The 72,089-nt window shown below is 36.4% G+C and overlaps 1 protein-coding gene and 1 pseudogene across 1 annotated transcript; one reads left to right on the top strand and one right to left on the bottom strand.

Annotated features, from left to right (window-relative positions):
- Nucleotides 1-17,364: 17,364 nt before the first annotated feature.
- Nucleotides 17,365-53,322, top strand: LOC138311623 (phosphatidylinositol-3,5-bisphosphate 3-phosphatase MTMR3-like). Its single transcript, XM_069252897.1, has 11 exons — nt 17,365-17,424; nt 34,298-34,590; nt 35,315-35,487; nt 35,656-35,758; nt 35,969-36,082; nt 36,538-36,725; nt 40,388-40,498; nt 47,368-47,479; nt 47,909-48,104; nt 49,278-49,463; nt 53,104-53,322. Exons 1-11 carry the CDS (start codon nt 17,410-17,412, stop codon nt 53,305-53,307), a joined length of 1,695 nt encoding a protein of 564 aa, XP_069108998.1. The 5' UTR covers nt 17,365-17,409; the 3' UTR covers nt 53,308-53,322.
- Nucleotides 53,323-71,470: 18,148 nt separating this feature from the next.
- Nucleotides 71,471-72,089, bottom strand: part of LOC138311622 (uncharacterized) — an 8,477-nt pseudogene continuing 7,858 nt past the window's right edge.

Genomic DNA, 72,089 nt, shown 5'->3' with positions numbered 1-72,089 from the left:
CGTTGCGTGTATGTTGTGCGAGGTGCGTGTTTTGGGAGACTGTGGTATATTCATGTTGTGTCTTCTTGTATAGTGGAACTGTTGCCCTTTTTATAGTGCTATATCACTGAAGCATTACGCCGAAGACACCAAGCAACACACCCCACCCGGTCACATTATACTGACAACGGGCGAACCAGTCGTCCCACTCCCTGTATGTTGAGTGCTCAGCAGGAGCAGACACTACTATGCAACTGTTTTTGCAACATTTGGTATTTTCCCACCTTAGTACATATATACATGTAGGCCTAAGGTGTGGTAACCATGTTATAAGTGTAAATTAAAATTGTCAAGAAATGGAATTGTAATGATCCAGCTTTACACAGATTACATTTTAAATACTAAAGTAAGTAACTCTCGGAATACCGGGGAATTGCTAGAGGAAGGATTAACACTATTCATGATTTGCAAGATGAGGTGGGGAGAGGGGGAGGGCACAAGCGTACGCATTTTTGTTATGATAAAGATTCCATTATAGATGTCTTGGTAGTTTTCTATAAAGTCAAGGCTGGCAACTCGGTCACGTAACCTACGGCACCCCAACGCCCAAACATCATTTTGTAACCATATGACCTTTCAAGCCCGTATGATAATGAGATTTTGGACCAGGATAGCTAGTAGTTTGGGAAATCGTCAGAATTTGATGATGTTTTCTCGGATTTCTCCAGTTGTATAAGTGTTGACAATGAATGGTACGTTAAATGAAAGATAAACATGTCCGAAATACGGTTGTATATAATTTGTAGCATGTTAGTTCGAACAAATGTGCTTTTTAATCGTCTAAGGTGAAGTGGGGTGACGTAGGACACGTGACCGAGTTGCCAACCCTATACTATATTATTACCAAGACACACTGTCAGATTATCTTTTTAGTCTCCAAATGCCCGTGGGTTCGGCAGGGAATACGATATGTTATCGACTGTATAATTAAATTTAATTTAATTGAAAAATTATGGACGTAAGCTGTCCTTGTCCATATCATAACACACATTATACCGAATGGTTAATTACATTTGAGGTCAAAAACTTAGTATCAGTAATTACTATAACTTGCAATCTAATTAGATTGTATAACTTGTTACTTATCTTTATTCACTGATTTATATCAAAACGTGGAATAAGCCGATACCGTTTGGTATCGGGCCAGGTCATTCTTGTTTAGGAATCTGGGGTCTCCCCTGGGAAAAAATATTACGATTTAGAATGGCTGAGATGAATTTTACGATGCATTTTAAGAATTTTGAGAGCGCCGAAGGCGCGAGATATTGCTATTTGGGGGGTTCGGGTTGTCTCCCATGTGGGGAAAAAATATGATTTAGAATGGCTGAGATGAGTTTTACCATGCATTTTGTTAACATACCGGCTTCACACCATCGGCACATTGTTGTGTAACTCAAAATAATAATGAATTCATTGTCTTGCTAAGACATATAAACAAGTAAATCTTTTAAGAGACATTTTTTGCAATAGTAGAATTCCTTGATGGACATTTTTAGTCTAGTTCGTGTGTATTGATTTTTTATTATTAAAGGCTTGAACATTACGTGCTTAAAGTGAGTAGTTCGTGCAAAGAAAACCAGTCCTAAAAGCGTTAATTAATACGACGGTCAAGTTCTGCTTAGTTTTCTCCAGTTCTGACCATTAAAGTAAAGACGAAGTTGGAAAAGCATTGAAAGCGAGGCTGCGTGGAAATGTAACCACGACATAGTGAGCCGGGAGGACGTTATGAGAATTTCATACTTTAAATTAATTTTTCTTCGTACGCAGACAGATTTTTTATGAACAATTTCAATCGGCGAAAATGGGATGGGGGGCAAAAAGCATGTTTGCCGCCTCCCCCCCCCCTCCCCCGTCCCGGGGAACGAGGGTCCACTTGACAACCGCCCCCCCCCCCCTATTAAGGGTTAAAGACCCTGTTTAAACTCGTGATCTTATGTCTGGCTATGTATTCACTTCTTAGGTAGATAAATAAATGTTTATTTCACACCTGTCATTTGCAATCTACAACATCAAATCAAAAAGGAAAACTCTGTGTGTATGCTTCTTGTAGTGAGTCCAGCCGAAGCACCATGTTTTCAATAATCATGTTTTAATAAATTGCCTAATATATATTTCAGCTAAAACAAGAGTATATAAATCATAGGACTGGTTTTAGCGGACTATTATTATGCATGCTATAACCTCGTATTAAACATATAGTAACTGGGTGACATGATTATGGTTGTAACAGAAACATGTACTGAAAACTATGTGACCGGCTAACCTGTGTATGTAGAATCTTGTTGCCTACAAAACACTTGAAGGTTACGGACTCTTCAGTAATAAACTACGGTTAGGCCATGATAAATACACAGGAAGGTGTTATCACTTTAGTCTATGTACGGTATGTTCAAGTGATGAACAAAATTATGTTAATCTTATTTATCGAAAAACTTATTAATGGATAAGATGCGCACAGGTGGCAGCAAGCGCAAGCGAAATGAAATTCTTCAACCAAGGTTTTTTTTTCATAGTGGGATTGCAAAATAATAGTGGCCTAATCAGAAAGCTAGATGTGGTATGAAAACTAAGAAAAAATTAATTAATTAAGCATTGATGTCACTATTTTAAATTTTATCGGGGTAGGAAAAAAAAGTTTGCAAACTGTGTGAATCTCCGCGTAGCGGAAGGCTAGGAATTACTAACAAAAGTTTTGCGAACAATTTTTTTTTTTTTTCATACCACACGATAAAATTAATAAATTAGTGACAGCAATTCTTCTAATCTAAATTTTTTATACGCTAGTTGATAAAATGGAAGTAGGTTTCGCGCCATTCTCTCGATTTTTTTTTTTCATAGTTGTTTGCAAAAAAATTATTGGCCAATCTCAGATAAGCTCCTGATTCTGGTATGAAAAATAAAAAAGATAAATTTAATTATACACACTATGAAAATAAAAAATCCAGAAGAATGGCGCGAAACCCATGGACGTGTTCTCGTGACGTCACAAAAAAAAAAAAATCCGAGAATGGCGCGAAATTTAGAGACATTGTCGTTGCGTATCTGTTTCGGATAAAAGAGGTCACCTTGAAAATCAACTATTTATGTTATCATTTATTACATAATTCTTCTTATCCTAATAGTAGTATATTATATTAATTATAAGTATTGATGTCATTCTTATTTAAAATTTTAATACGGGTTATGAAAAGAAAAATTGTTTTTTATGCAAACTTTTGTGAGAATCACGCCTACGCAAACATATTTTTTCCATAACCCCGATAATATTAAAAAAAAAATAATGACATCAAGGTTTAAATTACATATAATCCCTGTAACACGCGCATCATATAGACAGTGGCGTCGTAAACAGGAAATTAACTGAATACGGCAAATTAGCGTGCGAGGTTGGGGGTTTCAGGGTCCCTTGGAAAAATATTACGATTTAGAATGGCGGAGAATGAGTTTTTACGATGCATTTTGTTGCATTTGCGAGCACCGCAGGCGCGAGAATTTGGTGAAATGGGGTTCCGGGGGTCTCCCCGGAAAAAAATTACAATTTAGAATGGCTGAGATGAGTTTTACGATGTATTTTGATGAATTTGCGAGCACTGAAAAGGTGTGTGATTTTTGTTGTTTTGGGGGCTCCTCGGTTCTCCTTGGGTAATAAAAACTTTACGATTTAGAATGGGCTTAGATGAGTTTTTACGATGTATTTTGGTGAAATTTGCGAGCGCCTTCGCGAGATTTTGTTGTTTGGGGGCTCCGGGGGTTTCCACCGAGGAAAAAATATTAACGATTTGGAATGCCTGAGATGAGTTTTACAATGTATTTTGATGGTTTTAAAGCATTCTTAACACGGTAATTTTTTCGATTTAAAGTTTACCATGCATTTAGAAATGATAATTGGTGAGTGTCGTCCATACCATATGCAACCCAGCTCGATCTGAACATACCGGGTTCACAACCATACTGGCACATTATTGTGTAATTCAATATTAATGAATTGATTGTCTTGCTAAGACCATATAAACAAATTAATCTTTTTAAGAAACATTTTTGATGGACATTTTCAGTTTAGTTCGTGTTGTAACGATAATATAGAAACTACAATAATGGTTTCTCCCCATAATAGGACACTCCCTTGAAAATGGTACTTCCGGTTTATGATGTCCCATCAAGTTTTTGTGTATACCATGTGCTTGTTATGATGGAGAATGAATACAGTCAAGCTGATAAGTGTGTTGGGTTTATGTCGATCACAAACATCATAAATGACGCTACATGGTGTCAGAAGTGTGTGGTAAGACTGGGAGATTCAAACGAAGTGACGAAAGTCAAATAATGAACAACAAAGTGAAAACGGTAAAACCTAACTCAAGTGCAAACATCACCGTGTCCGTGAATAATGTCTACTGGTACTACAAACACAGCCTCTACTACAATTCCCATGACTTCCCAAGCCCAAATAAATGCCGTTCCCATTGTTGTACAAGCTCCTGCAAACCTTCCCGTTCCCACAGCGCTAGACTTACGAGGCAATTTATGTGCTAACTGGAAAAAAATTCCGTCGTATTTGGGGACAATTATGAGATCGTCGAGTGGCTTAAAACACAAAACTAAATGAACTGAGAAAATGCTACTCTGCTAACTTGTATAGGGCCAGATGCATTACAAATATACGATGGGCTCACGTTTGACAACAATGACGACAAAACAGATGTAGACAAAGTGTTGGACAAATTCGAAAAAGTTCTGTATTGGAACAGACTAATGAGACTTTCATGAACGTTACCTCTTTAATAACAGGAGTCAGGAACCAAGGAGAAACAATAGATGCGTGTATGTCGCAGCATTAAGGTCCCTTGCAAAGACATGTAACTATGGTGCATTAGAGGAAAGTCTTATCAGAGATCGGATCGTTATGGGGGGGTTCGGGAAAATGCTACAAGAAAAAAACTCTTGCAGGATCAGTCACTGACATTGCATAGGTGGTATATGACATTTGCCGTTCATTTGAAAAATCAGTTCAACACATGAAAGACATTACAAATGAAGAGGTTAAGGTATGCGGAAAGAAAGCATACTGATAACGCTCAACCACACAGGACCGTCCGCAAACAAGTAGTGGAAAGAGAAATTCGCAAAAACAAATAGTGAATTGTGGCAATTGTGGATACAATCATGTAAACGAGCGCGAACGGTGCCTGGCATGGCAGAAAAACGTGTGCGATCTGCGGAATTGCTGAATCATTTTGCAAAGAACATGTAGGTCAAGACTCGTCAAGGGTCAAGGTCAAGGTCAAAGACAAAATCAAGGAAATGGACGTCCCTGGTCGGAGATTAAAACCAAAGGTATATTTACGTGGAGGCTACAAAACGATAGAGTTCAGATGATGACTTTTGTTTCACAATCGAATCGAAAGGAGGTAAACACTATAAAACATGAGGAAAGATACCGACCAAGCTATATAACCATAATTGAAACAAAGGGCATTTTAATTGAATGTCAAATCGACAGCGGATCAAGCGTGAACGCGTTGCCCAAATCTATCTATATGGAAGTCTTTGAGGATCCTCAGTTGGAACACTTAGTAGAGACAGATGTAACGCTTGTCATGTTCAATAACTCTGAAATGTCTCCGGTCGGGGGCCCGACGAGTTCAAATCATCAACCCAAAAAATGGGAGACGGTATTCGGTCGAGTTTGTAATTGTAGATGGAAAAGTGAAGCCAATTTTAGGTTCCCGCGTTATACAAGCAATGGACTTAATAACAGTGAATAACACACAAAACCTATACTCGAGGGCTGAGGTTCCAAAGGAGGAAGTTCTACAACTTAAGTCATCCACTCACTTGCGATCGTCTCCACATCAAATGCTTCATTGCCAGTGGATAATGAATCACAAGTCACAAGTCAGTTACCATTGACAACGGATTCATCGACTGAAAATGTGTCAAAAGTGAAAGCTGACAGGACAATTTTCGAAGGACTCGGAAAGTTTGAGAGGAAAACTGCCTTCTTGGAAGTAAGATCCTCATGTTACACAACCGTTCCGAAAATATACCTAAGTGCGCCGGCGCCTCCTGTGGCGATAAAGGATGATTTTCGAACTGAACTCAATAGGCTGACCAAATATTGGTGTGATTTGCACCCTGTAAACACTCCAACAGATCTGGATCTCACATCAATCGTAGTCGTGAAAAAGCCGAACGGAAAGTTGAGACTTTGTATTGACCCCAAAACACATTAAACACATCTGGCACTTCTTAAAAGGAATCATTATGCCTATGCCAACCATAGAAGACAAACCTTCCCGAATTGAACAAAGCACGCATATTCTCGGTAGTTGATGCACAAAGGACGGGTTTTTGGCATGTTGAGTTTAGACGAAGAGAGCAGTAATTTGACGACATTTGGAACCCCACTTGGGGCCCGGTATCGATGGCTCAGAATGCCTTTTTGGCATCTCACCTTCCCACAGAGGAGAATTTCAGCGGAGATTGGACGAGGCACTTGAAGGATTAGAAGGAGTTAAGGCGAAAACACGATGACATTGTTGTGTTCGGATGTGGTGCTGACACAGATGAAGAAGCAAAGCATGATCACGATCGAAAACTTCAGGCTTTATTTGACAAGATGTCGTGATTGAGAACATAAAAATCAACAGAGACAAATGTTAAAGTTGCGCCTAAGCACTGTGACGTATTTGGGACATGTGATTTCGGCGAAAGGTCTGGAAATGGATCCGGCTAAAGTGAAAGTCATCACCGAAATGCCCGTTCCGAAAGACAAAAGCTGGAGTACAACGCTTGTTAGGCATGATAAAACTTTGTGCATAAAAGTTTGTGCACCGCGATTGTCAGAGATGACCACTCCGTTACGTGACCTTTTGAAAAAGGATTCAGAATTTTATGTGGGACGCAACTGTTCAAGGCAAGGCCTTTTGATGAAATCAAGAAAGCACTGTCTGAGATGCGCCGGTATTGAAATTTTTCTCGACCCGCATCAAAACAAACGGTACTGCAATGTGATGCTTCAGAAAAATGGTACTAGGGGCATGTCTCTTCAGGAAGGACACCCTGTGGGGTACGCGTCGCGAGCGCTCACGGCAACAGAATGTAAACTATGCCCAGATTGAGAAAGAGCTTCTGGCGGTGGTTTTTGGAATGACAAATATTTGAACAATACACGTAATGGAACACATGTTGTTGTCGAGTCAGACCACAAGCCATTAGAGATTATTGACAAGGAAAAATCCTGTTTAGTGCTCCTAAACGCTTACAACGTTATGTTGCTAAATCTTCCAGCGTTCTTGACTACACAATCGTCTACAAGAAGGGCACGGAAATGGTGTACATGGCGGATACGTTAAGCAGGGCAATTTTTGTCAAGTACTGATGAAGAGACACGTGTTGCGTGTTGCCTTTACTGAATTTGTAACACGTAAACAACTGTGAAACATCTGCCAGTGTCGTCTGAAACGCTTCATAAGCTACAACAGGCCACTGAAAGTGACGCAAGTCTTATAGAATTAATGCGAGTTGTTCAACGTGGGTGGCCAGAGAGCAAAGAAACAACCCTCTCTCAAGAAGGTCCAGAAGTACTTCCCTTTTCGAGAAGAGTTGACTGTCCACAACGGATTGTTATTCAAGAACGACCGTGTAGTAGTGCCAATTTCCGAACGCCGTAACATGATGGAAAGAGCACATTCAAGCCATATCGGTCTCCAGGGATGTTTACGAAGAGCAAGGGAGTCTATATATTGGCCGAATCTGAATCGTGAATACTTTGAAGAGTTTATTCGGGCATGTGACACGTGCAATGCGCATATTCGCAGGAGAATAGCAGAGAACCTCTGATATCGCATGAGACACCAAGTAGACCCATGGGAAAAAGTCGGCGTTGGACCTGTTCTACTTGGATGGGGCAAGACTACCTTCTAACCGTTGATTATTATTCAGATTTTTTTGAAGTCGACCGTCTCCATGACAAGAAAGGCACTGAGGTAATCAGAAAGTTGAAAATGAAAGCTCATTTTTTCGCGCTATGGTCTACAGTGTGTCGTTATGGGTCGGATAATGGGCCACCTTTCAACGGGAAAACAATTTTCTGACTTTGCAAAGGCCTATGAGTTCCAACATGTCACTAGCTCGCCAAGATACCCGCAATCTAATGGGAAAGTGGAAAACGCTATCAAAACCGCCAAAACGTATTCTTGAAAAGTCAAGAAGGACAAGACAGATCCCTACTTGGCCATGTTGGATTGGAGGAACACACCAGGGGAATCATTGTCAAGTCGTCCCCTGTCCCAACGGCTATATGGAAGACGCACTCCGTACGCTGTTACCGCTAACAACAAAGTGTTGGAGCCTAATGTGGTTCCAAACTCACAAAACTCGAAAGGAAATTGAGCGAAGGAAAGACAAAACAACAACAATATTATGATAAGGTACCAAGGCAATTGGCTGAACTACATGCCTGCAGTGAGACAGTCAGAATTAAACCAACTGAGTTCGGAAAGGAATGGACAAAAGCAAGCGTGCAAGATAAGGTGAACATTAGATCATACACAGTCAAAACAGAGGACGGGTCAGTATATCGTAGAAATCGGCATCATCTCAAGAAGACCCCAGAGGTCTTCACTGAGGATGACAATCAACCCATTTTGGAATCGGAGGTGTCTGAACCAAGCGATGACGAACGTCAATGAAGGAGACGTAGAAGGAGGCCGCCACAAAGGACGCATGAACAGACAGTCGTAGGAGGTTCCACTGAGGAGATCGACTCGAGAAGTACATCGACCAAGTTACTTGAAGGACTTTGTGTGGTCTCGTGAAACGTGCAAAAAAATATAAAACGTTGCCACTATCCTTGAATAATATGTTTACTTTATGCGCAAGTGATAAACAGTTCAGTAACTTAGTCTGTCTAGTCATTCGATTGAAGGGACAATTTACCAAAGACTTTTTTTTATTTTGTTCTTGTTTTAATAGTTCATTTGTTAATGTTAATAATTTCAGCGATAAGACTGTGAATTAAGTAAAAGTGGCACCATCGCGAAAGAGACTCTGATCTTGATTGAATATAGTGAGTTATGAACAGTGCTAAAGAAAGGGGATGTAACGATAATATTAGAAACTACAATAATGGTTTCTCCCCATAATAGACACTCCCGCTTGAAAATGTGTACTTTCCGGTTTAATGAGATGTCATCAGTTTTTGTGTGTATACCATGGTGCTTGTTATGATGGAGAATGAAATACAGTCAAGCTGATAAGTGTGTTGGGTTTATGTCGATCACCAACATCATAAATGACGCTACACGTGTGTATATGAATTTTCATTATTAAAGATTTGAACATATCGTGCTTGAACGTTTTAAGAAACGCGCCGCGCAGCGAAATTTTTTCTAAAATGAAGTACAAAAAGTGTGCAGGAGGACCCTTTTTTCTTTCAAATGTGCATTTTAGAACATATCACTCGGCGAAAAATGGGGGGGGGGGGGGGGCAAAAATGATATGTTTGCACCACCCCCCCGTCCTGAGGAACGGGGAGGGGGGGGGGGCAATTGCCCCCCTCCCCCCACCCCCCCTGCTCCCTAACGCCCCTGAAGTACTACCTTTCCGAAAAGGCTTTTGATTTTTTTTGTTAAATGGGAATGCAAAATGAAAATTTTGATAATTTCAGTGGTAATGGCGGAAAAGTCATTAAAGACACTTATCATATCACCTCCTAACAAACAATCAAATTAAAATAGATTGAATGTTAAACTTTCATAACGCGGGTCGTATTATGTTTTTCCCGCCGTCGTCCTAATTACTGATAGAGTAAGTTGATTATCACGGGACGGCAAAACACCCAGTGTAAACATAGATTTACGCAGGAAAACTTACATGGCTTTAGTCCCGTGTTGTAACCTAATCTTAGACTATCGATATATATTTTCATATGTTAATATTGTTTTCAAGAAACTCTAATTGTTTGTTTCGGAAAAAGTATTTACATAGTGGGTTTGTTTTTTAGGCTTCTTTTGAAGGGTCAAAATGTTTTGTTCCAAGAAATGCATTTTTTTCATTGTATAGAAATGTACATGCGGAAATTAATTATTCTTTATCTAAAATAATGGTTTATATTATCAAAATAAAAAATATTTTTTTATATATTTGCGAAACGCAAGGTTGCGTTCCGCGAGTAAATTCCATTCCGTAAATTACATTGCACTACAACAACCTTGACCTTAGTCATATGACAACTCCCACCCTGACGTCACCGTCTGTTGACATTCTGCACCGCCATCTTAGGAAATACCGGGGAAATATATGAACAAAATATTGTGTGTATTGGAAATTACGACGATTTCCAGCCATCTTTGGCGGATCAGGATTTGCTCGTAAGGGCATTAGATCAAGATCTTTATTATTATTTGGCTTTACTGGGGTGAGTATGCAAATTAAAACAATCAAGTACGAAAAGGCTCGAAACATTTGCGTTTCAATGCGCGTGCACTTTCGATTTGTAGTTTGTTGTTTAGCAATGTCAGCAACTGTCATTATTATTATGTTATATTTCGCTATTTTACCAATATCTTCCTCAGCCTTATAATGGGTATGTTTTAATTAAATGTCGATGATGACCCACTTCATGTTTTTGATCGCGCGTAAGTTGGATATGAATTTCAATCAGGAAATGAAATGTAGGTTAATCAGGTTACAAGATCAAATTCTACATTCTGCGACGTTTTTATTCTGCCAATGAATGGTAAGAGTAATATTTTTACTACATTTATTTAACTTTTATGCTTTTGAACGTAACATTTTTTTCTGGAAATATACATTCACATTCATAAACATGAACCCACAGTAATTATAATTTAAGCCTGCATGATTATAATTGAGATTATGATGCAAGGATTATAATTTAACTTCTTTTTCTGAATAACATTATATCTCATTGTCATATTTATGCAAACATATTTATCTTTTAAACTTTATGATAACCAGATAGGGTGTATCAATTATGATAGATAACATCATTTATAAATGTAACCTCATACATATATATATATTTTTATACATATCTCAGTATATACATGTAAGAAGCTAAACTAAACAATAACGTTGTCTAAAAGCTATGGTTGTGCAGATTCATTTAGATCTGGTATTTCAATTTGCATAAATATTTATTTTTACAAATAAAAAGTACAATTTTCTGAAGTAATTTATTTCACTATTCTTTTCTCCTTATATTTAAAAATAAAGACAGCATGCTTTTGTTTCTACTTTGTTTTACATCAATAATGTACAGCTAAGTATAGTGTGTATGTGTTTATAAATAGACTGTCTTAGTCTACCTGTACGTGTTATCAATAGATAAAAAAAACAATACATGAAAAAAAAGTACTTGTACTTGGGCATCTTATATTTTTTACTAAATAATGTTATGTTTTTTTTTATTTCCTTTCTATGGATTTAACCAAATTTGGCATACGTAAAGAAATTTATCTACACTTCCTGCTCACATTTTTCATAATTTTCGGGAGGGTTCGGGTTTTCAAAATATCACCATTTTTGTGCACCGCTTCAACATTTTGACGTCATTTTACCCAAAATGGCAATGAAAAAGTGTTGCTTGTTTTATAAAAAATATACATAAAGTAAAATTTTGAAAATATTATGAGCTGTTGAAAGTTGAAGACAATTCTCTATAAGTACATACCAAATTTTTGGTTGAAATCTGTCAAATATATATGATGAGATCAGGAATATTCAAAGAAAAAAAAAAAAAGTATAAAATACCCAGGTACATGAAATATATATATATACTAAAAATATAATGTGTTCAAGTATACTTTTGTCCACGTAATGTATATATTTACTTTAAATTACGTAGTTGTCAGGTTCAATGATGTTTACAATTGATAATTATAATCTAACAATAATTGTTCCGAATATAACTACATGACAATTTTATATGTCATTTTCTTTCCTGTTGCTTATTAATCTTTATTTTAAACACGAAAATAATGAAAATTGTGAAAAAACCCGGGAAACAGTGCCGTGTGTACTTAATTATTATGTGACAACCTTATAAAACCCTATATCTTTTAAAACAAGAAAAACATTTGCTGAATGGAATATTTATACTTAAATAAACTAAAAAAATGTTTGAACTTTCCTAATAATGATTTTCAAACATTTCTATCATGTCTGGATAATTATTTATCAAACGTATTTTAGAAGGTGTTCCATTTTGGGTACTCGATCCTGCTGAGACATGGGGCTAGACCAGGCATGCTTCAAAGCTCTAGAGATCTTATTTATTTAAAATCTATATGTACATGTACTGCTGACAAGTAAACAAATTCATGAAATTTAAACTGAAGGCATCTATTTGTGGAATATTAAAAAAAAATCTGTATTTAAGCACACTTTAGAAAGATCTTTAACAATTATCTTCAAAAGAGTGTACCAATTTGTTAACATCACGCTTATTAATATATAAGAAACAGCTCATCACACATTTTATCATTAACGGTTAATGTTATTGAAGCTGGTTGTTCTATTCTATAAAACACCTATCCAGGGTTTTTTGCCAGGCCTTTATAGGGTCCGGTAAACGGAGCCCATTCCCAATTGAAAAATAGCACAGTATATTTTCCCATAATTCAGTCACTATTTTCCCAATCATAGCATTAAGTTAAAAACCGCAAATGATGTCTCAATTATACCTCCGGTAACGGTTATTAATATCTAATGCCCTGTACAAGCCCATTTCACATGGGGAAACATCATTTCTTAATAGTTTACGTTCGCGGGGAAGCGTTCCCGATTTCAGTGGCGAAGTCCCACAACTTTTTGGACTTTGCAATCAAACGCACCCGAAAATGGCGGCCATGACAGGTGAGTCGGCTGGCCGAGAGCGCAGGTAAAACTAACTGGGGTACGGACGCAAAACATCAACCAGACATAAAAAATAGGATTATAAATGGCAATCACCAATTAATCAACACCTCGGGCACAATATCTTGGGTCCTGTCAGTTGGTATTTTTGGCACGTGGCCCACTTTCAGTGTGGTAAGTGACAGTAGGAATGAGCCAGAGGTTTCGTCTGCTATTCAATTTGTTAAGTATCAGTTGTAAATAAAATTTTGTTTGAATCCATATATTGTGGTTTGTGTATACATGTAGTATATTTCGTTTTCAAATGTCTTTGACAATTTACATAGGCCTCATGTACTTGCATTTTGCCATAATCTCTGCATTGATCAGTTACATTTGTACGTTCCAAGTATTTTATTTTGAACACTCTGGACATCGTCGACAGAGCATAAACAATACTCATCATTTGGAACTATAATTTGTGTTTTATCGTGTATGGATATGTCTAATTATCACAAAACAAAAAATATATAGAAAATAATTTATTTTGCTTTTGGTGCATGCACTATCAGTACTTCATTCGATATGACATAGTGCCAAAGATATTTTTTTGGAATGCAATTAATTATTTTCATATTTTTATCTTAAAATAAAAGAAGAAGCTCAAGACTTTTTAATGGCCGGTAATGGTGGTGTACAGAAAGCAACTTTTGTAACTGTACAAAAAATACTAGGTTCTATCTGCTCTTTTTTTTTTGATAGAGAAAAAATACAGTTTGTCAGCGGTGGAATATCTTTTACATGCAATATAAATTACATACAGCATCAAAAATAATTAAAATGATAAATTCATCATTTTTAGCTCACCTGGCCCGAAGGGCCGGTGAGCTTATGTCATGGCGCGGCGTCCGTCGTCCGTCGTCCGTCGTCCGTCGTCCGTCCGTCCGTCCGTCCGTCCGTCAACATTTCCTATAAATCGCTACTTGTCCTAGAGTTCTGCATGGATTGTAACCAAATTTGGCCACAAACATCCTTGGGGGAGGGGGAACAGAACTTGTATAAATTTTGGCTCTGACCCCCCCAGGGGCAGGAGGGGCGGGGCCCCAATAGGGGAAATAGAGGTAAATCCTTTAAATCGCTACTTGTCCTAGAGTTTGGCATGGATTGTAACCAAAATCAGCCACAAACATCCTTGGGGGAAGGGGAACAGAACTTGTATAAATTTTGGCTCTGATCCCCCAGGGGCAGGAGGGGCGGGGCCCAATAGGGGAAATAGAGGTAAATCCTTTAAATCGCTACTAGTCATAGAGTTCTGCATGGATTGGAACCAAATTTGGCCACAAACATCCTTGGGGGAGGGGGAACAGAACTTGTATAAATTTTGGCTCTGACCCCCCAGGGGCAGGAGGGGCGGGGCCCAATAGGGGATATAGAGGTAAATCCTTTAAATTGCTACTAGTCCTAGAGTTTGGCATGGATTGTAACCAAAATCAGCCACAAACATCCTTGGGGGAAGGGGAACAGAACTTGTATAAATTTTGGCTCTGATCCCCCAGGGGCAGGAGGGGCGGGGCCCAATAGGGGAAATAGAGGTAAATCCTTTAAATCGCTACTAGTCATAGAGTCCTGCATGGATTGTAACCAAATTTGGCCACAAACATCCTAGGGGGAAGGGGAACAGAACTTGTATAAATTTTGGCTCTGACCCCCCGGGGGCAGGAGGGGCGGGGGCCCAATAGGGGAAATAGAGGTAAATCCTTTAAATCGCTACTTGTCGTAGAGTTCTGAATGAAATGTAACCAAATTTGGCCACAAACATCCTTGGGGGAAGGGGAACAGAACTTGTATAAATTTTGGCTCTGACCCCCCAGGGGCAGGAGGGGCGGGGCCCAATAGGGGAAATAGAGGTAAATCCTTTAAATCGCTACTTGTCCTAGAGTTTGGCATGGATTGTAACCAAAATCAGCCACAAACATCCTTGGGGGAAGGGGAACAGAACTTGTATAAATTTTGGCTCTGATCCCCCAGGGGCAGGAGGGGCGGGGCCCAATAGGGGAAATAGAGGTAAATCCTTTAAATCGCTACTAGTCATAGAGTTGTGAATGGAATGTACCCAAATTTGGCCACAAACATCCTTGGGGGAAGGGGAACAGAACTTGTATAAATTTTGGCTCTGGCCCCCCAGGGGCAGGAGGGGCGGGGCCCAATAGGGGAAATAGAGGTAAATCCTTTAAATCGCTACTTGTCGTAGAGTTCTGAATGAAATGTAACCAAATTTGGCCACAAACATCCTTGGGGGAAGGGGAACAGAACTTGTATAAATTTTGGCTCTGATCCCCCAGGGGCAGGAGGGGCGGGGCCCAAATAGGGGAAATAGAGGTAAATCCTTTAAATCGCTACTTGTCCTAGAGTTTGGCATGGAATGTAACCAAAATCAGCCACAAACATCCTTGGGGGAAGGGGAACAGTACTTGTATAAATTTTGGCTCTGATCCCCCAGGGGCAGGAGGGGCGGGGCCCAATAGGGGAAATAGAGGTAAATCCTTTAAATCGCTACTTGTCCTAGAGTTTGGCATGGAATGTAACCAAAATCAGCCACAAACATCCTTGGGGGAAGGGGAACAGTACTTGTATAAATTTTGGCTCTGACCCCCCAGGGGCAGGAGGGGGGGGGGCCCAATAGGGGAAATAGAGGTAAATCCTTTAAATCGCTACTTGTCCTAGAGTTTGGCATGGAATGTAACCAAAATCAGCCACAAACATCCTTGGGGGAAGGGGAACAGTACTTGTATAAATTTTGGCTCTGATCCCCCAGGGGCAGGAGGGGCGGGGCCCAATAGGGGAAATAGAGGTAAATCCTTTAAATCGCTACTTGTCATAGAGTTGTGAATGGAATGTACCCAAATATGGCCACAAACATCCTTGGGGGAAGGGGAACAGAACTTGTATAAATTTTTGCACTGACCCCCCGGGGGCAGGAGGGGCGGGGCCCAAAAGGGGAAATAGAGGTAAATCCTTTAAATCGCTACTAGTCATAGAGAGTTCTGCAGGGATTGGAACCAAATTTGGCCACAAACATCCTTGGGGGAAGGGGAACAGAACTTGTATAAATTTTGGCTCTGGCCCCCCGGGGGCTGGAGGGGCGGAGCCTAATAGGGGAAATAGAGGTAAATCCTTTAAATCGCTACTAGTCACAGAGTTCCGCATGGAATGTAACCAAATTTGGCCAGAGATATCCTTGGGAGAATAAGAATTGAGTATGTATAAATTTTGGCTCTGGCCCGCCCGGGGGCAGGAGGGGCGGGGCCCAATAGGGGAAATAGAGGTAAATTCTTTAAATCGCCACTTGTCATAGAGTTATATATGGATTGTAACCAAATTTGGCCACAAACATCCTTCGGAGAAGGGGAACAGAACTTGTATAAGTTTTGGCTCTGGCCCCCCAGGGGCAGGACGGGTGGGGCCCAATAGGGGAAATAGAAGTAAATCCTATAAATTGCTACTTGTCCTAGAGTTTTGCTTGGATTGTGACCAAATTTGGCCACAAATATCCTTGGAGGAAGGGGAACAGAACTTGTATAAATTTTGGCTCTGAACCCCTGGGGGCAGGAGGGGTGGGGCCTAATAGGGGATTTAGAGGTTAATATTAAAATTCCTTCAGAAAAGAAACAATGAACCTGTATTCAGAACATTACTTGGCATTACAAACCAGGTGAGCGATACAGGCCCTCTGGGCCTCTTGTTTTTATTACTGAACACTGACTCAATAGTTAATGAATATTTTGAGTCAGACTTAATTAAAATGATGATGATAATTTCCCAATTTTTTAAAAAACACCGATAATATTTTCCCAATTTTTGCTCAGGGTCCTTTTCCCAAAATAGCTGGCAAAAACCCTGCCTATAGAGCTAGTTCAGAGCAACATATCGATCATTGCTTCTGAACATTGATTAGAAGAATGAAGTAGATATTCGATATCATCAATGTTTATAATTACATTGATAAGGATCCAATTACCTGGTATATATTATAAACCCAAGGCAGGGTTTGTACTGGGATGTTCCATAAATCTTCTCAGATAAAATGGAGTCCCCTTATGTAATTGGAATGGGGCTTTCAGAAAAGCGGTGGTGGGCCCTTTCATTTTCTTATGCTTTAATTAGTATATATAGGGACAGCTTCAACGCAAAACCCTGCCAAGGTATGTCGTTTTTTTTTTTTAATCTAGAAATGCTGAAGTCATGGATTGAATTATATCATTACTATATAAAGAAGTATTGATTTTTCGGGGTTGAAGTATTTTTCTAAATAAAAAATTGATTCTTTTTGAAGCAAAAATTGTGCATACTGAATTGATTAATGAAAAACCACTAAATCAATAACATTTGTTTTACATATGTGTAAAAATTTTCTGAGAATGTTATTTGTGTTTGTTTCAGATACTTTTGTGTACTGATCAACGAAACAGGCAGTTTGGTGTCGACGGTTCCATCAGTATATATGCACAAATGCATGACAAAATGGTGAGCTAGCCTTAATTAATTTACCTAAAAAAAAAAGTTAACATTCACCCTACAGTTCAAACACAATCTCGATCCTTGATCTTGACTTCTGGGCTGAGAAATAATCACTTGAATTGTTGCTTTTTAAATGAGGATGGAGCTACACAGTCAACCTCTCTATATATTGTCTATATCGAGAAAACATTTGTGTTAATTTTGACTTTTTTCGCATCATCGACTTTCAAACCAGACGTTTAGTATGGGATTCCCCGAAGCAACTTGTAGGGAATTTTTTTCATTTCTCCATCATATGGTTGCATGCAGTGTGTTAATAGAACAATTTAATACTAAAAGTAAAAATATGTTTATACCATTTGTGAAATGGTAGATCTAGTTGAAGAGAGTATGATTTGATTTCAAAGTGACGGGTGAGAGAACCGACAGGATATTGCACCATAATATTAATAAAATCAGCTGATCATGATCATGACGCCCTATCAATTACAGTTTAAATACCCCTCTAACTCGAACCCTGGATTCCTCGAAAATACCCCCTATTTCGTCGAACTGGTCGTATGGTCCCGACCGTTGTCCCTATATAATCTATGTAACAAAAACCCCGGATAGCTCGAACAGCTATTCGTCGAATACCCCTTATTCCTCGAACAGAAATATATCAGTTTGAGCAAAATACATAAAGTATGTACCCATGCATTCGTCGAACAAGTGTTCGGCCCTTAGATAATTGTCTTTTACCTGTGTCACACCTGACGCGCACCGATCCGTCAGGATTAATAGCTCACGTGTGTTTATACAGTGGTGGGGTTCGTTTTATCCCCAAAGTCTTTTGGTAATTAATAATGGTTTAACCAGTTGTCAGTTATTACCTTACCACTTCATCGAATCGCAAGTCGCTTTTGTTTTGATGCCAAACTTTAGTGGAATATTTCAGAAACAAGACATTTAAGAGCAATAATCGAATGTCTCTCTCGTAAGAATATTTCGCTTTAATACGGAAAATAAGGAAGATGTTGATTAGTTGTTAAATAGAAAGTACGCATTGTGTATATGTCAAATGGAAGTTGGAAGAAATCGCTGACGCTCCTGACTTTCATGTATATGGTCAATATTTTTTTTTAAAATTTCTGTGTTTGTGTGTAGGCTTTTCCAAAAGACATTAAAGCGATTACCATAATTAGTTAAGCTGCGATGTACAATATAACATTGACCCCATGTTCGAGTTTTATCAGTGCGTTCCTTATCTTTCCCAGCATATTGTTACTTCATGAACACGTGTGTAACTTACGCTTTTACAGAGTAGATATTAGGTATCGTTGTGTTGTTCAATACTATGCTGGTTAATAACTTTTTTTTTTTTTAATTTTTTATTTGTCAAAAGGCATTTCAATCAAAACATATATATATTATATACAATGTGAAGTAAACATATATAAGTATTCAAACAAGACTTCATTGATCTGCTACACATTAATTAAATAAGAGTTTGGACGAGATATTAATGTATAGGCCTAGTACTGAGTTTTATGATTGGTGAGACAGAGGAAAAGCAAGAAAAAGTAGTGGAGTGAGCTGGTAGGGAGGACTGTGATAGGAGAAAAGAGAGAGAGAGAGAGAGCAGGAGGGGGTGGGCAGGGAGTGGGGGGGGGTAATGGGTTTTAATAGTGTGGCAATCTTTAAAACTATTTGTATAATAATAAGCGTCACATCAATAATTTTTTCAAAAAACAAAAATATTTACCGTATTTTTGCGCGTATAGTGCGCACCCGCGTATAGTGCGCAGGTACGTTTTTGAGTTTCATTTTGGAAAAAAAAATATTTACAAAAAAAAATCTCAGTTTTTGTATCTTCGATCACAACATTTTGCATTGCCTCCATACACTTTTGAAGAACAAAATCAAACAGTTCTTATTGTTTATCAGTGCTTAAAACAACCTTCTGTTCATTAAAATTAACTGGCGAGAGGGAGTTTGACACGATGATTGACACTTTGTTTACACAACGGGCAGGCCTAGTTAGCTTGTGAATTGCCGGTGACACTATAAATGAGGATATCAGCAAACGATGTACATGTTTTTACAATCAAATTAATTAACCATACCTTGTGTAATTCCAAGTGATCGCCGAAGGACATTCTCTGGAGAAAGAACGCGCACGTCAGGCAATCGCTGGAACGACTCCTCTAGGAGAGAACAACGTGAGCGTTTTAAACGGTACCAGCGAACATAGTGGATCCGGAGTTCATGTCAATAAACCGACATTTCGACAACAACCGTTCACACACATAGGATACAATCCGGCTTGGTATGTGGAATGTAGGAGGATGGTCGCATTCAAATATAAGCTACAACCCAAATTCGATTTTCAGGGAAAGTGTTTTAAAGGCTTGCAATTTCGATATATTTCTGTTGTGTCGAAACTTTCTGGAAAGAGAACGACTATGCTACGATTAGCGGTTATACATGTATTCATCATAATCGTACCAATTTAGACACCAATGCCAGAAGAGGAAGCGGTGGCGTCTGCGTATTCATAAAAAAAATAGAGCTGGCCCATTCGTATAAACATGAAATATTAGACAAATCCAGGGAGGGCATATTATGGATTTAAATTTTATATTCTCTGACCAAGTATTTTTAATCTGTGTCTGTAATTTACCGCCAAAGAATCGACGAGACCTGTGGATTCCTCGTTATTCTTTTCCAACATTACTGGATCAGGTTTTTACCTACCAAACCATAGGGGATATTTATATAGCGGGCGGATTTTAACGCACGATGCGGGAATTTTATCCGATTTTGTGGAAGGTGTGGACAATATTATAGACAGAGAAGTTCTTGACACTGTAATAAACGACCATGGGTATCATTTCATTGATTTCCTGTCCGACTACAATTTTGTGATGGTCAACGGAAGAAAGGGAAAACAGAATTTCACCTGTGTATCTTCAAGAGGGCGGTCTGTATCGATTATTTACTTGTTCCACAAGAAAATCTAAATCTGGTGACAGACTTCAATATTTTTACAATGTCGGAAATATGTAATTTATTTAACTTTGATGAGGAAAACACGTCTGATCATTCGTTGATATCGTTTTCTATCAAAACTAGCACTATACGGCACCAGGTAGAGGCGGTGTCCGGAACCGGAACTGATACCACAAGCTACAAATACAACACCAGGAATATACCGGAAGACTTTATGTTAGATCACGAGGCTATGTTATCCATTTTATCGACTATAGACACTATTGAAGAAGCCATTGAACACAATAATGACATGAATACAGCATATAAAAGTTTTATAGACCTTATACATGGTGAAATGAAAAACAAACTTCCTAAAGTGCAATCAAATCGTCACAGGAAAGGCAACAACATGTTAACCAAAAGAAAACCATATTGGAACAGTGATTTAAAGAGACTATGGCAGATAAGGTGTGATAGTGAACGCGAATGGCTCAACAATAAAACGTGTTCAAATCGTCTAAGAAAACAACTTCGCGCAACATATATAAACGACAGGAAAACATTTGACCGGGCGCTACGGCGCGAAAAAACGTCGCTTTCAGATGTTTAAGCAACAGGAACTATCAGATCTAAGCAAAAATTCGCCCAAAGATTTATGGAAAAAAATCGGTCAACTGGGAATCTCCAATGATCGTCAAAAATCTGTTCCCCACAAAGTTTTAGACGCCGACGGTAATGTCATCACGGACGATGAACAGATTCTTAGAGAATGGCATGACGTGTATAAAGATCTGTACAATGTATCGTCAGACTCGCACGTAACATATTCTGTGGATTATCTTCGTCGGTCGCTGGGCCCAGTGCTGGATACAGACACTTCAGCTTTAAACAACCCTATTACTTTTAAGGAAGTTGAGGACTCTGTATACAGAGCTAAAACTCAACAAGGCTGCAGGTATGGACGATATTCAAAGCGCTGTACTAAGAAATCCAGCCTGTATCGACATACTTCACAGGATAATATGTAAATGCGTTCCGGTCAGGTTTAGTTCCGGACATATGGGGTGAGAGTATTATATAACTCCTATATTAAAAGCCGGGAAAGATCCAATGGACCCACTCAGTTACAGAGGAATTTCGCTCCTATCTATTCCATGTAAGATATACGCGGATATACTAAATCAGGCGGTTATATGACTGGCTGGAAGTGAACAATATCCTTGTCGACGAGCAAAACGGTTTTAGGAAACATCGCAGCTGTCTTGATCACCAATATGCCCTTTATAACATACTCAACAATCGTAAAATACGGAAACAATCAACATTCGTCTGTTTCGTGGATATGAAAAAGGCTTTCGATAGTATTAATAGAGATCTGTTATGGTTAAAACTAAAACATCTTGGAATAGACGGAACATTTCTACGAGCAATCCAATCCCTTTATGTAAATAATGTTAGCAGGGTGAAGGTTAACAGGAAGTTTACAGAACCATTCGAGGTTTTAAATGGACTTAAACAAGGCTGTAAAGCCTCTCCGACACTTTTCTCTATCTTCATCAATGACTTGGCAAAGGACATAAATTCGCTTAGTTGTGGTGTTCATATAGACGACACGATAGTTTCAATACTTCTGTATGCAGACGACATAGCCATTATAGCTCCGAATGAAACTTTAATGCAAAAGATGCTCGACAAACTGTCGGAATGGTGTAGTAAATGGAAATTATATATCAACAAAGACAAAACCAACGTAGTTCATTTTCGTAACCCCGCTTCGCCACTAACACAATTCAAATTCAGATGCGGTGATGCCAACATTGACATTTGTTCTAAATACAAATATTTAGGTTTATGGTTCCAGGAACATCTAGATCTACATCACGCGGTACGCGAACTGTGTAAGTCAGCGAGTAGGGCCCTTTATGCCCTTTACGCAAAGTTTAGTCACGCGGGAGGTATGACACACTCGATTTATTCAAAACTTTTCAACTCTATAGTGGAACCAATAACTTACTTCGCGAGTGGACTATGGGGCATCAATTCATACAGAGAAGTAACTGTACTTCAAAACAAAGATTGTCGATATTTCCTTGGAGCATCACAACACTCCAGTAACTTGGCCACTAGAGGCGACATGGGCTGGACATCCACTACTACTAAACAGTCAGTTGAAGTTTTAAGACTTTATTTGAAAATTACAAATACGGATAGTGATAGAACGGTTAGTAAAATCCATAAATGGTCCAGATGTCTTCGTAATTCGTGGGATTCACGTGTACATGATTTAATAGTGAAGAATAACTTAATGGATGTATTTACAACACAGAACTCGGTTCCGTGGAAGATGGGGAAAATTAAAGAAAGATTATATAACACGGATGCCGATAGTTGGCAAATTCAATTGTGGAACGACAAAGGAAATGTTAATGGTAACAAACTACGACTTTATAGAACATTTAAATATGAGCCAACAACAAGTGACTATGTAAAATGTGTTAGATATAGAGAAAGGAGGGGCCTATTATGTAATTTAAGATGTGGATCGACTTTCTTTGGAAATCGAAAAGGGTCGGCATGATACCAGGCCGATAGTGCCAGTAAACGATAGGATTTGTAAACTTTGTTTATCAAACGAGGTTGAGGACGAAATCCATTTTTTTAACACAATGTGAGTTTTATAATGATTTACGATGGCCTCTTTTAGCTGATGCTCAGAAATATGTTGATTTTAATATCATGGACAATCTTAACCAATTTAAATACCTTATTGATAATTCTCCTCCAAATCTACTATCAAATCAACTTTATGCAATGTGGAGGAGGAGAAGTAACTTTTTGTAAATTTTATATCCTGTAAAATAACGTGGCTATATACTAACCATTTTTAATAGCATGGGACAGCCTTACCTTGTTATCTTTTAGTATGTAACATTTTAGACTATTCCGTTTTATGTAATTACTTGTATATATATAGTGTCTAAGTAAGCCATCATTGGCTGGACATGTCTTACATTTGATGTAGTATTACTTTTATGAAATGTTTTTACATGTAGGTTGTAAGATGTTTGACACTTTAATAAAACAATTGAATTGAATTGATTGAATTGGTATCAATCAAGTCTATTGTGTATCTGATAGGCATTTAGATTTAATCATTGTCCAAGATATTAGCTGGAAAGCCGACTGAGTAGGCTAATCAACCACAGGTGGCCGCCATATTTGATTACTGACTGCACGCTTCTGTATTCTCAATTATTTCAATTAGTATTGAAATCAGGATGATATCTTACAGAACCATTTCAAAAGATAGTAATAAGAGTAAATTGTACAGTCATACCATCATTTATAGTGCCGATTGGTCAGTGTTAAAGTAGGAAGGTTTTAGTTTCGTATTTAATTTGCTGGCTCTGCATGTGGGATTACACTCACATTCCGCAAAACATTTGCAAGTTCAAAATAAAGTTTTCACATGCTGGAGAAACTTATTTATAAGGTAATCTGTCTAGTGTGACGAATTAATTACACACTTATACATCGTTTCAAGCTCCAGGCTATATTCATTTAGCCATTTAGATTTGGAGATACCTTACTGAATATTCACGATCGTAACATGAATCCGGTCATGAACACACGTGCTCTTAAAACGAACTTTCAAGGAATTAAAGATAAAAATTTCAAGAAATGTTTTCCTTTTATATTGAATATATGCATTGACCACTGACTTAAAGATCCAAGTATTTAATCATAATTAATTATTTCACGACAACGTGTACAAAATGTTACTGCATAGCTCGCGGGACCTGCCGGTCGGTGATCATAACCCAGGACCTGGCCATGCCTTGTACCTGCGTATAGTGCGCACCCCCAACTTTTCACTTGATAAAATTATGAAAAAAAGTGCGCACTATATACGCAAAAATACGGTAAGTGATGGGAAAGTTAATAACATGAATAAAAAGTTGATGTTGGTATATGAACAAAAAACAACAAAAAAAAAAAAAAAAAAACGTCAAGGTTAAGCCAGGTTTACTATTTTCATTCACTTTTTCCATTCAAAATTTAATTTCTCTATATAAGCTTGATCTTTTCCGTATGCGATATGTTTCTGTACAGCATGGAGATCTTTGATACCAATCTCATTACATTCAAAGAATTTTGAAAACATCTAGTTCTATAAATATACTGTTTAATCACAAGGATAATTTCATTATCAATCCTGTTGTATATACCATTTTGTCTAAAAAGTCCAAAAAGCATTGTTTCTTTATTGATAGAGAATGGTAAGTAAAGGATATCCAGTAGACACTCAAAATCAGTTAAAAAAGCTTGTACTTCGGTACATTCCCAAAAAATATGAGTAATTGTCTCCCTTTCTACAGAGCAGAACAGAAAGAACTGAGTTCAATTGTTTAATAAACTTATCGTCAGGATTGGGTAAAGAGATAAAAAGATGATTCAATTGTGAAATAAGGAGTGATTTAATTAGTGTGATTTTACCAAGAGGTGTGAGACTTTTTTACCCCATCCCTTAATTAAACTCTTAATTTTAACTAGCTTTTTATCATAATTCAGTTTCGGAATTTTGTGCAGGTCTACATGAAAATCAATGCCAAGAAGTGTAAAGGTATTGACGCCCCATTTTAAGTGTAAGTCAGGAAGAAGTGTATCTGCGCTATATTTTTTACTACCTATCCAGATTACCTGGTCAATAACTTTATATTGTGTATTTATTTTGTAAATGTGTTAAATGATTTTTGTTAATTAAATCATCGAAATTGTACGTATACACATTGCCTGTTTTAACCAATATGGTACCACGTTTGACGATCGTTTACATTTGATTTACTTTGTCGTCAGTATTTTCAAACCCTCATTTTATTTAATACATATTTTTTTTCAACTTGATATTGCTATCAAAAACACTTTCATAAAAAATCCAAATACGGTAATTAAAATGTCATTGCAATGTATTGTTTGTCTTAGGGAGACCGGACATTTTGACTGTCAACGGTCGATCATGACCAACCTCGGATGAGTCGAATACCCTGTATTCCTCAAATTATTGATATGGTCCGGGATCCCCTGCTGTTCGAGTTATAGGGGTTTTACTGTATATTGTATGGGTAACCACATGACGGCTCTCTGCCAATCATTTGTAGACATTTCTCTCCAGAGGTGTGATGATATAAAGTAAATTGTACATGTTGACAACTTGACATGCAAATTTGTTCAGTTTTCCATATATACAGTGGCTACAGTTGCACATAATTAGCCCTTTCTTTGATAAAATTCCCCCAACCCATTGAAGCCCTTTCTTTGATAAAATTCTCCTACCCAGTAAAGGGCTTACACTACACGCTACAGCTATATTTGCCTAAATTGCCTATGCAATCAAGATCAATAATATATAAATACAAGTGCAGTTCTAAGATGGCGACAATCTGTACATTGACACTTGGCTAAGTCTGAAGATCAATATGAGACATATGACTGACAGACAGGCTGCTAAATTTAGACTACAAGCATTAGTCCTGGTCATTGTGATACAGGTTTTTCACTTATCATAATCAGAAAGGTAAATCCACTTGTCCAAACTTCAAAGCATGTAGATTGTAGACCCAGAAACTTGATATCAGCTTGCTATTTATAGTAGCATATGCTGAGAAGGGTACCTAATGCAAGCTTGTTGAATGAATGACCTTGACCTTCATTCAAGGCCGCATCACAGGGTCAAAATATGCTAAGATCTTTTAATCAAGCTCTTATCTTTGACTAAGTGGGCAACCAAATTTGTGACTTTTCAAAATGAAAAAGTATGAACCAGTCTCAAATTGACCTATATTGGAAAAAAAAATATTTACAAACAAAATCTCAGTTTTTGTATCTTAGTTCAAAACATTTTGCATTGACTCCAAACACTCTTGAAGAACAAAATCAAACGGTTCTTATTGTTAATCAGTGCTTAAAACAACCTTCTGTTCATTAACATTAACTGGCGAGAGGAGTTTGACACGATGATTGACACTATGTTTACACAACGACAGGCCTAGTTAGCTTGTTCATTGCCGGTGACACTATAATGAGGATCTCAACAACGATGTTTTTACAATCAAATAATTAATCATACCTTGTGTAATTCCAAGTGGTATCAATCAAGTCTATTGTGTATCTGATAGGCATTTAGATTTAATTATTGTCCAAGATATTAGCTGGAAAGCCGACTGAGTAGGCAAATCAACCACAGGTGGCCGCCATATTTGAGTACTGACTTCACACTTTCGTATTCTGATTTATTTCAATTAGTATTGAAATCAGGATGTGATCTTATTACAGAACCATTTCAAAAGATGGTAATTAGAGTAAATTGTACAGTCATACCATTATTTATAGTGCCGACTGGTCAGTGTTAATGTAAGAAGGTTTTACTTTCGTATTTAATTTGCTGGCTTTGCATGGGGCGATTACACTCACTTTCGTAAGCATTTGCAAGTTTTGCATATTTATAAGGTAATCTGTTTAATGTGACGAATCAATTACACACATATACTTCGTTTCAAGCTCCAGACTATAATCATTTAGCCATTTAGATTTGGAGATACCTTACTGAAGATTCACAATCGTAACATTTGTCCGGTCATGAACACATGTGCTCCCAAAACGGACATTCAAGGAATTAAAGATAGAAATTTCAAGTGATGTTTTCCTTTTATATTGAATATATGCATTGATCACTGACTTAAAGATCCAAGTATTAAATCATAACCATATCACGACAACATATACAAAATGTTACTGCACTCTTTAGCTGGGACCTGCCGGTCGGTGATCATGACCCAGGACCTGGCCATGCCTTGTACCTGCGTATAGTGCGCACCCCAACTTTTGACTTGATAATTTATGAAAAAAAGTGCGCACTATACGCGCAAAAATACGGTATGCACCAGGTATATATCACTGTACGTAGCAAGCCTAGCTATATATATAGGTGAGACATTGTTCCCTGGTATACTATTTAAATTATAGTTTGTGTATACGTATTATAAGTACATTTTTGGCGAGGGTCACCTCGCCATTGTGATCGTGGTTGCAAAATTCTCTTACAGTCAATTTCCTCAAAATGATTGGCTTAAAAATTGCTCGCAGATACTAGCGCTCCTAGAGGCAGTGTATTCAACAACTTTAATTTTACCGGGAATTTTAAATAGCAAATTTTGAATATGAAAGTTACTGAAATAAGCGTATCTGTAACGTTGAAATAGGAATAGTATATTACGGCTTTCATATCCTTACTATATATATATATATATATATATACACTATCCAAAAGATCTTCTGTTTGAAAATTTTCACCTGAATTGTTTACAAAGTATCTAGACTTTTCGTCCCCAAAATGGTGTTTACAATGAATGAAGACGTTTGTAATTTGAATCAAATTTGTCTCGGAGCAAATACATTTCATGGCGAAATGGAGATCACGGCTGTGTTATGGCACATGGCCTTACTACAGTGGAAGAAAGACAACTCTAACAAAATTTTGGACAAACTTGGTCTACTGATAAAATAGCACGTGACAGACGGTGAACATTTTGTAAATGTCCAACGTGGCGTAATCTTAAAACTAACGGCAGTTAATAAGGTATGAATATTTACCACATCCATAATTATCGATAATTTCATAAGGACATGTATAAATATAAGATTATATCTATATACTAAAGCACGTTCAGAGATTACCACTAAACCATACTTTTAAAACATTTTAGTTATTTTCACCACAGGAGCTTGACGTTCTGATCATATATACATACAGCATATTCATTAAACTAGGTAATACGAAGTAAATTTTTTGCCGAATGACATAAATCATATATGGAATGTTCATATAACTCGAAGTGATATTTTTAGGTCACCTGAGACGAAGTCTCAAGTGACCTATTCTAATCGCCTTTTGTCCGTCGTCGTGCGTCGTCCGTCGTGCGTCGTCCGTCGTATGTCCGTAAACAATTTACATTTTCGTCTTCTTCTCCAAAACTGCTGAAGCAATTTCAATGAAATTTTGCACAAACCTTCTAAGGCATAAGGCCAATCAAAATTGTGAATTATATGGTCCCCACCCCCCAGGGGGCTGTGGGAGGGGCCAAAAGGGGTAAAATTGAGTAAAATTTCAAAAATCTTCTTCTCTACTCACAGATGTGGTAGAATCAAATACTATTCATAGATAGAAAGGTATTAAGGTCCTTTACAAAAATTGTGAATTATATGACCCTGGGGTCTCTAGTTTCCCCCTGGGGAGGGGGTTAAGTTTACTATAGTTTATATTGGGAAAACACATTTTTGTGCATTATTTGGTCATTTGTGATAGGAAATGAGTCAAATGTTGTCAGAATTATCAGTATGAGATGGCCATTTAATCCTATTAACAAATTTTCTATGACTGACCCCCAGGGGCCTTAGGGGTGGGGTCAAAAGGGGTCAAATAGGCTAAAACTTCAAAAATCTTCTTCTGAAATTCTGGAAATGGTAGAATCAAATACTTTTCATAAATAGAAAGGTTTTAAGGTCCTTTACAAAAATTGTGAATTATATGACCCTGGGGTCTCACGATTCCCCCTGGGGAGGGGGTCAAGTTTACTATAGTTTATATAGGGAAAACACATTTATGAGCATGTTTTGCTCAATTTTCATTGGAAACGAGTCAAACTTGGTTAGAATTATTAGCCTGAGATAGCATTTTAATATCATTTCCATATTGGTCCAGGCCGACCCCCTGGGGGCAGGGGGGCGGGGCCAAAAATGGTCAGATAGGCTAAAACTTCAAAAATATTCTTTTTAAAATTCTGGAAATGGTATAATCAAATACACTTTATAGATGAAAAGGTCTTAAAGTTTGTTTATAAAAATTGTAAATTATATGACCCTGGGGTGTCCTGTTTCCCCTTGGGGAGGGGGTCAAGTTTACTATAGTTTATATGGGAAAAACACGTTAATGAGCATTTTTTGCTCAATTTTCATAGGAAATGAGTCAAACTTGTTTAGAATTATAAGCCTGAGATAGCATTTTAATATCATATCCACATTGGTCCTGGCCGACCCCCTGGGGGCAGATGGGCGGGGCAAAAAAAGGGTCAAATAGGCTAAAACTTCAAAAATCTTCTAAAATTCTGGATATAGTAGAATCAAATAATTATAGATGGAAAGGTCTTAAGGTGTTTTATAAAAATTGTGAATTATATGACCTTGGGGTCTCACATTACCCCCTGGGGAGGGGTCAAGTTTACTTTAGTTTATATAGGGAAAACACATTTATGAGCATGTTTTGCTCAATTTTCATTGGAAACGAGTCAAACTTGGTTAGAATTATTAGCCTGAGATAGCATTTTAATATCATATCCACATTGGTCCTGGCCGACCCCCTGGGGCAGAGGGGCGAGGCAAAAAAAGGGTCAAATAGGCTAAAACTTCAAAAATCTTCTAAAATTCAGGATATAGTAGAATCAAATAATTATAGATGGAAAGGTCTTAAGGTGTTTTATAAAAATTGTGAATTATATGACCTTGGGGTCTCACATTACCCCCTGGGGAGGGGTCAAGTTTACTTTAGTTTATATAGGGAAAACACATTTATGAGCATGTTTTGCTCAATTTTCATTGGAAACGAGTCAAACTTGGTTAGAATTATTAGCCTGAGATAGCATTTTAATATCATATCCACATTGGTCCTGGCCGACCCCCTGGGGCAGAGGGGCGAGGCAAAAAAAGGGTCAAATAGGCTAAAACTTCAAAAATCTTCTAAAATTCAGGATATAGTAGAATCAAATAATTATAGATGGAAAGGTCTTAAGGTGTTTTATAAAAATTGTGAATTATATGACCTTGGGATCTCACATTACCCCCTGGGGAGGGGTCAAGTTTACTTTAGTTTATATAGGAAAAACATATTTGTGAACATTATTTGCCCAATTTTCGTAGGAAATTAGTCAAACTTGATTAGAATTATAAGCCTAAGATATAGCATTTTAACATCCATATCCGTCATCGATGACCCCCTGGGGGACCAGAGGAGCAGGACCAAACAGGGTCAAAATGATTAAAATTTCAAAAATACCTCTAAGTTCACAGGTTTGATGGAAGCAAATACTCTTCATAGTCTTAAAAGTCAAATTTATAAATCACTGACCAACTTCAAGGCCCAGCATATAGTGTTTATATGTCTTAATTTGTTTCATTATTTGTTTCATTATATATTCTAACTCAGGTGACCGTTAAGGCCCATGGGCCTCTTGTTTGAACTACTAGATCGACAAAAATGTCGATTTCTTTTTCATAATTCTTCCGTAAAACGGCACTTAAAAAGCTTTTTCAATCTGTAAAAATGTAGAGAAAACTGTTAATTGTTTAGCAATTATCCTGAGTTATATTTTACCAACAAGCATCAGAGATTAGCAATTAAAACTTACATAAACATATTCCCGACTCTCACTTGCATTGTGTGATCACTCGAGCGGAACTAATCTCTACCACCTGGCACAGTCTTACAAATGCAATCGCACAAAAGCCCACATGATCACTGTTTTTATTGCGATTACATCTTAGGGTGTGAACAATGTTAGTTTTTTTTTAATCTTTTTACTCAACAAAATAGACTTTACGCTTTTCATGATCAGCACCATCATTTTCTGTATAACTTATTAATTTACCACTGTACCCATGCATATGATACGTGTGTATATTTATACTTCTTTGTGCACATTATATAACATCTGATATATTACAATAAATTTATGAAGGACAAAACTCTTACATGTAAGAACAGGAGGACTGAAGAACAGCGGGAATTAAACTTCAATAATATTTCCTCTATGCTGGTATTGCTATTTATGTTTAAAATGTTTAATTATATGATATTAGCATTTTCAGTAATTACTCTGTTAATATATTTATTGTTTCCTTATGTTTTACAAAATGTCAGCATGCATGCATCATTTCAACTGGAAACAGTCTAGGAGAAAGAATTGTGTGAACAAAAAGAAGTAATTTTCAACTGTGGAAGCTTAATATTGTAATCATTTTCAATCCGAAAATAATTACTATCACCATCTTCAAATTCCTTATTGTGAATTTAACTGTAATATGATTTACGCATATACCTGATATTTGCTTATATTCTATGACATATACATGCTTGAAATGAAATGAATAAATAAATGATTATTTAAAATTTAAAACACAATATGACATTAGCTGTTTATATTTTTTGTCAAAACCATATTAAGCTTATCGTTCATAACACACTAATCATCACCTTCGAGACAATTTAATGAAAATCAATTAAACATTAATTTGTATAACACAGGTCGTCTTATGTTTTCCCCGCCTTGACTATCAATGTTCCCTGATCACTCTGAAAGTATTGATTTTACCTTTTTTCGGTCACCACATGAACTGCCTTTAAATCAATTACACCAATGAGACATACATTTACTACATTCATTATAACACTGTAAGGCAATTCTGTAAGAGCAGCGAACATTGTTGATTTACCTTGAATATCTACATGCACAGTATGGTACCATAGTAACAGGAGAGGAGAAAATGTAGCAGCAAGACCGGGATTCGATCCCGGGACTCTCTGAACACTAGCTGAGTGCTCTACCGACTGAACTACCTGGTCATCGATAATCGACCCAGTCCAGTCCCGCTACACTCCTCCCACCTTTTTTGAATACATATATACGAGACCCTTTCAAACAGCACAGCCGTTGGTTATTTAGTTGGGTGCCAATTCTGTAACAGGAGAGAAGAAAATGTAGCTCTTCCGACTGAGCTACCTGATCACCGATAATCAACCCAGTCTGATCCCGCTACAAATATTTATCTGGTTATTTTTATCTCCCTTCCTATTTTCAATCTACCTTTATGACTTAGAATCTTACCTGGTGGAAAAGAATATTTTGTCTTACAAATCTTGACAAATTATGCACACTGTGATTGTTGCAAGCTAAACTACGTATCCGCTAGCTGATTGCTGTTGATTGTTAATGATCTCAAACACACTAATTACTTATTGTGCCAATTTAAGTAAATATATTCTACTCTTTTCAAATATTCCTGATTACTTTTCATGTGTAATATCTTAAAACATTGACATGTGCACGGAGTACTGCGGACCAGATATAAATATTATATAAATTTCAATTATAAATATTTCAGTTTCAGGTTACGGTGGCCAATAAAGGAAAACAAACACAATGCAGTTTTCATATGTTATTTCTTCTAAATATATAAAATTTTTTTTGCAAGTTGTCAAGCATTTATGGGGAACATTTTGCATTGAAATTGTCACCTTCATACATCGGTTTTGGGACTCCCTGGACATTGTTTTTGATGCGCTAAATATACTGATAGTAGATTTTTTAAGCATTTTCAGCCCTAAAAAGTACCTGCGCAAATTATACCAGTTTTTACGGTATATGATATTGGAATATATCCCAAACTTTTTATCATATTATTTGCCAATAACACTGTTATGTTATCAGAAATATCTGATGGTCTACAACAAATGTTACATGAATTTTAACAATATTGCATAACATGGAAATTAGAACTTAATATCAGAAAAATAAAAATTGTGATATCTCAAAATCGTACAAAATTGATGTATGGAATACAGAATTAGATTATAAGAATTGTTTACATATCTAGGTACAGAAAATAATGTTAATGGTACGTTTTAAAGGGAAAAACAACACCAGTTGATGTTATGGAAAACGAAATACACTTGAATGACAGTTTTATATACTATCAAGGATTTAAATAAAAATGTAGAAAATTCATTGTTTTTGTACATATCTTCAGGTACAGAAAAAGTTAATTGTTGAAGTTCGTAGCGTTTTTTTAAAGAAAGGTTAAAAGTAAAAACACCTGCTGAGGACAAACAAATTCTATATTTAAGACATTTTGACATAGAAAAGTTTGCCTCTTGTCTTTCTCTGCTGCAAAACAATACTTGTCAACTGATACTGTGGTCCCAGGAACTTGATGACAATAGTTATTAAGAATGGATATTTTCATTAACATCAAATTAACAAGGAAAATGCTAAAGGTGTTAAAAAAATCATTTGACATATAACATCATAGGAAATATTAGAATGGGCTTCCAAGATTTTAGTATGTGTCTCTTATTTTACACCTTGGTGTCCAATGAATCCTCAAAAGTCCAAACTGGAAGGAACACCAGCCAAATTTATTTCTTATTGCACAAAACTACAGTAGTATTGACCTTAGAAATATATTCCTCCTATCCTCGAGACCGAGCCATTTAGTACTTTCAGTACTTTGATTATTATTTCCATAGAAGGTACATGTTATTGATAGTTTTCAATGTATGTTAACAATTTTGACGACAATTAAGGCTTACATACTTATCAAGAGAGAAGACACTCCTTAATTCTTTAGTACAATTTTTATCTGGAATATCAATATCCGATGAGCCACATGGCACATGTGTATTGTATTGTTATATATAATCAGACTGGAAATAGTGATGTTTTCTGTGACTCATTATATTAACTAAAGCCCCATTGTGGTTTTGTCATATTTTTTTATTGTAAAAAAGTACTAAATTTTGCCTACTGATAGATAAAAATTGTAACCTAATGCATTATGGTGATATTAGTTAATGAAAAATACAATAAGACTTTTATTATAGATAGGTTTCTTTATAAACTAAATCCAATATCCGATCCATATGTGTGAAATTATTTAAAAAAAATAGTTATAGTTCTCTTGGCGTGTACATCCGTCAAATCGAATGTATAGTTTTCTTTTTAATTAAAATTAGTACATGGGAAATGTGGTGTAACATTGTTATATTTTGTCTGAAATTTACAGCCCGTTTCGTTTACAGGCATATGCTGAGGAGCCGTCCAGTCTGGACTACATACAGCGGTCAGAGCTGTACCCTAAGAAGTCGTTGGTGACTGAAGATGCAACGCTACACGTGCCTTTCCCACTACTGTGTGGGGAGGCTGTGGAATTCCTCGGACACATAGACGAAGGAGTTATTGCGTTATCCAACTTCCGCCTGCTCATCCGCTTCAACGAGAGTTTCATTAACATTCCTTTGGGCCTTGTGGAGAGCGTAGAATGTCGAGATATATTTTATCTCTACGTGTACTGCAAGGACGCTACTGTGGCAAGGTTTATACCCAATACTAGCTAGGGACACCTCACCTGGTGAATTCTCCTTTCTGTAGTGTTTTGCAATTGTCATCCACTCATAAATAATATTTGTTATTGCTAAGAAAGTACGGAAGCTATACCTTAAGCTTTCACAAATTTTTCCCATGCAATAGTTGGTCCCTAGTTGTACATTTTTATACCCCTCCCCCACTATTTCTATATCACTATTTCTTAGAAAGTTCGAAAGAGATCATTCTCAAATTTTATCTAATAGCCTAGTTCTCCAGTAGTTTTCATTGTGAATTCAGTCAGAAAATAGCATGGCCAACAGCTAAATTGCAGGTGCTCAGCTTTAATTTTGTTTAACTTTTATTAAAGAAAAATAAAAACGCTGAAGTAATATCTGCATGATTAGGTTACATTATATTGTTCTCTCTCAATTCATAGTTGTTCATATTCCAATTTGGACCAAAAAATAACATGCTGGCCAGGTCTACATCAGTAACATATTTAGTTTTTTTTTTTTTTTTAAATTTTAAAAAGTTTCTTGTAACTGTAGACATATATGTGTAGATTTTCAGTGTAGTATATCAGCCAGGTTATATAACAGAAAAATCCTTCATTCTTATGACATAGAGCACACTTCAAAGCAATGTCAATCTAGGATCTTGAAATATCACCTTGAGGCAAAATATCAACTCCATCAAAGTTTATCTCTTATGTATTTTATTTCCTTCTGTAGATGTGCATTCAACAACAATGATTCATGCCAAGTATGGTTCCGTCGAGTCAGTGACCGGGTCGCTCCTCCCTCTGAACTCAAGAGCTACTTTGCGTTTGCCTTTCATGCTTGGTGTGTTGACCGTTGTCCAGCTGGTTCTGAACTTGAACCCTGCTACCAGCTTTGTCAGCAAGGTATGAGATCTAAAAACTACATGTCTATGGCTTAGCACTGCTGATATTTGTTGTAGTAGGTCTAGCATTTCAGGGAAGGATTGTAATTATTTATATTTTTATTGCTCTAGATCAATTATGCTAGCTTAATTCCATATCTGTTCATAGCTATTTAGTCTTTTTTTCCAGATGAGAATTTTCCATTCTCGTTTGGTAAGGAGGTGGAAAGGATGAAGTTCAACCTGAAAAGTAAAACGGCATGGAGAATCACATACCTGAATGAATCTTTTGGGTAAGGATCAGGTTCTTTTGCGGTGTTATATTTGAGGCAAAGCTCATAAAACTTGATATATAGTGCCAGTAATTATGAATGTCATGTCATTACACAAAACAGTCATTCGCTCTATTTATTTTATGTTTTGAAAATTTTGCTTGCCAAATCCAATTTTGAAATTTGGCAAAGCAATTCAAATTGGAATGACTTTAAATTGTGATGTTTCAGTGTGTGCCAGTCGTATCCAAAGTACCATATTGTCCCATCAGATATCACTGACGATCAGCTAAAGAAAGTTGCAAGTTTCCGAGCTCTGGCCCGCTTTCCTAGTGTGGTGTGGAGGTAAGTACTGATATAACACGTCAACTAGAATTGAAAAGAATAGAGGGTATTTAGTTTTAATATGTGTGTTCTATGGGAGTTAAATTAGAATGCTTTGCAGCAGAAAATTTGGAGCAAAGACAATTGATATTATGGATATTGTAAATTATGTTCCCTTTGGAACACTTATTTGAAGTAATATAAAGAAAGACAAAACAAAAAACAAAACAAAAAAACATATAAAAACAAAATACAGCGAAACCTGATACTGAAATACTATATAATATGAAATATTGGCTGTGTAGAAAGTTTTTTCTGTAGCTATATATAGGTCAACCTTGAAAATTTCTTCCCACAAAATAATTTTAAAGCTTCAACACCACAAAATAAAGTATCCACTAACTTTCTATACAGTATGTCTTATCCCTGTTTTCCATGAAAGATGAATAGAAATGATTGACACCATATTTTTTCAGGGACCAACGCAATGGTGCCGTGTTGGTGCGATGTAGTCAGCCGGAGGTCGGGTGGCTGGGCTGGAGAAACCCAGAAGATGAGGCCCTTTTACGGGCTATTCCTCTAGCCTGTGCCAATAATCCAGGTACATATCAGCACAGCCAGGCCATTCTCGACGACTTGTCAGAAAAAGGTTCACGAAATGGAGGTAAGTTTATATGCTGATGGTAGAACGGATATAGATACCCAACCCACTATATTTCTTTTGGCCGGGTACAAAATGGTGCTTGTGTCCTAGTGGAGCAGTGCCTCTGAAAATCACTTGGGCACAATTTTTTATACTCTTTTGTAGGTTTCCAATTATTTTATGCGATTTCTAATTTTATTTTTTTCCAAAACATACATAACTACCTTTCATAAAGTGAATAGTCTGGCAAAGAAAACCAGTCTAAATGCGTTCATTGGCCTTCCAAAAGTTCTCACATATTAATATGATGGTCAAGTTCTGCTTACGTTTCCCAGTTCTGACCATTGAAATAAAGAAAAGTTGAAATCATTGAAAGCGAGGCTGCGTGGAAATGTAACCACGGACATAGTCAGCCGGGAGGACGATTTAGGATTCCTATACTTTAAATTAATTTCTTCGTACGCAGACAGATTTTGACGAGAGAATTTATTTTTCTATTTCATATGAAATTATACTGGATACATTCACACCATTTTTACCGACTTTAGCCATCCTTGCCCGACTGTTCACTTTAATATCTGTTGTACCGCTCACAATTATTTTATATGGTTCAGTTTTATTGCCTAGTAGCTATATAGGTAAGCGATATAAAACAAGTACGATAAAATGCATACAGATGTTTTCATAATGGTTTGTATAATCATTACATTGCTCTATTAGCAGTAATATGCACCAATTGTAGCGCTAAAGATGACACCATTTTCTGTCTAAAAGTCTTTTGAGCTACAATATTGCAGTTAGGCTGAGACCATGCCAATCACAATTTCTAGGCACTCTTCCTTCTGAAGACCCCCGCAGCGCTGACATGTGTGACTTTGTCGCGTCAATTAGATGCTTGATACAATGCATTGAGCCAAGCATAGTCAACAAGAGTTTGACTGTATTGAACAAATGCATGGCTCTGCAGGCAATGTTTTTCAATTGTCCAATGCTTATAACTAAACATCGGTATTGTATCCTATATTACCTGAAGTGTATAGGAAATAACCTGTTGACCGACATATGTATCGCAGTGTGCAATTTAGCAGTCCTTCATAGCATTGTTTTTTCGCTGTCTGCAGACATTTCTTACACATACATATTGTTTTTTCACTGTCTGCAGACATTTCTTACACATATATTGTTTAAGTGTTTTATCAATGTCTGCAGACTTACACATACATATTTTTTAAGTAATAACTTATTTACCAGGGTATTGACATACATATTCTTTAAGTAATAACTTATTTACCAGGGTATTGACATACATATTTTTTAAGTAATAACTTATTTACCAGGGTATTGACATACATATTTTTTAAGTAATAACTTATTTACCAGGGTATTGACATACATATTTTTTAAGTAATAACTTATTTACCAGGGTATTGACATACATATTTTTTAAGTAATAACTTATTTACCAGGGTATTGACATACATATTTTTTAAGTAATAACTTATTTACCAGGGTATTGACATACATATTTTTTAAGTAATAACTTATTTACCAGGGTATTGACAATGGATCATTTTTGATGGCTTTATTATTGTTTTCTTGATAACAATCTCGGAGAAAAGCTGAAGCCAAATTGAGTCCAGCATTTATTGCCATTGTAAACAGCTATGCTTCAGTCGGCTGATTTATGTGAATTAAAACATTATGATTGAACATACTTTTGGTACGCAATTCAGTCGGCCGATTTCCGTGAATTAAAACATTATGATTGAACATACTTTTGGTACGTAATTCAGTCGGCCGATTTCCGTGAATTAAAACATTATGATTGAACATACTTTTGGTACGTAATTCAGTCGGCCGATTTCCGTGAATTAAAACATTATGATTGAACATACAGTGAAACCTCACCTTACGACCACCTCAGAATTAAGACCACCCCGCTATTACGGGCACTTGTTTTCAGTCCCGTTATTTTCCCCTCTATATCTTTGTACTGGTCGTCTCAGTATTACGACCACCCCGCTATTCCGTATTACGACCAGCCCAGGCAGTCCCAACGACCACTGATCAACGGTAATTGACCCCATAATTACGACCATTCACCTGTGACAGTTTACCTTGTTTTCCTTCAGACCAGTAGCCAACACTAATTGCCCCCTTCATTACGACCATTCACCCGTGTCCGTCAATCGCTTGTCAAGTGACAGACCGTTACCTGTACGGTCGGTTGTGTACTAAGCGGGGTATTGGAGTGACGGAATCAAGGTCAATTATAATCAAATTAATTACCCGATACATACGCATAATAAATGTGACCAAAAGAAAGCATAGGGTTTTTGATGGTCCCCATTATTTAGCCAAGACGACCACGTGTGTATGTGTGGATTTCGATCTTTTGTTTACCGATACGGGTCGTCGCCCTTGTCACCTGTTGACCTAGCAGCTAGGTGGCGCTTTGAAAGTGAAACTAGACCAATTATCGGATCATTTGAAAGAGCGCGTGTAGCAATCGATCTTTTGTTTACTAATCAAAACATTAACCTGGGCTCTAATGATTTTACAGTAGCAGTATTTAAAGCCCTATCTTCACGGGTGAGTAAAATAAACATCGTGGATCTAAGGCGTTTCGTTCTGATTGTGAAATTAATCCGGTAAGAATGTCGCCGTATTTTTGTTTTGACAAAACTTCAATTAAATTTCCATACAAACACGATAACTTTCAAACATTTGTATGTAATATTTCCACCTCCTTTAAATTTATATGCAATTTAAATCAAGAAGGGTACACCACGTAAACGAATAAGAAAGTTGAACTCCTTATATAACTGTAGAAAAAGCCGTAGTCAACTCGCCGAACAAGATTGGCATCGGTAAAACACAAGTGCAGTCGATATTGAAGAGAAAGGCGGAAATCTATGTGTGTATGTTATGTGAATTAAAATTTATTAGAATTTATTAATTAGATTATTTAATAAAAAACAAAATATCTTCTTTATTTTCTTTTATGCTTATTCAACTAAATAAAAATATACACGTCTATTATGTTACTGTATACATATAAGACATACATTGTATATACATGTACAGTACATGTTTATATACTATTTTTAATCATAATGTGCAGAGTTTACGGTTCTTACTGATTAGAAGTCAATCCGATGCACCTCGGTATTAAGACCACCCCGCTATTAAGACCACTTTCACTCAGACCCTCAAGTGGTCTTAATAGAGAGGTTTTACTGTACTTTTGGTATGCAATTCAGTCGGCCGATTTCCGTGAATTAAAACATTATGATTGAACATACTTTTGGTACGTAATTCAGTCGGCCGATTTCCGTGAATTAAAACATTATGATTGAACATACTTTTGGTACGTAATTCAGTTCGTGAATAATTATGTTCATCTTTATTGTATTTCAAGTTTATATTTATTTCTGTAAGACAAGTTTATCGAGATGATTCACACCAAGTAAAACATTCCATTTTCAAATGTGAATCACGACGTAATAATGTGTCTCAAAGGAGCATTTTTTTTATTGACCATGCATCTGGTACATAATTATTTTTGTTATTGACTCTGTCTTAAGTGACCACCTGTCCTATGTCACCTTATTTTGAACTTTCTGTGGAAGGTCACTTAAGACAGGTTTGACTGTGTTAGAGTCCTATTTGTATCCTTACAGAAGCTGGAGATGAAAGTCTTGGAGAAGATAAAAGGATGTTGGTGATTGACTGTCGATCTTACAGTGCTGCCTTCGCCAACAGAGCAAAGGGTGGGGGACTCGAGTGTCCAGGTCAGTTGTATAACTTGTGGAGCAACAAAAAACATCTCACCATCCTGTGGTTTGCTCCCTGTTGGGGAAACCAGAGGGGTCTATTGATAGTTTTCATCTCCATTTGCCTGTCCACCTGAAATTGTCAGCAGTTTCAATGGTGTCATTTAGTAGGTCAAGCTTCAAGTATAAACTAGAAATTGTCACCAGGACAATTTGACGGGCTTTTCACCTAAAAGCTACCCCGTTCAAGGTCATTCATTACACACTTGGTACCGCTTAGTTTCAACGTACCAAAAGTCCAATACCAGGACTTAGGACTTTCAGAACTTTACAATAAGTCATTTGAAAATTTTAGGATTGTTAGCCCGATTGCCCTTTGATATAGGTCAAGGTCAATCATATTAATAAACTTGGTAGGCATTTATGTCAGCATGCTTCATGCTTAATATTAGGTCTCTAGGCCTTCTAGAAATTGAGAAGAAATTTTTTTATTGATGTTGTCGAAAAATTGTATTTTTGAACTTTGTCCCTATTTCCAATCGGAAGTTGACGTTTTACAGAAAAGTGGTATGTAAATTAAGTGTTTCATTTTTGATTCTACATAACATATCCAAAAATGAATGAAATTGGCTCAGTGGTTAACTAGCTATGGCTATCTCAATGAGCTGTATTTTCACTGGATCATTTTTGGCGAGGGTCACCTCGCCATTGTGATCGTGGTTGCAAAATTCTCTTACAGTCAATTTCCTCAATATGATTGGCTTAGAAATTGCTCGCAGATACTAGCGCTCCTAGCGGCAGTGTATTCAACAACTTTGATTTTACCGGGAATTTTAAATAGCAAATTTTGAATATGAATTTTACTGAAATAAGCGTATCTGTAACGTTGAAATAGGAATAGTATATTACGGCTTTCATATCCTTACTATATACACTATCCAAAAGATCTTCTGTTTGAAAATTCTCACCTGATTGTTTACAAAGTATCTAGACTTTTCGTCCCCAAAATGGTGTTTACAATGAATGAAGACGTTTCGTCCCAAAAATGCTTCGCTCCGAAGCTGGTTCCCCCCAGACGTTTACTCCCTATTAGAGACGGTTATTTCGCAACGGAAAAAAAATGAAATCAATATTTCACCTCGAACATCAAAATTGATACCATAATGAATTTTGTAATTTGAATCAAATTTGTCTCGGAGCAAATACATTCCATGGCGAAATGGAGATGCATTTATTACGGCTGTGTTATGGCACATGGCCTTACTACAATGGAAGAAAGACAACTCTAACAAAATTTTGGACAAACTTGGTCTACTGATAAAATAGCACGTGACAGACGGTGAACATTTTGTAAATGTCCAACGTGGCGTAATCTTAAAACTAACGGCAGTTAATTAATAAGGTATGAATATTTACCACATCCATAATTATCGATAATTTCATAAGCACATGTAAAAGCACGTTCAGAGATTACCACTAAACCATACTTTTAAAACATTTTAGTTATTTTCACCACAGGAGCTTGACGTTCTGATCATATACATACAGCATATTCATTAAACTAGGTAATACGAAGTAAATTTTTGGCCGAACATATAACTCGAAGTGATATTTTTTGAACTACTAGATCGACAAAAATGTCGATTTCTTTTTCATAATTCTTCCGTAAAACGGCACTTAAAAAGCTTTTTCAATCTGTAAAAATGTAGAGAAAACTGTTAATTGTTTAGCAATTATCCTGAGTTATATTTTATCAACAAGCATCAGAGATTAGCAATTAAAACTTACATAAACATATTCCCGACTCTCACTTGCATTGTTTGATCACTCGAGCGGAACTAATCTCTACCACCTGGCACAGTCTTACAAATGCAATCGTACAAAAGCCCACATGATCACTGCTTTTAGTGCGATTACATCTTAGGGTGTGAACAATGTAATTTCAGTAATTATTCTGTTAATACATTTATTGATTCCTTATGTTTTACAGAATGTCAGCATGCATGTATCATTTCAACTTGAAACAGTCTAGGAGAAGAATTGTGTGAACAAAAAGAAGTAATTTTCAACTGTGGAAGCTTAATATTGTAATCATTTTCAATTCGAAAATAATTACTATCATCATCTTCAAATTCCTTATTGTGAATTTAACTGTAATATGATTTACGCATATACCTCATATTTGTTTATATTCTTTGACATGTACATGCTTGAAATGAAATGAATAAATAAAAGATTATTTAAATTTAAAACACAATATGACATTAGCTGTTTATATTTTTTGTCAAAACCATATTAAGCTTAATTATCGTTCATAACACACTAATCATCACCTTCGAGACAATTTAATGAAAATCAATTAAACATTAATTTGTATAACACAGGTCGTCTTATGTTTTCCCCGCCTTGACTGTCAATGTTCCCTGATCACTCTGAAGTATTGATTTTACCTTTTTTTTTTTGGTCACCACATGAACTGCCTTTAAATTAATCACACCAATGAGACATACATTTACTACATTCATTATAACACTGTAAGGCAATTCTGCAAGATCAGCGAACATTATTGATTTACCTTGAATATCTACATGCACAGTATGGTACCATATGTAACAGGAGAGGAGAAAATGTAGCGGCAAGACCGGGATTCGATCCCGGGACTCTCTGAACACTAGCTGAGTGCTCTACCGACTGAACTACCTGGTCATCGATAATCGACCCAGTCCAGTTCCACTACACTCCTCCCACCTTTTTTGAATACATACGATACCCTTTCAAACACCACAGCCGTTGGTAGGAGAGAATAAAATGTAGCTCTTCCGACTGAGCTACCTGATCACCGATAATCAACCCAGTCTGATCCCGCTACAAATATTTATCTGGTTATTTTATCTCCCTTCCTATTTTCAATCTACCTTTATGACTTAGAATCTTACCTGGTGGAAAAGAATATTTTGTCTTACAAATCTTGACAAATTATGCACACTGTGATTGTTGCAAGCTAAACTACGTATCCGCTAGCTGATTGCTGTTGATTGTTAATGATCTCAAACATAGTAATTACTTATTGTGCCAATTTAAGTAAATATATTCTACTCTTTTCAAATATTCCTGATTACTTTTCATGTGTAATATCTTAAAACATTGACATGTGCACGGAGTACGGCGGACCAGACCGCCGATGTTTTGGACATCTGCTAGATATTTCAGTTTCAGGTTACGGTGGCCAATAAAAGAAAACAAGCAAAAGTACCTGCGCAAATTATACCAGTTTTTACGGTACATGATATTGGAATATATCCCAAACTTTTTATCATATTATTTGCCAATAACACTGTTATGATATCAGAAATATCTGATGGTCTACAACAAATGTTACATGAATTTTAACAATATTGCATAACATGGAAATTAGAACTTAATATCAGAAAGAAAAAAATTGTGATATTCTCAAGACGTAAATCGGTACAACAATACCATTTGATGTTATGGAATACAGAATTAGATTTATACGAATTGTTTACATATCTAGGTACAGAAAATAATGTTAATGGTAGCATTTTTAAAGAAAGGGAAAAAACCTGCTGAACAAACAATTAAATCGGTGTTTGCTATTTATAAGAAATAAAGGAATGTATCTCTTCCTGTTCATCTTAAACTGAAAATATTTGATTCACTTGTAATGACAGTTTTATTATACTCATCAGAGGTATGGGGATTTGAAAATAAAAAATGTAGAAAAATTCATTTGTAATTTTGTAAAACAATCCTGAAGTTAAGAAAGTGTACAAACAATTTCATGGTCTATGGTGAGCTAACAAGTTATCCGGTTTGAATTGAAGTTCGGATACAATGTATATCAATCAACTTGCTGTTTTACAAAAGAATAATTACAAAACTTGTTAAGAGTAGACCAATTGACCAATTTATTCAAAAATCACATGGTGATATTGATAAGTCTTCAAGAGGACAGACATATTCTATATTTAAGACATTTTGACATAGAAAAGTTTGCCTCGTCTTTCTGTGCTGCAAAAGAATACTTGTTAACTGATACTGTGGTCCCAGGAACTTGATGACAAAATTCATTAAGAATGGATATTTTCATTAACATCAAATTAACAAGGAAAAGGCTAAAGGTGTTATAAAATCATTTGACATATTACATCATAGGAAATATTAGTATGGGCTTCCAAGATTTTAGTATGTGTCTCTTATTTTTAGCCCACCATCATCAGATGGTGGGCTATTCAAATCGCCTTTTGTCCGTGGTCCGTCCGTCCTTCTGTCCTTCCGTCCTTCCGTCCGTCCGTCCGTCCGTCCGTTAACAATTCTTGTTACCGCTATTCCTCAGAAAGTGCTGAAAGGATCTTTCTCAAATTTCATATGTAGGTTCCCCTAGGACCCTAGTTGTGCATATTGCATTTTGGGACCGATCGGTCAACAAGATGGCCGACAGTCGGCCATCTTGGATTTTGATAGTTGAAGTTTGTTACCGCTATTTCTCAAAAAGTGCAGAAGGGATTTCTCTCAAATTCCATATACAGGTTTCCCTAGGACCCTAGTTGTGCATATTGCATTTTGGGACCAATCGGTGAACAAGATGGTCGACAGGCGGCCATCTTGGATTTTGATAGTTAAAGTTTGTTACCGCTATTTCTCAAAATGTGTAGAAGGGATCTTTCTCAAATTTCCTATACAGGTTCCCCTAGGACCCTAGTTGTGCATATTGCATTTTGGGACCAATCGGTGAACAAGATGGCCGACAGGCGGCCATCTTGGATTTTGATAGTTGAAGTTTGTTACCGCTATTTCTCAAAAAGTGCTGAAGGGATCTTTCTCAAATTTCATATACAGGTTCCCCTAGGACCCTTGTTGTGCATATTGCATTTTGGGACCAATCGGTGAACAAGATGGCCGACAGGCGGCCATCTTGGATTTTGATAGTTGAAGTTTGTTACCGCTATTTCTCAAAAAGTACTGAAGGGATCTTTCTCAAATTTCATATACAGGTTCCCCTAGGACCCTTGTTGTGCATATTGCATTTTGGGACCGATCGGTGAACAAGATGGCCGACAGGTGGCCATCTTGGATTTTGATACTTAAAGTTTGTTATCGCTATTTCTTAGAAAGTACTATAGCGATCTGTCTCAAATTTTATATATAGTGTGTTTGAAAAAGTTTGAAAAGCAGGGAAAAGATCCCTCTTTCCATTGTCAGACCCAGATCATTCTTTGGTGGGCGCCAAGATCCCTCTGGGATCTCTTGTACACCTTGGTGTCCAAGGAATCCTCAAAAGTCCAAACTGGAAGGAACACCAGCCAAATTTATTTCTTATTGTACAAAACTGCAGTAGTATTGACCTTAGAAATATATTCCTCCTATCCTCGAGACCGAGCCATTTAGTACTTTCAGTACTTTGATTATAGCTCTAAAATTACCAGTACTCTTTGACTTTGGATGAAGGTCAAGGTCGTTTATTTTTTCAAACCTGATAGTCAATTACCTAAGCTTACTTCATGCAAAATATGAAGCCTCTATACTATGTAGAACTTGACAAGAAGATATTTTCACGATTTTCGCCTAAAACAACAATTTTGCACTATTAGTTAATGATCAACCGGAAGTTGACATTTTAGAGAAAAATGTACAATTACAAAGTTTCTCCATATTCTATTCTACATGACATATAACAAAATGAAATAAATAGGCTCAGTGGTTAACGAGTTATGGCTGTCTAGGTTTAAGCGGAAGTGACATCATTGCGGCCATATTTGAAATTGCATCAACACCATATTAACAAGAATTGGTCACAGTGATAAGTGGAATATCTTGTGTGAGTTTGGGCTTGATCGGACAGGTGGAATCAGAGGAGATGTTTAAAATATAATTGTCGAAATTAGCAAAAGTTTCTTTGTTTAATATTAATTACGTCATAAAAAATTGATTAGTGGACCAATTTTTAGTTTGAAGACATGAAAACCTTCAGAATGACATACTGCATCGATGCAATGCAAAAGGTTGGGAAAAAAATAAATAATTAAAAAAAATCTAAAAATAGTCACTTTTGGTAAACTTTGACCTATAGCGAGCTTTTGAACGAGACATATTTTGTATTAAAATGTACCGAAAAAAAATTAGATATGTCCATTCCCTACAATAAAATACCTTCAAATTTGAAATAGCTTTCGAACTTTTTGAGTTATAGCAGTTTTTGTGTTTTTAGGTTTTACGTCATGGCGGCCATATTGAATTTTTTGACCTACTGAATTTTGTTCCTAGAACACCTTCAGATTCATAGTTTAAACATACTGAAATAATTTTTATCTGATGTTTTACCGTTTGTCCAATAGAGCATTCACAAAAACAGGAGGAAGAATAATAAGAATAATAATAAGAATAAGAAACTTAACGAAAACAATAGGTCTTTTCACAAATAGTGAAAAGCCCTAATAATCATATTAACATTGGGTCAGTGTTCCACTTTGATTAATACCAATATCCACATACGTATAGATGATCCAAATATCATAAATAAGCTACAGAGCTATCAGGTAAAGGTCAAAGTGTTATCAGGTAAAGGTCAAAGGGTTATCAGGTAAAGGTCAAAGGGTTATCAGGTAAAGGTCAAGGTCACTTCTTTTATTTCTAAAATACAATTGTCAGCACAGTTTTCATTGCATCAAGAATATATGATAATTCCTGCATTTTAAGTTGTAAAGACATTTGTAATTTCAATAATACTCCATATTACTTTCATAAATTTGTGTTTTAGTATACAGAATCCTACTCGCACTGTGAGACCCGTATATAAATTTGTGTTTTGGTATACAGAATACTCTCAGAACTGTGAAATCCATATATAAATTTGTGTTTTTGGTATACAGAATACTACCCGAACTGTGAGATCCAGTTCATGAACCTGGCAAACATTCACTCGATCAGAAAGAGCTTCATTGCCCTGCGTACCCTCTGTAGTAGTGGACCAGACCAAGTCAAGTAAGTGTCAAAATCGCTTCAAAGGTCAAATAGGGGTCAAAGGTCAAGTGTGAAGTAAGGAGTAAGTGTCCATTGTAGTCTGCAATTGTTAAGGATGTTTTCTGATAAGGTCGTTCAAGTCTCCTTTCAACCTTGATCTTAGTGTTTTTGTGATTTTCAAAAAAATATGGTCTTCATTTGTAGCTAGTTGTTGTATGAACATTATATTGTGGTAATAGATTAGACTTACGCTGTGTGTAGAGATTTGTATGCAACAACTTATTTGACAGCCATTTTAAAAATGAATGGTTCTTATGCTTTGTATAGAGGTGAATCAGAAATTAGAAAGAAGAAAAAAAAAAACTTTACAGCAGAGAAAATCCTTAAACTATCGCTATCTCTGATAGCATTATTGTTTTAGGACTAAAGGTTGATATTCTTCTGTTACAGCTGGCTATCTGGACTAGAAAACTCTAAATGGCTGTTACACACCGCGAGTTTGATGAAGACAGCCAACCTAGCGGTCAGTTCAATAGACAAGGAAGGAAGGCCGGTCTTGGTTCATTGCTCTGACGGCTGGGACCGCACCCCACAGATCATCTCGCTCGCAGCACTTCAGCTCGACCCATACTACAGAACCATTGAGGTAAGTAACATTGGCTTTACCTCTTATCTGTTATCCTTCCTATCATTCTCTATGTCCATATGTTTTTTGTCTTGTTGCCCTGAAAATCAATTTAATGATTAAGAATTATATTACATCTGAACCAAACATACTTATGGAAAGGGCAAATGTTTTAAAAACTGCTCAAACGTCATGTGTTTATGAGCACAACTTTATATTTTTTAGAATAAATGACATGAGTATTGTTCACAAAATAATTATGTCACAAATTGATTCCAAATTGAATAATATGATCTTTCCCTACCTTGAGGGTAGGACATGCAGAGAAATCTATACCTGGGAACGAGATTCATGACTATCTAACCTGAGGCATGCCGAGGGTTAGAAGGTTGTGTATCTCTTCTGCGGGTAGATATTTTCTTGACCTTTTCCCTAGGTAGAGAATGAACCTTTTTCTTCCCTGTAGTATAAAAAATAGTGATAAAAAACCTACAAATATACCAATTAAAAAAAAAAACCCAAATATTAACAAAACTGTGTATCAAATTGTCTTTTTTAAAGGCCCAATACCTTTCAAAAAAAAAAAAAAGTTTCTTGAAAACAATAATAACATAAGAAAATATATATCGATAGTCTAAGATGAGGTTACAAAACCATACAAACGCAAGATTTCCTGTGTAATACATGTTAACAGTGAAGAAGCATATAGCTGTTTTGCTGTCTGGCGTAGTGATAAACAACTGACGCCTGGTAATTAGGATGACAACGGGAAATATAAGACGACTCAAATTAATTTATTTTGATTAAATTGTTTAGAAGGTGATGATAAGTGTCTCATTAATGGTGAGCTGATAAATTTTGAGACTCTACAAAATTATCAATCTTGTTTTGGATTCCCATTTTAAAAATCAAAAGCCATTTCGGAAAGCACGGGCATGAAGCACAAGCTTGAGGTCAAAGGTGATAAACAATGTTCAGTTGGACATGTAAAGTTTGTTTCCATTTGACATTTTACATTTTCTGGTTTATCACACGGATATGTACTGCGCATGCAGGCTGTCTTACCCTAGGTAAGACAGAGATATCATATTCTTACATCTCTGTCTGAAGGGTTCAATAACTTGTGGCAGCTGAATCAATGAAAGATTCTATGATTGATTGTTTGTAAAACTGACATTCTTCTGACTATTGCAGGGTTTCCTGGTGTTGATTGAGCGCGAGTGGCTGGACTTTGGACACAAGTTTGCTGACCGCTGTGGTAATGGTATCAATATAGACGACACTAATGAGCGATGCCCAGTGTTCCTACAGTGGATTGACTGTGTCTTCCAACTCTACTCACAGTTCCCAACAGCTTTCCAGTTCAACGAGGCCTACTTAGTAATCATATATACACCATGCATGAATATGCCTTATACATATACAAAAAATTATACATATACTTATATATGCCTTTTCAACTTGGGGTATTTGAATCAATTTTTTACATGACCTCCGCCTATTCGAATAACATATCTGGGAAATTCTTAAAATAAAATAGAATATTTTTCAATTTTGCAATGTATTTTCAGCAAAATTCCCATTGTTTTAAGATACTTTGCTTTTGCTAGAAATCAGTATGGGGACAGATCAACATTATCGTATGGTTTGTTATTTTATGCATGAATCTGCAAAAGGTATTCGACGCTAATACGATTTACATCAGCAGCGGAAGATTATTAGTTTAGTATAATCACTGACTCAAACATCTAATTAAAGCATTTGCACTTTCAATTATGTTTCTTAATTAACGTAACGTACCTTATTTCGCGATCGGTTGGAAAAACCATGCTTCCTTACAACAACCGCCATTTATGGGTAGTCTCGTTCAATCAGACTCTTGTCGACTACGTCGGACATGTGGGTATCAAGCGTCTCGTTGAACAAGACATAGAGAAGCATGCAAAGTCGGTGTGCAATGACTACTGCAAGTTTCTTATGTAATATGGATACAAAAAATACTTGCTACGCTGTTTTATAACGCTTGAATATGCATTATTTTCTGAAATATTCGCAAGCTAGTTCTCTGCATCGATCAACAATACCGGAAGAATTCTCAAAACATTTTTAGGCCCAGTTAATACATGGCTCCATCATGAGCCGCCATTTTCGAACTCATACACATGTGTCAAAACAACATTGCAAGTTGAATGGCCCTTTGAAGTTTAATCACGATAGTATGCTCATTTTTCCAGGGCGAATGTACATAAATTAATTTGTTCGCAAATGCAAACCGATTTTTTCCAAACTTGGTGACGAGGTGGAATGCCTTAAGGGCTCTGCCAAGTTCGATCACGACTGTTGATGGACCTTATTTAGTGGAGTTATGGCCCTTTGGCTAAAAACATCATTTTCTGCCATTTCCGTGTAATGAGTGTAACAAATGTAAACCAATTTTCTTCAAACTTAGTAACAAGGTTAAATGCCTGAAGTACTCGGCCAAGTTCGATCGCGACTTTCAATGGACCTTATTTAGCGGAGTTATGACCCTTTGTTTAAATAAGAAAAGTCAATTTCTGCCACTTCCGTACAATAACTGTCATAAATATTAACCAATTTTCTTCAAACTTGGTAACAATGTTGAATGCCTTAAGTGCCTGGCCAGGTTCGATCAACTCTTTCAGCGGATGTTATTTATCAGAGTTATGGCCCTTTAAGTTACTACAAATGTCATTTTTCTGCAGTTTCTGTGTAATAACTAACAAATGTTAAAACTAATATTGTTATAACTTGGTAACAAAGTTAAATGCCTTAAGGGCTTAGCCAAGTTTGATTGCCACTTTTGGCAGATTTTAATTAACACAGTTATGGCCCTTTGATTTTATAAAAAAAAAAGTCATTTTCTGCCACTTCCGTACAATAACTGTAATAGATAGTTAAAGGTATTACTTCCGAATAATGCTAGGTTTACACTATCTTCCCGGCGACCACGTTAGCCCCGTTAGCCCGAAACGTGTTACACCGTGGAATTTTGGCTATTTTTGTCTATGTATTCAAGTTGAGCTAGGTCTTGTGAAGTTTTGCCACGGTCTTTTACAGATTACGTGGTAGACCGTGGATATAGGGGAAAGTGCTGTTCCCGGAGGTTAAAGGTACACTACGGCTTTAGCACAGCCTATCAAGGATACCACTATGTTCTCTCTAGGCCTGTTACGATCTGATGAGGTCTGCTACGTTTTACATGTTTTGATCAATCTCCGATACGTTTTTCACGGTCCGCAACGGCTTTCTAGGGATGAAAGTCTGATGCCGGGCTTTTAAGGAGCAAATGAAACAATATTTATTGCCGAAAATCTCATTTCGAACAGGTTTTAGTTACAAAATATGTTAAAAGAAAAGAAAATTTTAACTATATTTGGTATAAATATATAATTATTAGAGCCAAGTGTTTCTACGCAATTTTTTTTCTGTAATGGTTCTCACTTAATATGCATTTTGCAATGATAGCTTTGGTGTGATTTGAGGGTTTAAATGTGTTTGATAATGAATATTTCTATTTATTACTACAAATAATTCCATGAAGTATCAAATATGTACCAGGCCAGACAATGATACTCCATCATATATTGCTTGCAACGTAAGACCGTAATAAGACGTAACACGCTGTATCACGTTGGGATTTCAACCGCTCCAAGCCGTGATGTGGCTTGACAGAACGCATCAAAACGGTTATCATCCACCTTGGCTTGCCGTCAAAACCTTGACAAAGCTGAACAAACAAGCACAAAACGTGCAGCCAATCTGCATCAACCGTAATAAAACGTGGAAAATATGCAACAGAACGTCATAAAACTTGAAATCACTGTGGGATTCCGGGTAACGTGCTTGCTGCCCGTTCCACCACGGAACATCTGGAAGTTTTGTTACGGCCTTGAACGCACTGTTACGTTTTGTGAAGTCACCCCCGTTTTATTACGTACTGTGGCGTTCACAATCTGTACCGTGACTACCGTGGCAAATATTTTGACAGTTTAAAAATCTGGCACGGTATCCACGGTAATCATGACCGCTCACGTTTGTCTATCACGTCCTTCTGCGTTGTCTCAAATTGTCTCGTGTTCACCACGTTTTGTCCACGGTGGCCTGAAACGAGAAGATAGTGTAAACCTAGCATAACACTTCAGTTTATTTTTTCATGTTTCAACCAAGGTTAAACCTAACCTCAATAATGTTTACTTACATTATGTCCTGAAAGCGGGGGACAGAAATTCCATGAATTTGCTTGTTGCATTTGGTATCGATTGTCAAGCTTTTTTCTCAGATTCGATCTAAGTAAACAAGATTCTCCAATTGGAATATTGTTTTGTTATTAAACAATTAAAATCGATTTATAACTTGGAAAATAATTACTTCTTGTTCGTTTGAAGTGTAAATAATTTACGTATTGATCAAATGAAGAAAACAATATTGCCTGTTTACATGCATATGTATGTAGGGGATCAAACGGAGGTGCAAAATGCCATCTCCGCCTATTAGAATACTCCGGTTATTCGAATATTTTCTTCTGGAAAATGACCTATTCAAATAAGCGGAATCCTCTGTATAATGATTTTTGGCAGTACAACCGTAATCCATATTCAGCTATTTTGTAAAACCTATGTAATGTTAGTATTGTAATTCTCAACACGACACATATAACTTTAAGGATGGCAAATCATAATTTTGAGAATGAAGAGGTCCAATGCCAAAAGTTTTTTCCATTACAGCTGACATTGATTTTGTATGCATTTGTATAGAATTAAAAATGTTGTTATGGACGATTATAGGAAAACGCAGGATTGTGAGAATTCTAAGAGCCCCAGTGTGAAAATGTGCTTTGATGATTTAAGTCTTTGGTTATTTAAATCTACAAGCTTTGCTGTTCTCAAGTAGCTCTTCAATAAAGGTGTCCTTTTTACAAGTTTTACATGACTATATTCATTTCTTTCAGTTTGATACTGGGAATTTTACCTGTCATAACGAAAAAAACTTTTTTTTTCAGGTAAAGCTGGTACAACACACTTACTCCTGTCTGTTTGGTACATTTCTCTGTAATACAACACAGGAACGACAGAAGGAAGAACTGGACAAACGCACAGCCTCAGTCTGGTCACTGCTCAATCTCCGCAACAAGAGATTCCTAAATCTTCTATACTGCCCCACAATAGAGCAACAGGTAAAACCCTATCTCTCTGTCTACAGGTAAAACCCTATCTCTCTGTCTACAGGTAAAACCCTATCTCTCTGTCTACAGGTAAAACCCTATCTCTCTGTCTACAGGTAAAACCCTATCTCTCTGTCTACAGGTAAAACCCTATCTCTCTGTCTACAAATCTATCAATAGGTAAAACCCTATCTCTCTGTCTACAGGTAAAACCCTATCTCTCTGTCTACAGGTAAAACCCTATCTCTCTGTCTACAGGTAAAACCCTATCTCTCTGTCTACAGGTAAAACCCTATCTCTCTGTCTACAGGTAAAACCCTATCTCTCTGTCTACAGGTAAAACCCTATCTCTCTGTCTACAGGTAAAACCCTATCTCTCTGTCTACAGGTAAAACCCTATCTCTCTATCTCTACAAATCTATTGACAGGTAAAACCCTATCTCTCTGTCTACAGGTAAAACCCTATCTCTCTGTCTACAGGTAAAACCCTATCTCTCTGTCTACAGGTAAAACCCTATCTCTCTATCTCTACAGGTAAAACCCTATCTCTCTGTCTACAGGTAAAACCCTATCTCTCTATATACAGGTAAAACCCTATCTCTCTGTCTACAGGTAAAACCCTATCTCTCTGTCTACAGGTAAAACCCTATCTCTCTATCTCTACAAATCTATCAACAGGTAAAACCCTATCTCTCTGTCTACAAATCTATCAACAGGTAAAACCCTATCTCTCTGTCTACAAATCTATCAACAGGTAAAACCCTATCTCTCTGTCTACAAATCTATCAACAGGTAAAACCCTATCTCTCTGTCTCTACAAATCTATCAACAGGTAAAACCCTATCTCTCTGTCTACAAATCTATCAACAGGTAAAACCCTATCTCTCTATCTCTACAAATCTATCAACAGGTAAAACCCTATCTCTCTGTCTACAAATCTATCAACAGGTAAAACCCTATCTCTCTGTCTACAAATCTATCAACAGGTAAAACCCTATCTCTCTATCTCTACAAATCTATCAACAGGTAAAACCCTATCTCTCTGTCTACAGGTAAAACCCTATCTCTCTATCTCTACAAATCTATCAACAGGTAAAACCCTATCTCTCTGTCTACAAATCTATCAACAGGTAAAACCCTATCTCTCTATCTCTACAAATCTATCAACAGGTAAAACCCTATCTCTCTGTCTACATCAACAGGTAAAACCCTATCTCTCTATCTCTACAAATCTATAACAGGTAAAACCCTATCTCTCTGTCTACAAATCTATCAACAGGTAAAACCCTATCTCTCTGTCTACAAATCTATCAACAGGTAAAACCCTATCTCTCTGTCTACAAATCTATCAACAGGTAAAACCCTATCTCTCTGTCTACAAATCTATCAACAGATAAAACCCTATCTCTGTCTACAAATCTATAACAGGTAAAACCCTATCTCTGTCTACAAATCTATAACAGGTTAAAACTCTATCTCTCTGTCTACAAATCTATCAACAGGTAAAACCCTATCTCTCTGTCTACCGATCTATCAACAGGTAAAACCCTATCTCTCTGTCTACAAATCTATCAACAGGTAAAACCCTATCTCTCTGTCTACAAATCTATCAACAGGTAAAACCCTATCTCTCTGTCTACAAATCTATCAACAGGTAAAACCCTATCTCTGTCTACAAATCTATCAACAGGTAAAACCCTATCTCTCTGTCTACAAATCTATCAACAGGTAAAACCCTATCTCTCTGTCTACAAATCTATCAACAGGTAAAACCCTATCTCTCTGTCTACAAATCTATCAACAGGTAAAACCCTATCTCTGTCTACAAATCTATCAACAGGTAAAACCCTATCTCTCTGTCTACAGGTAAAACCCTATCTCTCTGTCTACAAATCTATCAACAGGTAAAACCCTATCTCTCTGTCTACAAATCTATCAACAGGTAAAACCCTATCTCTCTGTCTACAAATCTATCAACAGGTAAAACCCTATCTCTCTGTCTACAAATCTATCAACAGGTAAAACCCTATCTCTCTGTCTACAAATCTATCAACAGGTAAAACCCTATCTCTCTGTCTACAAATCTATCAACAGGTAAAACCCTATCTCTCTGTCTACAAATCTATCAACAGGTAAAACCCTATCTCTCTGTCTACAAATCTATCAACAGGTAAAACCCTATCTCTCTGTCTACAAATCTATCACAGGTAAAACCCTATCTCTCTGTCTACAAATCTATCAACAGGTAAAACCCTATCTCTCTGTCTACAAATCTATCAACAGGTAAAACCCTATCTCTCTGTCTACAAATCTATAACAGGTAAAACCCTATCTCTCTGTCTACAAATCTATCAACAGGTAAAACCCTATCTCTCTGTCTACAAATCTATCAACAGGTAAAACCCTATCTCTCTGTCTCTACAAATCTATCAACAGGTAAAACCCTATCTCTCTACAATCTATCAGGTAAAACCCTATCTCTCTATCTCTACAAATCTATCAACAGGTAAAACCCTATCTCTCTCTCTACAAATCTATCAACAGGTAAAACCCTATCTCTCTGTCTACAAATCTATCAACAGGTAAAACCCTATCTCTCTGTCTACAAATCTATCAACAGGTAAAACCCTATCTCTCTGTCTACAAATCTATCACAGGTAAAACCCTATCTCTCTGTCTACAAAACCTATCTCACAACTTTCTAAAACTCCTATCAAATCTATCAACAGGTAAAACCCTATCTCTCTATCTCTACAAATCTATCAACAGGTAAAACCCTATCTCTCTGTCTACAAATCTATCAACAGGTAAAACCCTATCTCTCTGTCTACAAATCTATAACAGGTAAAACCCTATCTCTCTGTCTTACAAATCTATCAACAGGTAAAACCCTATCTCTCTGTCTACAAATCTATCAACAGGTAAAACCCTATCTCTCTGTCTACAAATCTATCAACAGGTAAAACCCTATCTCTCTGTCTACAAATCTATCAACAGGTAAAACCCTATCTCTCTGTCTACAAATCTATCAACAGGTAAAACCCTATCTCTCTGTCTACAAATCTATCAACAGGTAAAACCCTATCTCTCTGTCTACAAATCTATCAACAGGTAAAACCCTATCTCTCTGTCTACAAATCTATCAACAGGTAAAACCCTATCTCTCTGTCTACAAATCTATCAACAGGTAAAACCCTATCTCTCTGTCTACAGGTAAAACCCTATCTCTCTATCTCTACAAATCTATCAACAGGTAAAACCCTATCTCTCTGTCTACAAATCTATCAACAGGTAAAACCCTATCTCTCTGTCTACAAATCTATCAACAGGTAAAACCCTATCTCTCTGTCTACAAATCTATCAACAGGTAAAACCCTATCTCTCTATCTCTACAAATCTATCAACAGGTAAAACCCTATCTCTCTGTCTACAAATCTATCAACAGGTAAAACCCTATCTCTCTGTCTACAAATCTATAACAGGTAAAACCCTATCTCTCTATCTCTACAAATCTATAACAGGTTAAAACTCTATCTCTCTGTCTACAAATCTATCAACAGGTAAAACCCTATCTCTCTCTCTGTCTACAAATCTATCAACAGGTAAAACCCTATCTCTCTGTCTACAAATCTATCAACAGGTAAAACCCTATCTCTCTGTCTACAAATCTATCAACAGGTAAAACCCTATCTCTCTGTCTACAAATCTATCAACAGGTAAAACCCTATCTCTGTCTACAAATCTATCAACAGGTAAAACCCTATCTCTATATCTCTACAAATCTATCAACAGGTAAAACCCTATCTCTCTGTCTACAAATCTATCAACAGGTAAAACCCTATCTCTCTGTCTACAAATCTATCAACAGGTAAAACCCTATCTCTCTGTCTACAAATCTATCAACAGGTAAAACCCTATCTCTCTGTCTACAAATCTATCAACAGGTAAAACCCTATCTCTCTGTCTACAAATCTATCAACAGTAAAACCCTATCTCTGTCTACAAATCTATCAACAGGTAAAACCCTATCTCTGTCTACAAATCTATCAACAGGTAAAACCCTATCTCTCTGTCTACAAATCTATCAACAGGTAAAACCCTATCTCTGTCTACAAATCTATCAACAGGTAAAACCCTATCTCTCTGTCTACAAATCTATCAACAGGTAAAACCCTATCTCTCTGTCTACAAATCTATCAACAGGTAAAACCCTATCTCTCTGTCTACAAATCTATCAACAGGTAAAACCCTATCTCTCTGTCTACAAATCTATCAACAAAAACAGGTAAAACCCTATCTCTCTGTCTACAAATCTATCAACAGGTAAAACCCTATCTCTCTGTCTACAAATCTATCAACAGGTAAAACCCTATCTCTCTGTCTACAAATCTATAACAGGTAAAACCCTATCTCTGTCTACAAATCTATAACAGGTTAAAACCCTATCTCTCTGTCTACAAATCTATCAACAGGTAAAACCCTATCTCTCTGTCTACAAATCTATCAACAGGTAAAACCCTATCTCTCTGTCTACAAATCTATCAACAGGTAAAACCCTATCTCTCTGTCTACAAATCTATCAACAGGTAAAACCCTATCTCTGTCTACAAATCTATCAACAGGTAAAACCCTATCTCTCTGTCTACAGGTAAAACCCTATCTCTCTGTCTACAAATCTTTAACAGGTAAAACACTATCTCTCTGTCTACAAATCTATTAACAGGTAAAACCCTATCTCTCTGTCTACAAATCTATAACAGGTAAAACCCTATCTCTCTGTCTACAAATCTATCAACAGGTAAAACCCTATCTCTCTGTCTACAAATCTATCAACAGGTAAAACCCCTCTATCTCTCTATCTACAGGTAAAACCCTATCTCTCTGTCTACAAATCTATCAACAGGTAAAACCCTATCTCTCTGTCTACAAATCTATCAACAGGTAAAACCCTATCTCTCTGTCTACAAATCTATCAACAGGTAAAACCCTATCTCTCTGTCTACAAATCTATCAACAGGTAAAACCCTATCTCTCTGTCTACAAATCTATAACAGGTAAAACCCTATCTCTCTGTCTACAAATCTATCAACAGGTAAAACCCTATCTCTCTGTCTACAAATCTATCAACAGGTAAAACCTAGGTAAAACCCTATCTCTCTGTCTACAAATCTATCAACAGGTAAAACCCTATCTCTCTGTCTACAAATCTATCAACAGGTAAAACCCTATCTCTCTGTCTACAAATCTATCAACAGGTAAAACCCTATCTCTCTGTCTACAAATCTATCAACAGGTAAAACCCTATCTCTCTGTCTACAAATCTATCAACAGGTAAAACCCTATCTCTGTCTACAAATCTATCAACAGGTAAAACCCTATCTCTCTGTCTACAAATCTATAACAGGTAAAACCCTATCTCTGTCTACAAATCTATCAACAGGTAAAACCCTATCTCTCTGTCTACAAATCTATCAACAGGTAAAACCCTATCTCTCTGTCTAAATCAGGTAAAACCCTATCTCTCTGTCTACAAATCTATCAACAGGTAAAACCCTATCTCTCTGTCTACAAATCTATCAACAGGTAAAACCCTATCTCTCTGTCTACAAATCTATCTCTACAAATCTATCAACAGGTAAAACCCTATCTCTCTGTCTACAAATCTATCAACAGGTAAAACCCTATCTCTCTGTCTACAAATCTATCAACAGGTAAAACCCTATCTCTCTGTCTACAAATCTATCAACAGGTAAAACCCTATCTCTCTGTCTACAAATCTATAACAGGTAAAACCCTATCTCTCTGTCTACAAATCTATCAACAGGTAAAACCCTATCTCTCTGTCTACAAATCTATAACAGGTTAAAACTCTATCTCTATGTCTACAAATCTATCAACAGGTAAAACCCTATCTCTGTCTACAAATCTATCAACAGGTAAAACCCTATCTCTCTGTCTACAAATCTATCAACAGGTAAAACCCTATCTCTCTGTCTACAAATCTATCAACAGGTAAAACCCTATCTCTCTGTCTACAAATCTATCAACAGGTAAAACCCTATCTCTCTGTCTACAAATCTATCAACAGGTAAAACCCTATCTCTCTGTCTACAAATCTATAACAGGTAAAACCCTATCTCTCTGTCTACAAATCTATCAACAGGTAAAACCCTATCTCTCTGTCTAAAACCCTATCTCTCTGTCTCACAAATCTATCAACAGGTAAAACCCTATCTCTCTGTCTACAAATCTATCAACAGGTAAAACCCTATCTCTCTGTCTACAAATCTATCAACAGGTAAAACCCTATCTCTCTGTCTACAAATCTATCAACAGGTAAAACCCTATCTCTCTGTCTACAAATCTATCAACAGGTAAAACCCTATCTCTCTGTCTACAAATCTATCAACAGGTAAAACCCTATCTCTCTGTCTACAAATCTATCAACAGGTAAAACCTATCTCTCTGTCTACAAATCTATCAACAGGTAAAACCCTATCTCTCTGTCTACAAATCTATCAACAGGTAAAACCCTATCTCTCTGTCTACAAATCTATCAACAGGTAAAACCCTATCTCTCTGTCTACAAATCTATCAACAGGTAAAACCCTATCTCTCTGTCTACAAATCTATCAACAGGTAAAACCCTATCTCTCTGTCTACAAATCTATCAACAGGTAAAACCCTATCTCTCTGTCTACAAATCTATCAACAGGTAAAACCCTATCTCTCTGTCTACAAATCTAATCAACAGGTAAAACCCTATCTCTCTGTCTACAAATCTATCAACAGGTAAAACCCTATCTCTCTCTCTACAAATCTATCAACAGGTAAAACCCTATCTCTCTGTCTACAAAACCCCTACAAATCTATCACAGGTAAAACCCTATCTCTCTGTCTACAAATCTATCAACAGGTAAAACCCTATCTCTCTGTCTACAAATCTATCAACAGGTAAAACCCTATCTCTCTGTCTACAAATCTATCAACAGGTAAAACCCTATCTCTCTGTCTACAAATCTATCAACAGGTAAAACCCTATCTCTCTGTCTACAAATCTATCAACAGGTAAAAACCTATCTCTCTGTCTACAAATCTATCAACAGGTAAAACCCTATCTCTCTATCTACAAATCTATCAACAGGTAAAACCCTATCTCTCTGTCTACAAATCTATCAACAGGTAAAAACCCTATCTCTCTGTCTACAAATCTATCAACAGGTAAAACCCTATCTCTCTGTCTACAAATCTATCAACAGGTAAAACCCTATCTCTCTGTCTACAAATCTATCAACAGGTAAAACCCTATCTCTCTGTCTACAAATCTATCAACAGGTAAAACCCTATCTCTCTGTCTACCAATCTATCAACAGGTAAAACCCTATCTCTCTGTCTACAAATCTATTAACAGGTAAAACCCTATCTCTCTGTCTACAAATCTATAACAGGTAAAACCCTATCTCTGTCTACAAATCTATAACAGGTTAAAACTCTATCTCTCTGTCTACAAATCTATCAACAGGTAAAACCCTATCTCTCTGTCTACCGATCTATCAACAGGTAAAACCCTATCTCTCTGTCTACAAATCTATTCAACAGGTAAAACCCTATCTCTCTGTCTACAAATCTATCAACAGGTAAAACCCTATCTCTCTGTCTACAAATCTATCAACAGGTAAAACCCTATCTCTCTGTCTACAAATCTATAACAGGTAAAACCCTATCTCTCTGTCTACAAATCTATCAACAGGTAAAACCCTATCTCTCTATCTCTACAAATCTATCAACAGGTAAAACCCTATCTCTCTGTCTACAAATCTATCAACAGGTAAAACCCTATCTCTCTGTCTACAAATCTATCAACAGGTAAAACCCTATCTCTCTGTCTACAAATCTATCAACAGGTAAAACCCTATCTCTCTGTCTACAAATCTATCAACAGGTAAAACCCTATCTCTCTGTCTACAAATCTATCAACAGGTAAAACCCTATCTCTCTGTCTACAAATCTATCAACAGGTAAAAACCCTATCTCTCTGTCTACAAATCTTTCAACAGGTAAAAACCCTATCTCTCTGTCTACAAATCTATCAACAGGTAAAACCCTATCTCTCTGTCTACAAATCTATCCAACAGGTAAAACCCTATCTCTCTATCTCTGTCTACAAATCTATCAACAGGTAAAACCCTATCTCTCTGTCTACAAATCTATCAACAGGTAAAAGTAAAGTCCCTATCTCTCTGTCTACAAATCTATCAACAGGTAAAACCCTATCTCTCTGTCTACAAATCTATAACAGGTAAAACCCTATCTCTCTGTCTCTACAAATCTATCAACAGGTAAAACCCTATCTCTCTGTCTACAAATCTATCAACAGGTAAAACCCTATCTCTCTGTCTACAAATCTATCAACAGGTAAAACCCTATCTCTCTGTCTACAAATCTATCAACAGGTAAAACCCTATCTCTCTGTCTACAAATCTATCAACAGGTAAAACCCTATCTCTCTGTCTACAAATCTATCATAACTACAAATCTATCAACAGGTAAAACCCTATCTCGCTGTCTACAAATCTATAACAGGTTAAAACTCTATCTCTCTGTCTACAAATCTATCAACAGGTAAAACCCTATCTCTCTGTCTACAAATCTATCAACAGGTAAAACCCTATCTCTCTGTCTACAAATCTATCAACAGGTAAAACCCTATCTCTCTGTCTACAAATCTATTCCCAACAGGTAAAACCCTATCTCTCTGTCTACAAATCTATCAACAGGTAAAACCCTATCTCTCTACAAATCTACAAATCTAATCTACAAATCTATCAACAGGTAAAACCCTATCTCTCTGTCTACAAATCTATCATAACGTAAAACTCTATCTCTCTGTCTACAAATCTATCATAACGTAAAACCCTATCTCTCTGTCTACAAATCTATCAACAGGTAAAACCCTATCTCTCTGTCTACAAATCTATCAACAGGTAAAACCCTATCTCTCTGTCTACAAATCTATCAACAGGTAAAACCCTATCTCTATGTCTACAAATCTATCAACAGGTAAAACCCTATCTCTCTGTCTACAAATCTATCAACAGGTAAAACCCTATCTCTCTGTCTACAAATCTATAACAGGTAAAACCCTATCTATCTCTGTCTACAAATCTATCAACAGGTAAAACCCTATCTCTCTGTCTACAAATCTATCAACAGGTAAAACCCTATCTCTCTGTCTACAAATCTATCAACAGGTAAAACCCTATCTCTCTGTCTACAAATCTATCAACAGGTAAAACCCTATCTCTCTGTCTACAAATCTATCAACAGGTAAAACCCTATCTCTCTGTCTACAAATCTATCAACAGGTAAAACCCTATCTCTCTGTCTACAAATCTATCAACAGGTAAAACCCTATCTCTCTGTCTACAAATCTATAACAGGTTAAAACTCTATCTCTCTGTCTACAAATCTATCAACAGGTAAAACCCTATCTCTCTGTCTACAAATCTATCAACAGGTAAAACCCTATCTCTCTGTCTACAAATCTATCAACAGGTAAAAACCCTATCTCTCTGTCTACAAATCTATCAACAGGTAAAAACCCTATCTCTCTGTCTACAATCTATCAACAGGTAAAACCCTATCTCTCTGTCTACAAATCTATCAACAGGTAAAACCCTATCTCTGTCTACAAATCTATCAACAGGTAAAACCCTATCTCTCTGTCTACAAATCTATCAACAGGTAAAACCCTATCTCTCTGTCTACAAATCTATCAACAGGTAAAACCCTATCATCTCTGTCTACAGGTAAAACCCCTATCTCTCTGTCTACAAATCTATCAACAGGTAAAACCCTATCTCTCTGTCTACAAATCTATCAACAGGTAAAACCCTATATCTCTCTGTCTACAAATCTATCAACAGGTAAAACCCTATCTCTCTGTCTACAAATCTATAACAGGTAAAACCCTATCTCTCTGTCTACAAATCTATCAACAGGTAAAACCCTATCTCTCTGTCTACAAATCTATCAACAGGTAAAACCCTATCTCTCTGTCTACAAATCTATCAACAGGTAAAACCCTATCTCTCTGTCTACAAATCTATCAACAGGTAAAACCCTATCTCTCTATCTCTACAAATCTATCAACAGGTAAAACCCTATCTCTCTGTCTACAAATCTATCAACAGGTAAAACCCTATCTCTCTGTCTACAAATCTATCAACAAGTAAAACCCTATCTCTCTATCTCTACAAATCTATCATAACGTAAAACCCTATCTCTCTGTCTACAAATCTATCAACAGGTAAAACCCTATCTCTCTGTCTACAAATCTATAACAGGTTAAAACTCTATCTCTCTGTCTACAAATCTATCAACAGGTAAAACCCTATCTCTCTGTCTACAAATCTATCAACAGGTAAAACCCTATCTCTCTGTCTCTAAAAATCTATCAACAGGTAAAACCCTATCTCTCTGTCTACAAATCTATCAACAGGTAAAACCCTATCTCTCTGTCTACAAATCTATCAACAGGTAAAACCCTATCTCTCTGTCTACAAATCTATCAACAGGTAAAACCCTATCTCTGTCTACAAATCTATCAACAGGTAAAACCCTATCTCTCTGTCTACAAATCTATCAACAGGTAAAACCCTATCTCTCTGTCTACAAATCTATCAACAGGTAAAACCCTATCTCTCTGTCTACAAATCTATCAACAGGTAAAACCCTATCTCTCTGTCTACAAATCTATCAACAGGTAAAACCCTATCTCTCTGTCTACAAATCTATCAACAGGTAAAACCCTATCTCTCTGTCTACAAATCTATCAACAGGTAAAACCCTATCTCTCTGTCTACAAATCTATCAACAGGTAAAACCCTATCTCTCTGTCTACAAATCTATCAACAGGTAAAACCCTATCTCTCTGTCTACAAATCTATCAACAGGTAAAACCCTATCTCTCTGTCTACAAATCTATCAACAGGTAAAACCCTATCTCTCTGTCTACAAATCTATCAACAGGTAAAACCCTATCTCTCTGTCTACAAATCTATCAACAGGTAAAACCCTATCTCTCTGTCTACAAATCTATCAACAGGTAAAACCCTATCTCTCTGTCTACAAATCTTTAACAACAACCCTATCTCTCTGTCTACAAATCTATCAACAGTAAAACCCTATCTCTCTGTCTACAAATCTATCAACAGGTAAAACCCTATCTCTCTGTCTACAAATCTATCAACAGGTAAAACCCTATCTCTATCTCTACAAATCTATCAACAGGTAAAACCCTATCTCTCTGTCTACAAATCTATCAACAGGTAAAACCCTATCTCTCTGTCTACAAATCTATCAACAGGTAAAACCCTATCTCTCTCTCTCTACAAATCTATCAACAGGTAAAACCCTATCTCTCTGTCTACAAATCTATCAACAGGTAAAACCCTATCTCTCTGTCTACAAATCTATTAACAGGTAAAACCCTATCTCTCTGTCTACAAATCTATCAACAGGTAAAACCCTATCTCTCTGTCTACAACAAATCTATCAACAGGTAAAAACCCTATCTCTCTGTCTACAAATCTATCAACAGGTAAAACCCTATCTCTCTGTCTACAAATCTATCAACAGGTAAAACCCTATCTCTCTGTCTACAAATCATATAACAGGTAAAACCCTATCTCTGTCTACAAATCTATCAACAGGTAAAACCCTATCTCTCTGTCTACAAATCTATCAACAGGTAAAACCCTATCTCTCTGTCTACAAATCTATAACAGGTAAAACCCTAATCTCTCTGTCTACAAATCTATCAACAGGTAAAACCCTATCTCTGTCTACAAATCTATTAACAGGTAAAACCCTATCTCTCTGTCTACAAATCTATCAACAGGTAAAACCCTATCTCTCTGTCTACAAATCTATCAACAGGTAAAACCCTATCTCTCTGTCTACAAATCTATCATAACGTAAAACTCTATCTCTCTGTCTACAAATCTATCAACAGGTAAAACCCTATCTCTCTGTCTACAAATCTATCAACAGGTAAAACCCTATCTCTCTGTCTACAAATCTATCAACAGGTAAAACCCTATCTCTGTCTACAAATCTATAACAGGTAAAACCCTATCTCTCTGTCTACAAATCTATCAACAGGTAAAACCCTATCTCTCTGTCTACAAATCTATCAACAGGTAAAACCCTATCTCTCTGTCTACAAATCTATAACATGTCTACAAATCTATCAACAGGTAAAAACCCTATCTCGCTGTCTACAAATCTTATCAACAGGTAAAACCCTATCTCTCTGTCTACAAAACTATATCAACAGGTAAAACCCTATCTCTCTGTGTCTACAAATCTATCAACAGGTAAAACCCTATCTCTCTGTCTACAAATCTATCAACAGGTAAAACCCTATCTCTCTGTCTACAAATCTATCAACAGGTAAAACCCTATCTCTCTGTCTACAAATCTCTATCAACAGGTAAAACTCTATCTCTCTGTCTACAAATCTATCAACAGGTAAAACCCTATCTCTCTGTCTACAAATCTATCAACAGGTAAAACCCTATCTCTCTGTCTACAAATCTATCAACAGGTAAAACCCTATCTCTCTGTCTACAAATCTATCCAACAGGTTTAAACCCTATCTCTCTGTCTACAAATCTATCAATCAGGTAAAACCCTATCTCTCTGTCTACAAATCTATCAACAGGTAAAACCCTATATCTCTCTGTCTACAAATCTATCAACAGGTAAAACCCTATCTATCTACCTAAATCTCTACAAATAGGTCAACAGGTAAAACCTTATCTCTATGTCTACAAATCTATCAACAGGTAAAACCCTATCTCTCTGTCTACAAATCTATCAACAGGTAAAACCCTATCTCTCTGTCTACAAATCTATCAACAGGTAAAACCCTATCTCTCTGTCTACAAATCTATCAACAGGTAAAACCCTATCTCTCTGTCTACAAATCTATCTACAGGTAAAACCCTATCTCTCTGTCTACAAATCTATCAACAGGTAAAACCCTATCTCTCTGTCTACAAATCTATCAACAGGTAAAACCCTATCTCTCTGTCTACAAATCTATAACATGTCTACAAATCTATCAACAGGTAAAACCCTATCTCTCTGTCTACAAATCTATCAACAGGTAAAACCCTATCTCTCTGTCTACAAATCTATCAACAGGTAAAACCCTATCTCTCTGTCTACAAATCTATCAACAGGTAAAACCCTATCTCTGTCCTACAAATCTATCAACAGTGTAAAACCCTATCTCTCTGTCTATACAAAATCTATCATCAGGTAAAACCCTATCTCTTTGTCTACAAATCTATAAACAGGTAAAAACCCTATCTCTCTGTCTACAAATCTATCAACAGGTAAAACCCTATCTCTCTCTGTCTACAAATCTTTAAACAGGTAAAACCCTATCTCTCTGTCTACAAAATCTATCAACAGGTAAAACCCTATCTCTCTGTCTACAATATTCTATCAAAGCCGGTAAAACTCTATCTCTCTGTCTACAAATCTACTATCAACAGGTAAAACCCCTATCTCTCTGTCTACAAATCTATCAACAGGTAAAACCCTATCTCTCTGTCTTCAAATCTATCAACAGGTAAAACCCTATCTCTCTGTCTACAAATCTATCAACAGGTAAAACCCTATCTCTCTGTCTACAATTATAACAGGTAAAAACCCTATCTATGTCTAGCAATCTATCACAGGTAAAACCCTATCTCTCTGTCTACAAATCTATTCAACAGGTAAAACCCTATCTCTCTGTCTACAAATCTAACAACAGGTAAAAACTCCTATCTCTCTGTCTACAAATCTATCAACACAGGTAAAACCCTATCTCTCTGTCTACAAATCTATCAACAGGTAAAACCCTATCTCTCTGTCTAACAAATCTATCAACAGGTAAAAACCCTATCTCTCTGTCTACAAATCTTTATTTAAAAAAAATTCAACAGGTAAAAAAACAAAAAAAAAAAACCCCCCCTATCTCTCTCTGTCCTACAAATCTATCAACAGGTAAAAACCCTATCTCTGTCTACAAATCTATAAACAGGTAAACACCTATTTCTCGTGTCTAGCAAAATCTATCAACAGGTAAAACCCTATCTCTCTGTCTACAATTCTATCAACAGGTAAAACCCTATCTCTCTGTCTACAAATCTATCAACAGGTAAAACCCTATCTCTCTGTCTACAAATCTATCAACAGGTAAAACCCTATCTCTCCTTCTATCTCTCTGTATCTCTACAAATCTATCAACAGGTAAAAAACCCTATCTCTCTGTCTACAAATACAAATAACAACCCTATCTCTGTCTACAAATCTATCAACAGGTAAAACCTATCTCTCTGTCTCTTCACAAATCTATCAACAGGTAAAACCCTATCTCTCTGTCTACAAATCAGATATCTCTACAAATCAGATAAAACCCTATCTCTGTCTACAATCAATAACAGGTTAAAACTCTATCTATGTCTAATCAGGTAAAACCCATCTCTCTGTCTACAAATCTATCAACAGGTAAAACCCTATCTCTCTGTCTACAAATCTATCAACAGGTAAAACCCTATCTCTATGTCTACAAATCTATCAACAGGTAAAACCCTATCTCTCTGTCTACAAATCTATCAACAGGTAAAACCCTATCTCTCTATCTACAGGTTAAAATCTCTCTACAAACCCTATCTATCACAGGTAAAACCCTATTCTCTCTGTCTACAAATCTATCAACAGTAAAACCCTATCTCTCTGTCTACAAATCTATCAACAGGTAAAACCCTATCTCTCTGTCTACCGATCTATCAACAGGTAAAACCCTATCTCTCTGTCTCCAAATCTATCAACAGGTAAAACCCTATCTCTCTATTCCTACAAATCTAAACAGGTAAAACCCTATCTCTCTGTCTACAAATCTATCAACAGGTCGATAAAACCCGGTATCTCTCTGTCTACAAATCTATCAACAGGTTAAAACCCTATCTCTCTGTCTACAAATCTATCTACAGGTAAAATCCTATCTCTCTATCTCTACAAATCTATCAAAAGGTAAAACCCAATCTCTCTGTCTACAAATCTATCAACAGGTAAAACTCTATCTCTCTCTCACTGTCTACAAATCTATCAAACAGGTAAAACCCTATCTCTCTGTCTACAAATCTATCAACAGGATAAAACCCTATCTCTCTATCTCTACAAATCTATCAACAGGTAAAACCCTATCTCTCTGTCTACAAATCTATCAACAGGTAAAACCCTATCTCTCTGTCTACAAATCTATCAACAGGTAAAACCCTATCTCTCTGTCTACAAATCTATCAACAGGTAAAACCCTATCTCTCTGTCTACAAATCTATCAACAGGTAAAACCCTATCTCTCTGTCTACAAATCTATCATAACGTAAAACTCTATCTCTCTGTCTACAAATCTATCAACAGGTAAAACCCTATCTCTCTGTCTAAAAATCTATCAACAGGTAAAACCCTATCTCTCTGTCTACAAATCTATATCAGATAAAACCCTATCTCTGTCTACAAATCTATAACAGGTAAAACCCTATCTCTTGTCTACAAATCTATCAACAGGTAAAACCCTATCTCTCTGTCTACAAATCTATCAACAGGTAAAACCCTATCTCTCTGTCTACAAATCTATCAACAGGTAAAACCCTATCTCTCTGTCTACAAATCTATAACATGTCTACAAATCTATCAACAGGTAAAACCCTATCTCTCTGTCTACAAATCTATCAACAGGTAAAACCCTATCTCTCTGTCTACAAATCTATCAACAGGTAAAACCCTATCTCTCTGTCTACAAATCTATAACAGGTAAAACCCTATCTCTCTGTCTACAAATCTATCAACAGGTAAAACCCTATCTCTCTGTCTACAAATCTATCATAACGTAAAACTCTATCTCTCTGTCTACAAATCTATCAACAGGTAAAACCCTATCTCTCTGTCTACAAATCTATCAACAGGTAAAACCCTATCTCTCCTGTCTACAAATCTGGGAGGGATCTTAAAACTATGGTAAGTATTTGTTCGTCAAAAGCAAATGACATTGGAAAGGTTCATACTTAATTGTTTGCAAACAAATACATAATGTAAATAATTCTACTACAAATTCCAAGATTTACTACATGTGGTTAGGACGATATCCATTTGAATGTTACAGGAAATTAGAAATATCAAATATTGGCTTCAATTAATTATTTCACAAAATTGCACCTTAAAACGTCGATTTCTAAAAATGGTCTACAAACATCAAGGAATTGTTTTAAAATTAGGTTACTTTTCTGTTAAAAATGAACCCTATTTTCACTTGGTCTTGGATATGTTTGGGAAAACCAGCAAATATATGCAAATTGTAGTAATTTCATTTTGCTATTAATAAAGCTTAGAATTTTTGATCAAGCCCAACAACATTTACATTCTTTATTGGAGGAATCTCTAAAAATGTCATGTATATAAATATGTTGTTGATATTATTACCTTGACTTTTTATCTCTTAAATGTACTGACAAACGGTATAGAGTTTGTCTTACCAAGTTGTGTTAATCTTCACACTGTTTATCTATTGCAGCTGGTAGATATAATATATATAATACAATAAGATTCTGACGTTTTTGCAGTATGTGTGATTCAAGAGAAATTGAAGACAAATATTATTTTATCCTTCAATGTAACAATTTATAATAGTGGAAGAAAAAAATATATTTTAAAGAAGTTTTACTACTGGAAAAAACCCATCTGTATTTAAATTGAGTTATTAAGGGTACAAAATATAAAGGAGTTTATGTTCATTAGGAAAATATAAATATATATACAAGGCAACAAAACTAAGAAATATTCAAGTTATCGACTGATATGTAGTCATTATAATTCATTAATTTGATTATAATACATGTTGTAACTATACAAAAGTATTGTATACGTCATGCTGAAATTTTTGTTCAGTATTAATTTGAATATTTGTATGACTGATAGGCCGAAAGTAATAAAAGAATTCAAGTGGCTGTCTTACACATATGTAATGATTTTCAATTTTCTCTATTTATAACATGTGGCTGTCTTACACATAGTCAAATTTCGATACAAACAAATCGCTAGTGTCAAAAGAATATTAGCTTTATCAATTAAGTCCATTTCTTCGGACATCAGTTAAGGTCCATGGTAATGCAAACATTAAACATTTTAACATGATAATGACATTTAGTTATTGATTTTACTATTTTTTTGCGTTTTTAATGAAAATTGATGAAAAACATATTGAAAAGGAGAAAACTCTCATAAAATGTATACATGATAATTATATATAATTTATTTTGCTTGTTGGAGCATTTTAATGCTCGACCAGCCATAAAATGTATGGAAAAAATGCTCGACCGTATTCGCCGTTTTTCTTCACTTCTGATTGGCTAATCATTGAAAAAAAAATGATTCTAATTTTACAAAACAAAAGTGTCCCAAAATGATTTTTGCATCCATATATTGAAAGAATTAATTCGTGAAACTATGCCCTATATTAAAACTTGAAATAAACATTTCCTATTAAAGATGCTGTATTATTATAAATCCCTAAAAAGTTTCTGTACCGATTTTTGCAAAAATCCATCCTTGTTTATACTTAGGTCCTCAGATTCTTTGTGTTAATATCTCCTGGTCATCCTGGCTCATTAAAAAATCTATTCATTGCCCTAATCCTTAAATATATCATTGGAAAGATCTCCCGGATTGCCCTGGTATCAAGAAACCTGGTTCGATTTGGGAGGTTTTTTCAAGGGAGTCACTTTACAAAAAAATGCCCAGCTGCCGTCTTACATCCTGCACCATTTAAAAAAAAATGTGATTCTCCTTTTCAAGTCTCATAAAAACATAAAGTCTGGCTAGAAAAATTAAAGTTCTAATTGCCCTAAATAAATTCTAACTCTGCTATGCTCATATGGCCCTGGAATCCTATCTCTAATGCGAGTAACATTTCCTAACAAAAGTGTCCTGGATTTTGCAGATAAATTCATGTTGTGCCTTCTTACTTGATATTTGCAAATCAGCCATGCCATTTTAATAGTGCTTATCCTTGTCATCTGGTTCAATCGCCCTGGTCTCCCGGTTCATTGCAACTGGTCTCCTGGTTCATTGACCCCTGTCTCCTGGTTCATTGCCCTGGTTCAGCTGGTGTGTTTCTCCACAAGGGAGTTTGGTGCAGCAAAAATGCCAAGCGCCGTCTTGGTCCTGCTGGCAAATTCATTTTAAGTTTTCCTTTCTCCTTTTGGAGTCTCCCAGTAAACTAAAATAAGCAAGACATTTATCATTTATAAGAAGTATTACCCACTACCGTAATTTTCTAATGCCCTATCTATCTATTGCAGGGATCAATATAGGTATGTGTGGGGAAACTACCTTTTTTCAAAATTAGTGGGGAAAAGTTTTGCAAAATATAGGGGAATTGGAATCTTCTTGATTTGGTCCAAAATTATATTCATTTTGACATAAAAGTACTGTAAAACAACAATTTCATTCACTATTTAGTAAAGCAAGATTTTAAGCTCAATAATGAAAAATTTGAGTTTATCATAAAATATGCAGTAGCTGTATGATAAATTTGAAGAAATTTGCAAACAAAAGTCTAAAAAAAATAAGGAAAATAAGTCACAGGGGAAATTGTGTTACAAAACGGTCACTTTTTAGCTTTAAATTGGGAATTTTTAAATCTTCAGTGGGGCAGAGGGTGAATTAATTCCTTTAGGGGAAATGTACCCATATACGGTAATAAA

This window comes from Argopecten irradians, unplaced genomic scaffold, assembly GCF_041381155.1.
Source record: "Argopecten irradians isolate NY unplaced genomic scaffold, Ai_NY scaffold_0066, whole genome shotgun sequence".
NCBI lineage: Eukaryota > Metazoa > Mollusca > Bivalvia > Pectinida > Pectinidae > Argopecten > Argopecten irradians.
The sequence above is the reverse complement of the archived record's forward strand: the minus strand, read 5'-3'. Positions and strand labels throughout refer to the sequence as shown.

Coding starts and splice junctions, on each gene's coding strand:
- LOC138311623 (XM_069252897.1), top strand. Junction 35,759..35,968: donor TACCTGAATGAATCTTTTGG/GTAAGGATCAGG, acceptor GTGATGTTTCAG/TGTGTGCCAGTCGTATCCAA. Junction 36,083..36,537: donor TTTCCTAGTGTGGTGTGGAG/GTAAGTACTGAT, acceptor ATATTTTTTCAG/GGACCAACGCAATGGTGCCG.